Raw genomic sequence first — 72,089 nt, 5'->3', positions numbered from 1 at the left:
GACATAGAGACAGAAAAAATAAGACCACGCTAGAGACCTCTGTGGAGGTACACCCAGCGATCACTAATCCTCCACCCCCAAGTGAGGCGCTTGATACCCAAGCCTTGGTGGCAAGTATTTTAGAAGTCCTGGCTCCCAAATTTGATAGTCTCAGGACTGAAATTAAGCAAGATATATCATTATTGACCAATGAATTTAGACAATTCTCATGCAGATTATCAGAGGCAGAGCAAAGGATCTCTGATCTTGAGGATCTCACGTTAGCCCAAAACACTAAATTGGAAGCCTCCCTATCTAACTGGGTAAAAATACAAGACAAATTAGAAGACTTAGAAAACCGCTCAAGGCGGAACAACATAAGGGTAATTGGGGTCCCAGAGGAAAGGCAGTTTTAGGACCTTAATACATTTTTAACCATTACCTTACCACAGCTTTTACAAATACCACAGTCTCAGCCACAGATTGTACTCGAGAGGGCACACAGGTTAGGATGGCCTTTAGTGGGTAAAGAAACTACTAAGCCTAGACCCATCATTGCTAGGGTCCTAAACTTCCAAGATAAAATTATGTTACTACAATTTTTTCGAAAAAAATCAACCCATCTATATCCAAGATTAAAAAATTATGTTGTTTCAAGACTTTTCAGTTGAAACAGCTGCAAAGAGGAGGAAACTAGCCCCGTTATGCACAAAATTAATTAACCAGGGATTCCGTGCCACCCTAATATACCCTGCTAGGCTCAAGATCTGGGTGGAAAATAAGGCACATTTCTTTGATTCTGTGGAAGAGGCAGATAACTTTTTGGCCCAGCTGAGCCCTACAGTTGATAGAGGTCCTACAGCTGCTAAGGAAAATTAGAACTGTAACACAAATTACAGATAATATGCATCTTGGCTTTTTACAGGTTCTTAAAGATGTAATTAGAAATGTATTGTTTTACTTTTTATTCTTAATTGTTAAGGTATTGGAACAGTCCCATGGAAAGTTAGGGGCTGGCCCCTGGGAGCCAAGGGGTCAGGCAGGGCAAGGGTCACAAGACATAGATGGGTGGGGGGGGAGCAGCACTGTTTGGGCTCCGTCCCCTTCCTCCTTCTCCTTTTTTTTTTCCCTTTTTTTTTTTTTTTCTCTCTCCTCCTCCCTCCTGCGCTTTCCAAATTTAAATAAGCAATATGGCAGGTAGCTTCAAGTTCGTATCATGGAACATAGGAGGCATCACATCCCCGATTAAGCGGAAATTAATAATATCGCATCTGAGGAAACTGAATACAAAGATTGCCTTCCTTCAAGAAACACACTTAAAAACAGAGGAAGTACTAAAGCTTAAATGCGCATGGGTTAAGGAAGTCCTTGCCTCTCCCAGTGTAGGAAGGAAAGGTGGAGTAGCAATTTTATTAGGGAAAAATTTGAATTATGAAATATTGGACATAAATACGGACACAGAGCGGAAATTCCTGATGGTTAAAATTAAACTAGCTAAAACTCTATATACGCTTTGCAATATATATGCCCCGAATAGATATAACTGTGAATTTTGGGAATCAATCCAAGCTAAAATTCTCTCTTATGCTGAAGGCTATATAATATTAGGTGGGGATTTCAACATGGCTCCGCATTACCCCCTGGATAGGTGTCGACAGAACCCTGCTGCGCCCAAAACAAAAAAAGATCATTTGGAAACTAAAATGTTCAAAAGGATTACTCGGAACCTTAGGATAAGAGATATATGGAGAGTTCAAAACCCGGATTGTAGTGAATTTACATGTCTCTCCATGGCACATAAGACTCTGTCCAGGATAGATCTTTTCCTCCTAGATGAAAGACTCGTGAAGCAAGGTTTAACCGCAGGCATACTGCCTATCTGCATATCCGATCATGCTCCCATATTTTTGGATTTTCAACTTGGGGATTTCTCTTCGGATAGGCGCCGATTCCACTTTCCTAAATTCTTGGTCTCAGATTATAAATTAAAAAATTGGCTCAATCTCAAATTTGAGGAATATTCTCATTTTAATCAGGAACATCTAAATCAATCAGTGCTCTTTTGGGAAACTGCCAAGGCAGTTCTTAGGGGAGAAATCCTCGCATACAGCATATCTAGGACTAAGAGCTATAAATTGCGAGAAAAGGAAGTGCTAAAGGCTGTTACTAATGCGTATAATCGCTACTTATTACACAGGTCATCAGAAACTTGGCCAAGGTATTCACAAGCCAAGAAGGAAAGAGATACCTTCCTTATCCATAGGACCACACAGAAAGAATTAAAATTTCAGGCCAAGATCTATAGATACGGTAATAAATCAGGGAAACCTGGCCAACCTCATTAAAGGGGACATAGGGTCATCCACGATTGATACTATACAAAAAGGAGATAAAACGGTTACATCGTCGGAGGAGATCTTAGGAGTTTTTACAGAATACTATCAAGAGCTATATTCTTTGAGGAAATCAATGTTGATCAGAGGGAGGAATTCTGGGATAAAATTAGCCACCCAGTTTTAACCCCAGAGCTATCTGAAACCTTAAACTCTCCCATATCTGAATCAGAAGTCAGTAGAGCTATCCAGCAGCTTCCCCTAAATAAAGCCCCAGGTCCCGATGCCCTTCCAAATGAATTTTATAAAATTTTGTCCCCACAACTCGTCCCACATTTAACGAGGCTTTTTAATGACATTTATATTCAGGGCAAACCGGTATCCCCTTATTTTGCGGCTTCATATACTTCCCTTATACTAAAACAGGGGAAAGATCCGGATAAGAAAGAGTCTTACAGGCTGATAGCTCTACTGAACATAGATTACAAATTACTGACTTCTATCCTAGCACAAAGATTGTGTTTCTTACTGGTATTATTAATAAGGACCAAGCAGGATTTTTGTCTAAGAGAAACTCTTCGGCAAAAATAAGGAAAGTCTTTGTCACTATTGATTACTTCAAAAACTCAAAGGAAGGGGGCACCGGGGAGAGGGAGGGCATTTCTGACTCAGCTATTCTCGCAATCGATGCCGAAAAGGCATTTGATTCAGTTCATCTGGATCATCTCCTGTTCTCCCTTCTACAATTTGGTTTCAGAGGTAAGTTTCCTGAATTCATTGACAAATTATATGCCAAAGCCTCCACGAAATTAATAGTAAATGGCATGAATTCTGCAGAAATTGGCTTAAAGAGGGGAACGAGACAGGGGTGCCCTCTCTCTCCTCTCCTCTTCGACGTAGCTATTGAACCCCTAGCCATCCTAATTAGACAGCAACTAGAAGGTATCAAGGTTGGTAAAAAAAGAGTTAAAAATTGCTTTATACGCTGATGACATTCTGATCTATTTAATGAACACCAAAGTAAATATACCTAAGCTTTTGGCAATTATTGACCAATTCGGGTCCTTTTCGGGATACAAGATAAACACCTCAAAGTCGGAGCTCCTCTGGATCAAACAAACTAAAGACTCACTCAAGAACTCACCCTTTAAAGAAGTGTCTCAGTCCTTTAAATACTTGGGCATGTCAATTTCCTCTAATCCTGACTCTTGGTATAGATTAAATATTCTTCCAGTCTTAAATAAAGTCAGAGATAGCCTGTTAAATTGCTATTTACAAAATGATTCTCCTCCCCAAAGTTCTCTATGTCCTTCAAAATATCCCATTAATGTTGAAAACAAAAGACATTAGGTCACTTAATACGGCACTTAGAGGTTTTATCTGGCAGCATAAAAAACCCAGAATAGCCTTATCTAAATTATCGCTCCCCAGGAGGTATGGGGGCATAGCACTCCCAGATCTCCGAGCCTATAATTATGCTTTTCTTGCACGCATAGTTACTGATTGGATACACTCTAGTAACTATGTCACAAACAATGACTTAGATCAAAATGTCACCTATCCCTTTTGTCCTGTAGCATTAATTCACTGTAATCACAGCTCTCTTCCAAGGGAGGTGAAAAAATTTAGATCTATTGCTAACCCGATTTATGCCTGGTGGCGGCTTTGCAAATGTATGGTGGTAGAAAACAAAGTGTCTAAATACATGCCATTAATGGGTAACCCCCAATTTCTAGCAGGGCTTCAGTCGCCACATTTTCGAAGGTGGCATAATTCTGGTTTAGATAACATCCTTTATCTCTTAGATAAAGAGAGGAAATGTGTTAAGACTTTTGAATCACTCAGAGTAGAATTTAATCTTCCCCAGAAAGATTTTTTTGCTTATCTCCAAGTAAGACACTTTGTAACAGAACTTACGCGGCAGTTCGGATGGAATTGGACTTTGGGCAGGCTAGAAAATTGTCTGGTGCTAGTGAAGAATGGTTGTATGTCAATCTCCACAGTATACCAAAGCCTTATCTCACTTAATGGTTCCCTTAATTTGGAAAAGATTTCTTCCAAATGGCAGGTAGTGATTCCCCACGCTAACCTTGACCCGGCTCTCATCCAACAGTCTATTTCCATGGTCACGCAAGCCACGCTCTCTTCTTCATGGAGAGAAGCACACATCAAACTATTGTTTATGACATATTATACCCCAGGCAAAGGTATTAGATATCGAAATCCTCACTTCAACAAATGCCCCAAGTGTTCGTTTCCCTCAGCAAATCTGGCGCATATGATCTGGGACTGCCCAAGCATAAGACAGACCTGGCAAAGATTAGAGTATTGGATTAATAATTCCTTGGGTGTTTCCCCTCTGGTCCTATCATTAAAATATATCGTATTTCTTCAGCCCGATACAGAAGTAGCACAAATCAATAGGAAAATAATCATCCTTTCTATTCTTGCTACCCGCTATTTAATTTTTAAAAAATGGAAAGGAAAATCAACTCCCAGTATCCCAGAGATCAAGAATTGTTTAAAGAAACAATGCATTTTAGAACAGACAGATATAAATCTTAATGAGGAGGAAGACGTAAGAAAGTTCTTTCAGAAATGGGCAGTATTTATTAAATCCTTTCCACCCTCAGAGATAGATAAATTAATTTACCCTTTCAGGAATACAGACTTGGTAATACTGGATGCCTGGTAACTGCCTAAGTAGTTTGGAAAAGTTCGGGAATTTTCGGGAAGAGGAGAGGGGACCCTTTTTTTTTTTTTTTTTTTTCTTTCTTCTCTCTTTCTCTCTCTTTCTCTCTCTTTCTATATCCCCAGAACTCGTAATAGTAATTCTTTTTCTTTTACAAGAATTGAAAACTTCAAAAAAGGTGGATTAATGTTTACATAAGTATATTTAATGTATAATCCTGTCAGCTTTTTTTATGTAATTGTTTTTTTTTATCTTTATGTTTTCTCATTTTATCTCTCAAATGGTTTACGAATTGGAGCATATCCTTTTTCTTTCTTATGTAATTCTTTTTGTTTTATTCTCTTGCCGGCTTGATATGGCAGGATTAATCTGTAATTGGATCATTCCACCAACATAAATAAATATATATAAAAAAAAAAGAACTAGTTTAAATAGCATTGTTCGTCACTCAGAATAAAATGTTATTTTTATTTACAAATACATACATATACAAATATATACATATACATACATATGCAAATATATACATATACAAATACATACATATACTATATATATACGTATATATATATATATATATATATACACATATATATCAAGCAGAATCCAAGTAAGCACTCTCCGGTATTTAGCTCCAATAATTCTATAACAAATTGATGTTTCGGGGGGGGGGGACCCCTTTTTTTAGACATAAAATATTCCACACAGACTTACCCCCATATATACCCCTCCACACGGTTATGTCCACCAGGTTTGGTTGGCTATTTATGGGGTTAAGTCTGTGTGTAATATTTTATGTCTGAAGAGGAGGTTTGCTGTAAAACATCACTTTATTAAAGTTTTATTGGAGCTAAAGAACAGAAAGTGATTGCTTGGATTTAGCTTGCTGTATAGAAGTTGCAGTGCACCCCAGCTGTTGGTTATAGTTACGGTATGCACAATCCTGTGAGATTAGCCTTATATCAGTATGTATATATATATATATATATATATATATATATAATTCTCTAGATCTATATATATATATATATATATATATATATATATATATATATATACAGGTGGCCCTCGTTTTACAACGGTTCAATTTACACCGTTTCAGAATAACAACCTTTTTTTACAGTCATGTGACTGCTATTGAAAAGCATTGAGAAGCAGTGCATTTATTAAAATAGCCAGTAGGTGGAGCTGTCCGCTTGTGTTGCAGCAAAGCCAAGCAAGCTAAAATGAATCAGTTTAACTAGACCTGAGCTATCGAGCAGATTTCAAAGGAACTGTATAAATCAGTCCAGATTGGAATTCATAGAAAGAACTGTGTGCAGAGAAATGCAAGTGAAGTCTGTGTTGTGTGATTATTTTATTAGGTTTATAATGCTGTTTAGCAAATGTTTTTGTTCATTTAACTTAGTTTAATTATATATTCTGTGCTGTGTGATTATTTTATTAGGTTTATAATGCTGTTTAGCATTTAAAGTCTTCATTTCAAAGCTTTAAAAATAATGTATTAGGTGTTACTTATGACAATTGTGAGAGGTGCCTGGAACCTATCTCCCTCAATTCCCATTGACTTACATTATAAACTGAGTTTCAATTTACAACGGTTTCGATTTACAACCATTCCTTCTGGAACCTAAACCAGGCGTAAACTGAGGGCTACCTGTATATATATATATATATATATATATATATATATATTATATATATATATATATAAATCCAACGTATAGAAAGCACTCAATGGACTTTGTCAATAAGAAAAAAAAATTTATTCCACAATTGAAAAGTTCATGACATTTCGGGTACCGGTCCAGTCTCTTTGTCAAATGGTTTTAACAGGACAAAACATGTATACCATAACCCACACCAGACACTCCTTATATATAATATTACAAACAATTAACCAATAAAACTTAGCCCAACTCCCTGCAGCCATTGTGTGTATCGCCACAAACAGCAGTGTTGCGATGACATAATCCTGGTACAATGCATCCTGATATGCCAAGGCGCATGTGGAGGGGGCGGAGTCACCACTGACAGCTGTCAGAAATATGTTATGTCATATAATCTAAATGATATTGCGACTCATGCAAGTGATAACTTGATAGACTTTAAAACGTGTTTTAAATTACGTAAGGGCTAAGGCAAAAATCTACTTTATGTTAAAAGATCACTTTTCTAAGCTATATACATTGCTATACATCTTGGACTTTATCAGTTCTTTGTATTTACTCAGGTATGGTAGAAACATAACATCAGAGAGTGATAATACTTTTCAGTGCAATGTGCGCATGGGTAGAATCATCCACCGTCCTATCCCAAAAGGAATTGCGATACATCATCATATCCCAGATGATATCCCAATGGGGACATTCATTCCATCTTCAGGGGGTGTGTAATAACAGTCCCATCTTTACTTTCAGAGGCTAGTGATAGAAAGGACTGAAATCCAGATGAGTGTTGAGACCTCTCGGTACCATAGTGTCAAGAGTGTAGATCCATTTGGTTTCCCTTCTCAATAATGCATTGGCCCTATTTCCTCTCCTAGACATTGGGGTTATGTGGTCTATTAGCATGCTTTTCAAACTTGAGACGCTGTGCTTCGTTTTGTAAAAATACCTTGCCACAGATTCGTCTTTGTTAATGGCTTCCCTGATAGCACCCCTGTGGTTGGCCATGTGGTCTCTGAAAGCTGTAACCGTTTTACCCACGTAAAATAGGGAACACGGGCAAATGAGAATATAAATGACATGGTCACTCGTGCATGTCAGACAATGGTTGATCTTATCTCTTTTATTTGAATGTGGGTGCTGAAATGAGGAGCCTTTCATCATGCTGTTGCATGTAATGTAGTTGCCGCATTGGAAGCTGCCTTTCTTGCTTGACTGTATTCATGTAATTTTACGATAGCATTTCACAGGATCAGACTCAACCAAAATGTCTCTTAAATTATTTGCTCTGTGATATGCCATTCTCGGGGGTTCTATATGCTGGAATGGTAGGGACGTATCCACTTTCACCAACTCCCAGCATCTCCTCATTGAGGTATCCAGTGTCCCATGGGTTCATCTTGTGTGTGCTCCAACACTCTCTCTTTCGTTTCGGCAACCAATCTACCATCATAGCCTCTCTGTAGTAGTTTTTCCCCCATCACATCCAATTGCGCACTCATTGTTGATTTCTCTGTGTTACTTCTAATGACTCTGGTGAGTTGAGAGGTGACCATCCTCCGCTTCTGGTGAAATGGGTGGCAACTATGTGCCTCTAAAAGTGAATTTCTATTTGTAGGTTTGGTATATAATGAAGTACCAAACCTACAACTATCAGCCTCCCTGACATTAAAGATATTAAGATCAAGAAAGTGTATCAATTCTAGGGAAAATTCTAGTTTAAATTTTATGGGAGATGCAAGTTTATTCAAGTCGCTCACCCATCTAACAAGATTTTCTTCCTCCCCACGCCATTTAAATAAATCATTATCAATATAGCGTGTGTAGAAAATAACTTCCCTGCGGTCTGCTAGTAAAATGATAGTTTGTTCATGCCATGTATAGATTGGCATAAGTTGGTGTTATGTTCGATCCCATGGCTGTACCTGAGGTCTGCAAATAGAATTCGGATTCAAACTTAAAGTAGTTTTTTTCTAAACAGAATAACGTTAATTCTATTATAAATTCAATTGGAGGTCCCACATAATGCGTATGACCATGGACCGGACAGCCCGCACACCCCCATCATGAGGGATGGAGGTGTACAGGCTGTCAACATCCATGGTGACCAATATATCACCCTCCCTCAGCCAATCTGCTGATTTCAGTATCGTAATAAGGCTAGGGGCATCTGTAAGATAGGAGCTTGTGTTCCTGACCACTGGCTGCAAAAAATATTCCACATATTTTGATATGTATGAAAATAGAGACTACCTTGCAGAGACTATAGGTCTCCCAGGGGGATTAATGAGTGTCTTATGCACTTTTGGTAGTAGATATATTACCGGTATTTTTGGAAATTCAGTAGTCAGGAACAGAAGCTTTCTCCTAGCTTCTGTTCTATATTGTGCATAATCCATCACCACTATGCCACCACCCTTATCAACCGGGCGTATGATGATTGCATCATCATTCTTTAAACTAAGTATTGCCTTCCTTTCTCCAACAGTTAAATTAGAATAGGAGTGACTGTGTATTACTACTCATGCAATCATGGCATAACATGCGTGTAAAGCTTTTGATGGCTGGATTGGTCACAGGGGTTCAAAGTTAGAAGGAGTCTTAAACTTCGCTATTGTCCCCTGTGCCCTATCCCTAAAGAAGTCAGTTTCAATTGGAGTTTATGAATATCAACTATTTTCTCAAAGGCATCCTCCTTAGGGGTAGGTACAAAGGACAAACCATGACTAGGTAAGCACATCTCATTATCTGTTAGTATTCTAGTACTCAAGTTAAACACTATATCTGTTTCTTCCTTATGGGCTTCCTTTTTTCTAAATCCCCCTCTCCTTGTTGGTTTATGTTTCCTCCCAATGGTGGTTTGTTGGCTGCTCTGGTAACTACCCCAGAAAAAGCCACTGTATTGGCTGGTGTAGGTTGTGAGTATCCTCCCTCTCTGCTGTCACTGCGAGTGTCATTATCAGTAGAATCCCCCACTACTATATATAGTTTATAGCCAGCAACCTAGCACTCCAATCTATTCAATATAATCATAACCCGAATGCATTCCTTAAGTGCACAATACAACTCTTCTCATTGAAGGGCACTCACAGGATTTAAAATTAAACAATTTTTATTTCCAATTCATAGTAAAATAAATCACATGTTGACGTTTCGGACCCACATTGGCCAATTAATCATTGGCTGTGGAAGCCTGCTGTTTGAGAGTATGGGCTGTGATGCTGTTGTAATACTGGGATAGTTTATCGCTACATAACATATTCTCTTGAAAAGGCCTAATGTGGAGCCGAAATGTTGACATGTGATCTATTTTACTATGAATTGCAAATAAAAATGGTTTAATTTTAAAGTGAAGGTAAAGTTTTATGGAAATGAAAGCAGTATTGTGTTAGTTGTTCAAAATATAGCAAGATCGCTAAGTTTGTATTACATATTACTATATATATCAATATAAAATAAACAGTTTTTCTTTACGTGGACCGGCCGATTAAAGCTCCTCCCTCCAGTTATTTCCTGCTCTGGTTGTATTACGTATAGAGCATTTCCACCCGGCTCTATACGTATGGTAAATGCGCGTTCTCGATTTTCTTCAATCTTGCGCATGCGCACATTACGCATCAACCTCAATTTGCGCCTGCGCGAGTAAATACTATTACCATCTGTTGCCAATTGTTGCTAAACAAAGTGCGTTCGGGCCAGTTGTTTGAATGAAGGCGATGTGCGCAAGCGCAAAGCTGGAACGAGCACGGCTTATAAGATACAGGAAGTGTATCTAACGCATGCGCATATGAAACAGTTATGCAGTGACGTCAAATGACGGCCGCCTAACGGCCAGACAGATAATTGGAATAATAGAACAACGTGACCTGGCTGCCAAAAAAATAATAATTACGGGCAGATTACAGAACAAGGAGATTAGAGTTTTCAAAGCGGATAAAAAGGTTAAAATATCGATTTTTAAAGAAATTGATGAATTAAACTCACATTAGTTTTAATGCTACTTACATTTGAAAAGTTAGAAAGATGCGAACTTTACCTTCACTTTAAATACTGTGTGCCCTTCTATGAGGGGCATGGGCACTTACGGAAGTATTTCTGGCCTCCCTATATTTACCCCCAAATCCCTGGTGGCCAATTGGACTGGTATCAGAAAAATCTGTAGATGCCATGTTGTCACCAAGCCCTGAAAACCCAAAGTGACAGGTAGCTGCATAGGACTTAAGTATTTAAACCCCTTGATCTCAGCTCCCTTGATTCCTAGGAAACCCCCAAGACTCAATGTTTGAAAGGTAATCACCTTGCAAATGGCTGGTGTCTTTTGGGTATAATGTTTAAGCACACAATTATCAAAAATAAAATAAAAAATCCCCTACACTTTCCACACTGTTTGCAGGATGGGGGTCTATAAGCACTTATAATGGGTCAAACATGCCTAGGGACACCCATGACCCCTTGTTTCAACCCCCCGTAAGCTCTTCAAAATAAAGCCTCTATATAGGTTTTTATAAATGTGCATTTATTTAAGTAGAGGCTCATGGGAGCCCTGTGTGCACATCAAAGTTATAAACATATACCCAAAAGGGCCTTTTTATATGTAGATAACCCCTACTTGTTACTAGCGAGATAAGAAAAAACACACACACACACACATAAACTATTGTTAACAACCTAGTTTATTAACATTTTAACAAAAAATATACATTTTTGCTTTACACATTTTGTTGTAGATTTCTCAAGTCATGATTTAATACTTAAAATAATGGTATAGTAAACTATTCTTTTCCCTATCTCGGTTCTCTCTCTGTTCATGCTACCCTCTATGGGTAGTGACTTCAGATCATGAAAACTTTCAGCAGGCATGAAGTAAGTATGCTGAAAGCCCAGCATGTATATATTTGTTCAATCATCTGATGTCAAATACCTAAGTTTATAATTAATCTGGTTATACTGAATATTTAACGCTGCAAGCTTATAGGTCGTAGAAACAAGCTTAACGACTCATGCAGTAACTCGGACACAATATATTGACAAGAGAACACTGAACTTTTACAATCTTGTTATCTTCTATGTGAAATGTATGCATCGAAACCCCGATGTAATAACAAAGATACGGAAATGTATGCAAATCCTTAATTTTTTATATGATACCAGATCATATCATGGTGAATCTGAAAACACTGTCTATTATTTTTGCTGTTGATGTTAACTCTTGTCAAACTTAATAAAGCTTGTTTGAAAAAAAATAAATAAAAAATTATGGTATAGTAAAAATATGCTGGGTCTGCTGAAAATAAACCAATATATAATATGTGTGAGTTTCTCACTGAAAAATTACATATAGTGAGGTTTATATGTCAGCAGCATCTAAAATCAGCTCAGCTCAGGGGTGGCAATGGCTCAGCACTTAAAGGGTTAAACATTTGAACAGTTATGTGAAAAGCCAATGTTTGCTACATTAGTGAGGGAAAGCTGCTAAAGTTTTCAAGAAGGTAAAACTGCTAGATTAGTTAAATCTGAAAACCAATGTGAAAACCTGTGTTAAAAAAAAAGTGTTTTATGGACTGAAATACCATTGGTGCAATCTACATGGCAAGTTTTGTTTGTTAATTGGAATAACCCTTTTTTGCACAGCTTTTCTAATGCATTGGAATAAACCCCTATCTTGTGTTTTCACACTTGTAAACAAAGCCTTCTCTGATTTTTCATAGATTTTAAGGAAAATCTCATTGTATAAACTCTATGAAATAAAGGATAATTCCCGGTGCTGTGTAATGCTGTCACCAACGAGAAAACCTACTAGTGAACTGAATAGCCCTTTATCCGTCAGTCTCCAGTAAAAGAAATAGATCTGATAGGCTATAAATGTTTCTCATATCACTGTTTGTAGCTGTGTCACTATGTATAAGGAAGGACAAGTTCAATGAGAAATTGGATGATTGTGGTCCGTTTGTCACGGCCATCTAAGAGATTGCTTCCGCCCTTTTGTTCCCTGTCTTTTAGTGTTATTACACAAGCAGCGTGAGGGTCTTTTGTTTGTCTATGAGCAGTTTTGCTGTTACTGAGGCATAAAAAAACTCATGTACAAGAAGGAGCCTCCTAGGGCTTTTTTACAACTGAAAAAATATGTCATATGTATTAAAGTCAAAACTTGAATTTTACTCAATTAAGCAAATTCCTGATCTAAGGCCTTATTAAAATTCTATGCAGAAGAAATATGCTATTTATTCATTCTCTATGTTCTGGGGGGGGGGGGGGGAAGAAAGGTGTAAAGTCTCTTCGTTAGCCATGTGACCACAGTCTAATTGCATGTCAGGTGTCAAAATAATTGACTTGCTGTGCCTTGAGAAATTAGACATCAGAAGAACTCTTTATTAATGATTCAATGTCTGACGCCCCACCCCCCTACCAAACGACACATGTTTTTTCTCTGTTACAATATAGAAATCTGTAAAAAATCTAAAATATTTATGTTGCTTATTGACAAAATCGGCAATGCTAGCTGTAGGAGAAATATTTTAGAATTACATTTATATAGAGAGTTAGTGACTATTCCAGTAAAATTGTTGAAATTTCATTCAATTGTGTGGGGAGTGTTATAATTATTCTATATTAGCCAATAAAATATGTCAATAGTTCATAATATCCTGGATTAAAGTCTCAGAACTCTATTCTTCAGTTTTATCTCCCCGTTAAAACTTGAGCAAGGCCCTACTCAAGAAGATTATATGGGGTTGATTTAAGAATTTGTAGAGTGGAATGTTTCGCTATCCACATTTATCATTGCACAAGCATTTCTGGGGAATGCTGTGCAAATGCCGCCCCTGCTCACTCACGAATCTGTTTTGGCATCAGGAAGCTTTCAATCCACAGAGGTGTATTTGAGTGGCTTCGCTACAAAGCACCTTCTCTGTGGTATTTGATAAGGTTATTAATGCCATTGCAAACAAATTCCACCTTTTTATAGGATTCCCTCAAAATGAGGATGATTGGAGGGACCTCAAGAGGGACTTATTTAATATAGGTGTCCAATCGGCCGCAAAGCAGGGTCTGTCAATCATCCCCAAACGTATCATTTAGGGATGATTTAAATCCGCTGCTTCTTAACTTTCGTTTCAGGCGAATCGGAAACGATGGGCCGCCAAAGCAACATCCTCTGTTTGATAAATGGAGACCTAAGAATCAATTAAAGAGCTATATATGTTTGCCTATATATATTGAAGCCAGTTGCAAGTATAGAAATGTAATGGGTCCAACTAGGGGTTATGGGTATGCAAACCAAAAATTTTCTCTGTAGACAATCAAGCACTCTAATGCTTATGTCATTATACATTGATTAGGATTTAAGAAATTTAGGGCTAGATTATAAGTGGAGTGCCAAATATCGATCTCGCGAAAGGGACGCAAATGTGAGCTGGTATTACAAGTTAGGGGCAACGCAAACGCAACCTCCGTGTTCGCATTGCACGGGAGCTTTGCACTTACTAGACAGTGCTTCAGACCACGGGCCAGAGAACATACGCGTAAGCGATGGGCGCAGCAAAGTTTAAATATAGATGACTATATAAATATATATTTATGTGTTTATATGTGTATATACCACATATTGAATACATAAATATATATGTCATATAAGCATATACATCTACAGTGGCCTCTAATTATCAAGCTGTGCAACCGCAAATACACTGGAATTCCCGCAGGTATTTGTGGCGAGGCCTGATTCGCCTTAGTTATCAAACCCTACAGAGACCGGCCAAAAAAGTAGAAGAATTAGTGAACGTAACATACGACCGCTGGAACTCAGTCAGACAACAAGATCGATGCTTACGTCAAATCAACAGATAGTTCCGAACGCAAGTTCGGCACAATCTGACTACTTTTGGAAGTTATCAAATTCCTACCAGGTACGCTCGGCATTTTTCCGGCCCTGCGTACCTGATTTTTCAATCCGCCGCCCTGGAGGCGGCGGATGCCATAGGAATCAATGGGAGTCGGGAAAGCAGCGAAAGCTCATGATGCTAGATTATAAGTGGAGTGCCAAATATCGATTCCGCGAAAGGGACGCAAATATGAGCTGGTATACAAGTTAGGGGCAACGCAAACGCAACCTCGTGTTCGCATTGCACGGGAGCTTTGCACTTACTAGACTGTGCTTCAGACACGGCAGAGAACATAGCGCAGCGATGGGCAGCAAAGTTTAAATATAGATGAATATATAAATATATATTTATGTGTTTATATGTGTATATACACATATTAATACATAAATATTTATGTATATAAGCATATACATATACAGTGGCCTCTATTTATCAAGCTGTCAACCGCAAACATGCTGGAATTCCGCAGCGTATTTGTGGCGAGCCTGATTCGCTTTAGTTATCAAACCCTACAGACCGGCAAAAGTAGAATTTAGTGACGTAACATACGATCCGCCGGGACTCAGTCCGACACAGATCGATGCTTACGTCACTACAGATGTTCAGAGCGCAAGTTCAGCACAATCTGACTACTTTTGGAAGTTATCAAATTCCTACCAGGTATGCTTGGCACTTTTCCGGCCCTGCGTACCTGGTTTTTCAATCCGCCTCCCCTGGAGGCGGCGGATGCCATAGAGAATCAATGGGAGTCGGAAAGCAGCGAAAGCTCATGTTCGCTGCTGCCCCGATATCCCATTGAATTCCTATGGTAAATGTCTCACCTAACACCCTAACATGTACCCCAAGTCTAAACACCCCTAATCTGCCCCCCCTGCACTGCTGCCACCTACATTATACTTATTAACCCCTATTCTGCCGCCCCCTACACCGCCCGCACATAAAAAAAGTGTTTAACTCCTAAACCGCCTCTCCCAGAGCCCGCCGTCACCTACATTATACTTATTAACCCTAATCTGCCCCCCCAATACCGCAGCCAACGCTAATAAATGTATTAACCCCTAAACTGCCACTCCTGGAGCCCACCGCAACTCTAATAAAGTGTTTAACCCCCTAATCTGCCCCCCTACACCGCCTCCACCTACCTACATTTATTAACCCCTAATCTGCCGCCCCCAATGTCGCCGACACTATATTAAATTTAATAACCCCTAAAGCTAAGTCTAACCCTAACCCTAACACCCACTAACGTAAATATAATTTAAATATACTAAATAAAATTACTATCATTAAATAAATTATTCCTATTTAAAACTAAATACTTACCTATAAATTAAACCATAAGCTAGCTACAATATAACTAATGGTTACATTGTAGCTAGCTTAGGGTTTATTTTTATTTTAACCAGGCAAGTTTGTATTATTTTAACTATGTAGAAAAGTTATTAAATAGTTATTAAACAATTTAATAACTTCCTAGTTAAAATAAAGACAAATTTACCTGTAAAATAAAACCTAACCTAAGTTACAATTACAACCCTAACACTACACTATAATTAAATTTAATTCCCTAACCTAAATACAATTAAATACAATTAAAAACAATTATATAAAGTACAAAAAAAAACACACTAAATTACAGAAAATAATAAAATAATTACAAGTTTTTTAAACTGATTACACCTAATCTAATCCCCCTAATAAAATAAAAAAGCCCCCCAAAATAATAAAAAAGCCCTACCTGATACTAAATTTACGAATAGCCCTTAAAAAGGGCCTTTTGCGGGGCATTGTCCCAAAGTAATCAACCTCTATTACCTGTAAAAAAAGTACAATACCCCCCAACATTAAAACCCACCACCCCACACATCCAACCCTACTCTAAAACCCACCCAATACTCCCTTAAAAAACACTAACGCCCCTGAAGATTACCCTACCTTGAGACGTCTTCAACCAGCCGGGCCGAAGTCCTCCACGAAGCCGGGCAAAGTGGTCCTCCAGAAGGGCAGAAGTCTTCATTGAAGCCGGCCAGAAGAGGTCCTCCAGATGGGCAGAAGTCTTCATCCAGGCGGCATCTTCTATCTTCATCCATCCGGCGTGGAGCGGCTCCATCTTCAAGACATCCGAAGCGGAGCATCCTCTTCATCCAGAGTCTTCTTGAACAATGATGGGCCCTTTAAGTGATGTCATCCAAGATGGCGTCCCTTGAATTATCGGAATTAAGGTAGGAAAAATCCTATTCGCTGATGCAATCAGCCAATAGGATTGTAGGTCGCATTCTATTGGCTGTTCCAATCATCCAATAGAATGAGAGCTCAATCCTATTGGCTGATTGGATCAGTCCAATAGGATTGAACTTCAATCCTATTGGCTGATTACATCAGCCAATAGGATTTTTCCTACCTTAATTCCGATTGGCTGATAGAACTCTATCAGCCAATCAGAATTCAAGGGATGCCATCTTGGATGACATCACTTAAAGGGCCCCCGTCATTGTTCAAGAAGGAACTCCGGGATGAAGAGGATGCTCCCACGTCAGATGTCTTGAAGATGGAGCTGCTCCGGCGACGGATGGATTTGAAGATAGAGATGCCGCATCTGGATGAAGACTTCTGCCCATCTGGAGGGATCTCTTTTTCCCAGCTTCGATGAAGACTTCTGCCCGGCTTTGTGGGAGGACTCTCGGCCCTGGCTGGGTGAAGAGGTCCTCAAGGTTAGGGTGATCTTACAAAGGGGGTTAGTGTTTTTTTAAGGGGGGATTGGGTGGGTTTTAGAGTAGGGTTGGGTGTGGTGGGTGCTGGGTAATAGAGCTGATTGCTTTGGGGCAATGACCCGCAAAAGGCCCCTTTTTAAGGTCTATTTATAATTTAGTTTAGGTAGGGCTTTTTTATTATTTTGGGTTTTTTTTTAAATTTTATTAGGGGGATTAGATAAGGTGTAATTAGTTTAAATTTTTTTTAATTATTTTATTATTTTCTGTAATTTAGTGGGGTTTTTTTTGTACTTTAGATAATTGTTTTTAATTGTAATTATTGTAGTAAGTTTAGGCAATTAATTTAATTATAGTGTAGTGTTAGGTGTTAGTGTAACTTAGGTTAGGTTTTATTTTACAGGTATATTTGTATTTATTTTAACTAGGAAGTTATTAAATAGTTAATAACTATTTAATAAACTTTTCTAAATAGTTAAAAATAAATAAAAAACTTGCCTGTAAAATAAAATAAATCCTAAGATAGCTACAATGTAACTATTAGTTATATTGTAGCTAGCTTAGGGTTTATTTTATAGGTAAGCATATAGTTTTAAATAGTAATAATTTATTTCAATTTATTTAAATTATATTTAAGTTAGGGGGTGTTTAGGGTTAGTGTTAGACTTAGGTTTAGGGGTTAATACATTTAATATAGTGGCGGCGGTGTAGGGGGGGCAGAAGATTAGGGGTTAATAAATATAATGTAGGTGTAGGGGGGAGATTAGGGGTTAATAAACATAATGTAGGGCCCGTCATTGTTCAAGAAGACTCCGGATGAAGAGGATGCTCCGCGTCGGATGTCTTGAAGATGGAGCCGCTCCACGCCGGATGGATAAAGATAGAAGATGCCGCCTGGATGAAGAGTTCAATCCCGTCTGGAGGACCTCTTTTTCCCGGCTTCGATGAAGACTTCTGCCCGGCTTTGTGGAGGACTTTGGCCTGGCTGGGTGAAGACGTCTCAAGGTAGGGTGATCTTCAAGGGGTTAGTGTTAGGTTTTTTAAGGGGGATTCGGTGGGTTTTAGAGTAGGGTTGGGGTGTGTGGGTGCTGGGTAATAGAGCTGATTGCTTTTGGGGCAATGACCCGCCAAAAGGCCCTTTTAAAGGGCTATTCATAAATTTAGTATAGGATAGGGCTTTTTATTATTTTGGGGGGCTTTTTTATTTTATTTAGGGGGATTAGATTAGGTATAATTAGTTTAAAAAAAATTGTAATTATTTTATTATTTTCTGTATTTAGTGGGGTTTTTTTTTTGTACTTTTAGATAATTGTTTTTAATTGTAATTAATTGTAGTTAGTTTAGGCAATTAATTTAAATTATAGTGTAGTGTTAGGTGTTAGTGTAATTTAGGTTAGGTTTTATTTTACAGGTGTATTTGTATTTATTTTAACTAGGAAGTTATTAAATAGTTAATAACTATTTAATAACTTTTTACATAGTTAAAATAAATACAAACTTGCCTGTAAATAAAAAATAAATCCTAAAATAGCTACAATGTAACTATTAGTTATATTGTAGCTAGCTTAGGGTTTATTTTATAGGTAAGTATATAGTTTTAAATAGGAATAATTTATTTCAGATTTATTTAAGTTATGGAGGTGTTAGGGGTTAGTGTTAGACTTAGGTTTAGGGGTTAATACATTTAATATAGTGGCGGCGGTGTAGGGGGGCAGATTAGGGGTTAATAAATATAATGTAGGTGGCAGTGGTGTAAGGGGGGCAGATTAGGGTTAATAAATATAATATATGTGGCGGTGGGCTCCGGGGAGCAGCCGTTTTAGGGGTTTAAACACTTTATTTAGTTGCGGCGGGGTCCGGGAGCGGCAGGGATAGGGGTTAATAACTTTAATGTAGGTGGCGGCGGTATAGGGGGTGGAAGATTAGGGGTTAATATGTATAATGTAGGTCGCGGTTGGGCTCTGGGAGCGGCAGTTTGGGGGTTAATAACTTTATTTAGGTGCAGCGGGGTCCGGGAGCGGCGCTTTAGGGGGTAAACAGTATAGTATAGTGTGGGTGTTTAAGTGACAGGGTACCAAGAAAGGCTGTAAAAAAGCCGAAGAGCAGCGAGATCGATGACTGTTAGTTACCAACAGTCCGCTGCTCATCACCCCGTACTTGGTGCGCGGCTTTTTGACAGCTTTTTTGATAATTTTGGAGAACGTATACAGGTCCGCGGCAGCGATGTTAGGCGAACTTAGGCCAGCGTATTGGTGCCGTCGAATGCAAGAAAGTCGACGGCTTGATAAGTAGGGGCCAGTATATCTACAGGAAACACAGAATCCCCAAAGACTGCAATGTAAAGGCACTTTTCAGTGCCATTTTTTTAAAAAATAATCTAAAAAAAAGAAGAATATTCTTTGTTTTGGGTGCAATTAGGGGCTTATTTTGAAAATTAATCAGAGGTCTGACCTCTGGTTAATTTTCTAAAACGCTAATTGCCTACTGCGAGCTTGCACTGGGTTAGCAATAACCAGCCCAGTTGTAAATGGGCTGGTTATTTACCATGCACCCATAAAACAGGTGAATTTGCCCATTTATGGGTGTGCAATAAATTAGCGCTACACTTGTAATCTAGACCTCAATATTAGTTCTGGTAAATGACTAGGGATGTGCATTAGTTTTCAGGAAGAATGAAAGAAAATAACAAAAAATGCATATTATTTTCTTTTGCATTTTGATTTTTTTTATTTTCGGATTCTGCCTTTTTATGATGCAGGCTTTAGCCCAATGAATGAAAACCAGGAAAAAAGCAGTGAATAGATTGACAGGTTCTATCAGCCTGTCAGTGGAAGCTTGTGAAATTTCTGCCCATTCAGTATTCTCAAGGGGAGGGATTTGAAGTCAAAGGGGCCGAATTATCTAAAGACCGGTGCTCCAAACTTGTCCGAATACGATTGGGTTGATTGTTACACCCTGCTAGTGGCCGATTGGCCAACAAATCTGCAGGGGTGGTATTGCACAAGCAGTTCTGGTGAACTGCTGGGTGCAATGATAAATGCCAACAGCGTATGCTATCGGCATTTATTGATGTGCAGCGGACATGATACGCTACATTGTATCATGTCCGCTCGCACTTACATAAATATGCCCCAAAGAGGGAATTTTAAGTTATTGCCTAACGTTTTCAGCCTCAGACCAGTGTGTATCAGTGTGCTAACAGTACCTGTGTCTGCTGTGCCCCCCTTACTGAAATAATTTTTTGCTTATATGAAATATACTGATGCTTGTGCCTATGCCTGCTTTAAAAAGACATTAAATTAGAAGAATATTATACTATATATATATATACTATATATATAATATATATATATATATATATATATATATTATATATATATATTATATATATTTACTATATATTTAAGTTAGTTATGTTACTTTTTACATGATTGCTAGGCTGATGGTGGACTGCTTGTGTCCCCTGCAAGGGACATATTTGTTTTCAGTACTAAGTTAATATTTAAAAACCAGTTCTCATTTTTTAGTGTTTTATTTTATTAAAGGGACACTGAAACCCAAATTTTTACTTTCATGTTTCAGATAGAGCCATGCAATTTTAAGCAAACTTTTCTTTTATTTATCTTCCTATTACCAATTTTTCCTTCTTCTCTTGCGTATCTTTATTTGAAAAAAGAAGGCATCTAAGCCTTTTTTTGGGTTCACGAACTCTGGACAGAACATTTTTATTGGAGGATGAAATTTACTCCACCAATCAGCAAAGACAATCCCAGGTTGTTCACCAAAAATTGGGCCCGGCCATCTAAAACTTACATTCTTGCATTTCAAATAAAAGATACCAAGATAATGAAGAAAATTGTCCTTTTAAGTTTATTACTTAGGCCTTGATTATGAGTGGAGTGTAAAATTGCGATTTTGCGAGTGCATTATTGGCGCTCCACTGAGTAATACCAGCGCACACAAATGTGTGCTAGTATTACAAGTTAAGTGCAATGTGAATGCGACCTCGCATTTGCATTGCAGGAAGCTTTGCGCTCACAAGTGTGCACTTTCATAAGCTCAAATTGGAGCTTTGTTCTGATGCCATCAGACACGGCAGAGAACCTCCCGCACGAAGGGGGTAAGTCACGCAATAATGGGCAGCAAAGTTTAAAATAAAAACTCACCAGCCACTTTATTTGGTACACCTTGCCAGTACGGGTTGGACCCCCTTTTTCCTTCAGAACTGCCTTAATTCTTTGTGGCATAGATTCAACAAGGTGTTGGAAACATTCCTCAGAGATTTTGGTTCATATTGACATGATAGCATCATGCAGTTGCCTGCAAATTTGTCGACTGCACATCCATGATGTGGGAATCTCCCATTTCCACCACATCCCAAAGGTGCTCTATTGGATTAAGATCTGGTGTTTGTTGACGCCAGTGGAGTACAGTGAACTCATTGTCATGCTTCAAGAAACCAGTTTGAGATGATTTGAACTTTGTGACATGGTGCATTATCCTGCTGGGAAGTAGTCAGAAGATGGGTACCACTGTAGTCAAAGGGGATAGACCATGGTCAGCAACAATACTCAGGCTAGGCTGTGGCGTTTAAACCAAATGCTCAATTTTGTACTAATGGGCCCAAAGTGTGCCAAGAAAATATTCTTTCATCTCAAACCAGCTCTGCCCCATTCTCCTCTGACCCCTCAACAAGGCCATTTTCGTGCAACACAATTCCTTTACTGGATATTTCCTCTTTCCATTCCTCTGTAAACCCTAGAGAGGGTTGTGTTCGTGTGTGAAAATCCCAGTAGATCAGCAGTTTTTGAAATACTCAGACCAGCCCGTTAGGCACCAACAACCATGCCACCTTCAAAGTCACTCAAATCCCCATTCTGATGCTCAGTTTGAACTTCAGCAAGTTATCTTCACCACGTCTAAATGCCTAAATGCATTGAGTTGCTGCCATGTGATTGGCTGATTAGCAATTTGTGTTACCAAGCAAGTTGAACAGGTATACATTATAAAGTGGCCGGTGAGTGTATATGTATATGAATATATATGTATATATGCATGTGTGTGTTTAAATGTGTATATACACATAGTAACACATAAATATATATGTATATCAGCTTATACATATATTAACAGTATAAACACAGTCCCCATAGACCACAATTTAAAAGCACTTCTTTAGAGCCATTTTTTTTCCAAACACCCACACACCCTCATTTTAACCCCTTATAACTACTTTGTGCAGTTACTTTAAAAAAAAAAAATTATACTCATCATTTAATTAATAAAAGAACAATACACTTTATTTGGGGGGCAATTGTGGGACATTTTTTTAATTAACCAGAGGTCGACCCTTTGGTAATTGTGCTTAGCGCAAAGTGCTACCAGCAGGCCTACTTTACAGACATAGCCACAAAAGCAATAATGGTGCATCCCTCTGCCACTGTCACCAGCAGTATTGCTAGAGACAGAGGCTGGGACCAGCAGTGCTTCCCACCCCCACTCAGCAAAGCGTTGCAATTTCTTTTGTCTTGAATCTCAGCCACAGCCACCAGTGTAACAACTTGCAGAGTGTTTGTAATGTTTGGGTCACGACCTGCGGCCAGTGTTACATGTAAATTATTTATTACTGAGTCCACTTAAAAAAAGTAGCAGTGCATTACTACTGTGACTAAAACACCGGAAGTGTCCATAGCCTCCTCCACACGTACCGTCAGTGCCACAGTCAGCAGCAGTACCTAGGTACATTTTTTAGTAGACATGTGCAATTCGTTTGGTTCGATTCTGAAAATTCGGCAAATTCGGAGATTCGGATCGAACCGAATTTCCGAATTAAATACTGCCGAATTTACCGAATAAATCCGAATTAGTTCGGATTTATTCGGTAAATTCGGATGGACATGGATTACACTAGTATTGTACAGTATATTAGGTTATATCATTCTGCTATGGGTTGCACCTAATATACAGTACATAATACTAGTCTAATACACAGAAGACATAACAAATTTCCGACCGAACTGAACCGAATCGAACCGAATCAGCCAACTTTTTCGAATCCGAATGAATCCGAAACAAATCCGAAACAACTTCATTCGAAGTTTTCCAAATTCTAATTGATCCGAAAACGAAATTTGAAAACCTCCGAATCGATCCGAACCGAAACGAATTTTTCGATCATGCACATATCTATTTTTTAGTTTTACAAAAAGTGGTCTGAAATGAATGTGACCATGAAAGAAAAATGTTTTCTTTTTCTTTTAACAAAATGAAAATTTTGGATGCAAAGATTTTTTTTCTTATGCACATCCCTATAAATGACTATTAAAAGTACCAGCTGTAAGCGTCATTATCTTATGAACCAATATGTAATTAGAAAAAGGTTAAAATCTGTTAAACTAATTATCTTGATATGCAAATAGTTCTCCTGTTGAGTCGTTTTGGCTATAGAACTGACTAAAAATGACCCCTATCTTTTATATATAATACTATTTTTATTTTTATCCTAACTAGAAAAATATTGATTAAATATATTTTAGAATTAAAGGGTCAGTCTCAAGTTCAAAAAAAACTTCTCATGATTTAAATAGCCGAATGTAATTTTAAACAAACTTATCCAATTTACTTTTATCACCAATTTTGTTTTGTTCTCCTTGGTATTCCTTAGTTGAAAGCTAAACCTAGGATGGTTCATATGCCTAATTTCTTAGACCTTGAAGACTGCCCTCTAATACTGAAAGATTTTGACCACCTAGAAGGCATTATTTAATGTGTTTCATATAGATAACATTGAGCCTCATGCACGTGAAGTTACCCAGGATGTGAGCACTGGGATTGGCTATAAATGGGCAAAGTTTGTCAAAGAACTGAAATAAGGGGGCAGTTTGCAGAGGCATAGATACAAGGTAATCACAGAGGTAAAAGTATATTAATATAACAGTGTTGGTTGTGCAAAACTGTGGGAATGGGTTATAAAGGATTATCTTTCTTTTTAAACAATTATTTGGTGTTGACTGTCCCTTTAAGGTTTCTTTTTGATTGTTAATCACTATGATATTGACATACATAGGAAGGTCAGATATTACCCATGTCTAGCAATAGCCTAGCAGCCATATGGTCTTGGAGTTAAAACTTTAAGTGTGTTCACATTTTTCAAATGAGGATTACGCTGGAATTTGTTATTCACTTGCTTTCATGTATAGTAAGGGTTAGAGTAAAGCCGAGACCGTAAGTATATTTCACAAAAGAAAAATTCAAGAAAAGAAGTCATGATCTCAAGCTGAAGGGTAGTAGATTCAGGAGTAATTTGCAAAAGAATTTCTTTACAGAAGGCTGATTAATTAATGGAATAAACTTCCACAAGGGGTGGTAATGAAAAACGCTGTGGGAGGTCTTTAAGAATGCCTGGGATAGTGATAATACTATCCTACAAACTAGATAAGTTATACTTTTAGGAAATATTGGGCAGACTTGTTGGGCCTATGGTTCTTGTTTGCCGTCCAACGGGCTAGATTATAAGTGGAGCGCTAATTAATCATGTGCCTGTAAATGGGCAAAATTGCCCTCTTTATGGGCGCTACGATAAATAACCAGCCATTACAAGTGGCATGAATTTCGTTGTGCATCCCCATCTAGGATTTTTGGCCCACACAGGCAAGTATACATTTTGCGCTCCCCCCCCTATTACATACCGTACCATTGCTGGTTTTTACAAAATGTACAAAGATGTGCTAAATATATATATATATATATATTTATATATATATATATATATATATACATACATACAGAGAGAAGCACACTCACAGGAACGAACAACCGGCTCAAATACCATTGTTAGCCTGTTCTATGGCAAATTTACCACCTGGGTGCAGCTTCCTTTTAGCCCAGCAATGCTTTTCACAGAGCAGAACTTTCCTGTAGCATATCAGTCTAATCCCCGCCCTATTACGGTCAGTCCAGCACTGAAATACTAGGCAATTCCCTCACTGAACAAGGAAACACAGCAACCCCAGACAATCATTTTGGCCTTCATTGGGCCTCGTCAGTGAGATGTAGCCATATTCCTCCTAAGCACATTGAGCAAGGATATCCACGTCCTGGTTTTCCCTTTTTCCCATAGGGAGACTAAATACACACAGAGAGAAGCCACCACTAACATTAACAATCAACCAGCTCAATATCATTGTTAGCCTGTTCTATGGCGATTTACACCTGGGTTGCAGCTTCTATTAGCCCAGTATGCTTTTCACAGAGTAGAACTTTCCCAGTAGTATATCAGTCTGATCCCACCTTTTACAGTCAGTCCAGCACCAAAATACTAGGCAATTTCCCTTGCTGAACAAGGAACACAGGCAACCCCCAGACGATCATTTCAGCCTTCATTGGGCCTCGTCAGTGAGGTGTAGCCATATTCCTCTAAGCACACTGAGCAAGGAGTCCACGTCTTGTTTCCCCTTTTTCCCATAGGTAGACTAAATACACACAGAGAAAAGCACACTCACAGGAAACGAACAACCGGCCTCAATACCATTGTTTAGCCTCTTTCTATGGCTATTTACCACCTGGGTGCAGCTTCTTTTAGACCAGTAATGCTTTTCACAAGAATAGAACTGTCCTGTAGCATATCAGTCTATATACACATACATACATATATACACACACACACATATATATATACAGTTATATATATATATATATATATATACTATATATATATATATATATATATATATATATTTATACACACACACATATATCTATCTATCTATCTATCTATCTATCTATCTATATATATATATTACACACATATATACACATATATTATTTTTTAGGGTGATATTGCTTTTGGAGGGTGGTATTGCAAACTATTTACACCATGATTGGTGAGGTGAGCTCAAACTGTCAGTTTCTCACACAAACCTTTATAAATTTCCCCATGCCTTGGTAGACTGCAGTTTACACTCAGGGGTCAATCATCAAGCTCTGCCCTGCAAGCATAAACCTGTCCGTTCTGCTCTGAGGCGGCGGACATAAAATCAACCCCAATCGAATACATCGGGTGATTGCACACCCCCATGCTAGTGGCCTATTGGCCGTGAAACCTTCAGCCGGGGGGACATTGCACCAGAAGTTCACAAGAATGGGACCCGCTACGCGCCGGATGGATGAAGATAGAAGATGCCGTCTGGATGAGACTTCTGCCCATCTGGAGGGACCTCCTTCTTCACCAATAGAATGTACCAATAGGATTTTTTCTACCTTAATTCCGATTGGCTGATAGAATTCTATCCTTGGATGACGTCACCTTAAAGGAACTGTCATTTAGTAAGAAGACGTCGAAAGAAGAGGATGCTCCCGCGAACGGGTGTCTTGAAGATGGACCCGCTCCGCGCCGGATGGATGAAGATAAGAAGATGCCATCTGGATGAAGACTTCTGCCCATCTGGAGGACCTCTTCTTCCCGGCTGGATGAAGACTTCTGCCCATCTGGAGGACCACTTCGCCCGGCTTCGTTGAGGACTTTGGCCCGGTTGGGTGAAGACTTCTCAAGGTAGGGTGATCTTCAAGGGGTTAGTGTTAGGTTTTATTAAGGGGGTATTGGGTGGGTTCTAGAGTAGGACTGGGTGTGTGGGTGGTGGATTTTAATGTTGGGGGGGTATTGTACTTATTTTTACAGGTAAAAAGGGCTATTTGTAATTTAGTATAGGGTAGGGCTTTTTATTATTTTGGGGGCTTTTTTATTATTTTATTAGGGGGATTAGATTAGGTTAGGTGTAACTAGTTTAAAAACTTTTTTTTCGTACTTTAGATAATTGTATTTAATTGTATTAGTTTAGGGAATTAATTTAATTATAGTGTAGTGTTAGGTGTAATTGTAACTTAGGTTAGGTTTTAAATTTGGACTTATTTTATCTAGGTAGCACATTAAATAGTAATAACTATTTAATAAACTCATTCTACCTAGTTAAAATAAATACAAAGTTGTCTGTATAAAATAAAAATAAATCCTAAGATAGCTACAATGTAACTATTAGTATTATTTTATAGGTAAGTATTTAGTTTTAAATAGGAAATAATTTAGTTAATTGTAGTTATTTTATTTAGATTTATTTAAATTATATTTAAGTTAGGGGGTGTTAGGCGTTAGCGTTAGACCTTTGGTTTAGGGGTTAAGAACTTTAATATAGTGGCGGCGACGTTGGGGGCAGGCAGATTAGGGGATTAATAAGTGTAGGTAGGTGGCGGGGCGACATTGGAGGCGGGCAGACTTAGGGGGTTAATAAATATAATGTAGGTGTTCGGGGCCGATGTTGGGGGCAGCAGACTTAGGGAGTTAATAGTATAATGTAGATGGCGGGCAGTGTCTGGAGCGGCAGATTAGGGGTGAATAATATAATGTAGGTGTCGGCGATGTCGGGGGCGGCGGATTAGGGGTTAATAAGTGTAATATTAGGGGTGTTTAGACTCAGGGTTCATGTTAGGGTGTTAGGTGTAGACATAACTTTTATTTCACCATAGGAATCAATGGGGCTGCGTTAGGAGCTTTACACAGCTTTTTTGCAGGTGTTAGGTTTTTTTCAGCCGGCTCTCTCCCTTGATTCCTATGAGGAAATCGTGCACGAGCATGTTTTGCCAGCTCACCGCCTACCGTAAGCAGCGCTGGTATTGAGGTGAGATGTGGAGCAAAATTTTGCTCTCCGCTCACTTTTCTGCGGCTAACTCCGGGTTTTCTAAAAAACCGTAATACCAGCGTTGTCTGTAGGTGAGCGGTGAGGGAAAACTGCTCGTAGCACCGCACCCCTGTTACCGCAAAACTCGTAATCTAGGTGAAAGTCTTTTCACTATTATTAATTTACCAAGATAGAAAAGTGCATTTTTGAATATAGTAGAATTCCTTTTATTTTAAAAAAAGGATTTTTATATATTCTGGAATTTATATTATGGTAAAATTATTTACTAATTTTAAAATAAAAAATTTAAAATGTAAAATGATTAAACTAGCAAGCGTGACAATTAAGTAATGAGTGTTTATATAAGTTGTGAAAAGAAACAACAAACACAAAAGCACAGCTTACATTAGATCCCAGGCAACAAGCAGTGTATGAATGTATACTATACCTGCTATTTAAAATCTATGGTGCTGAAGTAGATTGTGATGCACTGCACTGCAGGCCCTTCTGAATTCATATATATTTTAAAAGCACACTAAAAATCTGATTATACGAAAACATTTATTTCATACAGTGAAATATGAGCAAGGATACTCTAAATAGTATGTGCTAATAGATATTGAAAGAATAACATATACTACAGTAAGTTTAGACCATTGTACATACACTGAAACGTTATATTTTTACTTATATTATTATCTAAAACACACACACACATATATATATATATATGTGTGTGTGTGTGTGTGTGTATGTGTGTGTGCATGTATGTGTGTGTATGTATGTGTGTGTGTGTGTGTGTATGTGTGTGTGTGTACGGGTGTGTGTATGTGTGTGTTTGTGTATGTGAGTGTTTGTGTATGTGTATGTGTGTGTGTGTGTGTACGGGTGTGTGTATGTGTGTGTTTGTGTATGTGTGTATGTGTGTGTGTGGTGTGTGTGTGTATGGTTGTTTATGTGTGTGTTTGTGTATGTGTGTGTTATGTATGTGGTGTATGTGTGTGTACGGGTGTGTGTGTATGTGTGTGTTTGTGTATGTGTGTATATGTGGTGTGTACGGGTGGTGAGTATGTGTGGGGTTGTGTATGTGTGTGTGTTTGTGTATGTGTGTATGTGTGTGTGTATGCGTATGAGTGTATGTATGTGTGTGTGTGTATGTGTGTGTGGATATGTGTGTGTTTGTGTGTATGTATATGTGTGTGTGTGTATGTGTATGTATGTATATATGTATGTATTTAAAGCTAACATCTGAGTAACAAAGGGTTCAATGAGATTTAGTGATGATGATGAGCTGTGACTCAAAGTAGGGATGGGCGAATGAGTTTATATCCAAATTCGAATGTTAGAACGAATGTTATTGTAGAAATTCGATTTACATAATAGAATGTTGATAAGAACGAATATTCTTAAAAATACGAATTTTCGAATGTTATTTTACAGTATTCGAATGTCACATTCGAATTTGAATGTTACATTCGAATATCACATTCGAATTGGAATATTACATTTTATAAAACACAATTGTAGACTAGAAACACTATTTCGAATGTCACATTCGAATCGAATATCACATTCGAATCAAATGTCACATTCGAATTCGAATATTACATTTATAAAACAGTATTAGACTAGAAATACTATTTTGAATTCGAATGTCACATTCGATTCGAATATCACATTCAAATCGAATATCATATTTAAAACACAGTTTTAGACTAGAAATACTATTTCAATTCGAATGTGACATTCGAATTCGAATGTAGCATTCGAAATTCAAATATTAAATTGATTAAACACAGTTGTAGACTAGAAATACTATTTCAAATTTGAATTTCACATTCGAATTCGAATGTCACATATCCGAATTCGAATATTACATTCGAAATTGGAATGATTACATAGCTAAACATTCTATTATTCAAACTAATATTTTCGAATTTTATTGAAAAATTCGAAAGCGAAAATTCGAAAATAGAATGTTAGAATGTTACATAAACATTCAAAATTCGATTCAAACGAACGAATGTATCATAATTCGTTTTAAATTTCGAATTTTTAGAAACATTCGCCATCCCTACTCAAAAGTTAATCTTTCATACAGAGAATATACACAGAAATATTAAAGTAAACATGGTTTGTAGCAAACAACTCGGGCAATGCACTAGAGTATTATGATTAATTAAAGGAAGGAGTGATTTTCACATTACCCAAAAATGGAACAGAGAGGGAGAAAAAGATAAGACTGGCTTATATAAATATTGTTATTGAATGAGTGGATTTCTTTGTTTATTAAAAATCATTCATTAAAACTAAATACATTTGTGAGTTTATGCTTAGAAATACTTTAATGTCTGCTTTTTTTGTAATTTCTGTATTTTAATCATATATGAGTGATTCATTTAAGGTTATTACTAAGCACTGATTTGATGACTACCTGAAAGAAGTGCAAAACAATTGTATGTACGTGTTGGAGACAGTTTATATTTTGAGTAACGGTTAAGTAATTACGTTGGATTTTTTAAAAATAAATTATGTACGTTTTATAGATAAAAACAAAGGCCTTTTTTAGGGTACGAGTAATGGGTTAAAAATTTACAGCTGTTCTGTAGTGCGATGGAAGTAAATTAGGACTTAAAGTTTTATGAATAAACATTTCCTACAGGTGTCCCAATGTTTGTTGATTACTTATAAACCCTCTATCTGTATTAAAGCAGTTTTGAAAGTGTGTTACTACGCCCTCTTAATATCATAATGTTGATACAAGGACAACTAACAAATAAAGACAGACTGACCTTTATAACCCTTAAAGGGCACTTAAATACTCTAGAATTGCATAATCAACATACTATATGCATAATAGAAAAACAGTCTGGATTTCAGATGAGCAGTAGTTGTTTTTCTGTCAAATTTTGCCTCTGTATCATATGACAGACATCAGCCAATCACAAAATGCTACTGTGAACTCATTCTAGTAGGATCTGTTGCCTCAGAACATGTGTATATAAAAAGATTGTGCACATTTTGATAATAGAAGTAAATTGTTTACTCTTTTTGAATCCTGAAAGTTTAGTTTTGACTTAAAGGGACAGTCAAGTCAAAATTAAACTTTTATAATTCAGATAGGGGGCGCGATCCGATATAGATCGCAGTTTGCGGCGCAAGCGAGGGAACCGGCGTCGCCCGCAGTTTCAGCTCGCAACTCGAGCTATCCCATATATGTCGCCGTCAGATGCTAATGTGCCGTAAGTCTGACAAACCAGCGATGTCCAGAAATCTGCGCAAGTACAAATTTCTGGCGTCGCCAGTGACTTGCGGCATGTTAGAAACTGCCGGCGCCTATAAAACCTGACTAAAGTCTAAAACACCCGCACTGTCTAACACGCCTCCCTAACATAGCCCGACACGTTTAACCCTCTATCCGCTATCCCCCCTCACTAGCCTAACAATAAAAAAGCTATTAACCCCTAACCGCCGCTCCCGTACCACCGCCGCCAGCTATATTATATCTATAACCCCCTAAAGTGAGCCCCTAACACCGCCGCCATCTATATTAAAATTATTAACCCCCTAATGTAAGCCCCTTACACCGCCGCCATCTCTATTAAAAATGATTAACCCCTAATTTAATCTACCTACCCCGCCGCCAGCTATATTATCTATATTAACCCTAAGTATATTATAGTTAATATAGGTATTACATTATATATATTAACTATATTAACCCTAATTATATTAGGGTTAATATAGTTAATATAGTTACTATAGTATTTATATTAACTATATTAACTCTATCTAACCCTAACACCCCTAACTAAATTTATATTATATTAATCTAATTCATTTATAAACTAAAATATTCCTATTTAAATCTAAATACTTACCTATAAAATAAACCCTAAGATAGCTACAATATAATTAATAATTACATTGTAGCTATGTTAGGGTTATATTTATTTTACAGGTAATTGTTAATTATTTTAACTAGGTATAATAGATATTAAATAGTTATTAACTATTTAATATCTACCTAGTTAAAATAATTACCCAATTACCTGTAAAATAAATCCTAACCTAAGTTACAAATACACCTACACTATCAATAATTTAATAAACTAAAAACATCTATCTAAAAATACAATTAAAATTAACCTAACCTAAATTACAAAAAAAACAAAACACTAAATTACAAAAAATAAAAAAAGATTACAAGATTTTTAAGCTAATTACACCTATTCTAAGCCCCCTAATAAAATAATAAACCCCCAAAATAAAAAAAAATTCCTGCCCTATTCTAAATTAAACAAATTTCAAAGCTCTTTACCTTACCAGCCCTTAAAAGGGCCTTTTGTGGGGCATGCCCCAAAGAATTCAGCTCTTTTGCATACAACAAATACAATCGCCCCCCAACCCCCCCCCCCCATTACAACCCACCACCCACATACCCCTATTCTAAAACCACCCAAACCCCCCTTAAAAAAGCCTAACACTACCCCCCTGAAGATCTCCCTACCTTGTCTTCACCACACCGGGACCGAACTCTGAGCCGATCCGGGCGATGTCTTCCTCCAAGCGGCAAAGAAGAATTCTTCCTCCGGCGATGTCTTCCTCCAAGCGGCAAAGAAGAATTCTTCCTCCGGCGACGTCTTCCTCCAAGCGGCAGCAAAGTCTTCATTCTTCCGGCGGCTATTCAATCTTCTTTCTTCGCTCCGCCGCTGTGAGCATCCATCCAGGCCGACGACTGAACGACGAATGAGGTACCTTTAAATGACGTCATCCAAGATGGCGTCCGCCGAATTCCGATTGGCTGATAGGATTCTATCAGCCAATCGGAATTAAGTTAAAAAAATCTGATTGGCTGATTGTATCAGCCAATCAGATTCAAGTTCAATCCGATTGGCTGATCCAATCAGCCAATCAGATTGAGCTCGCATTCTATTGGCTGTTCCGATCAGCCAATAGAATGCGAGCTCAATCTGATTGGCTGATTGGATCAGCCAATCGGATTGAACTTGAATCTGATTGGCTGATTCAATCAGCCAATCAGATTTTTTTTAACTTAATTCCGATTGGCTGATAGAATCCTATCAGCCAATCGGAATTCGGCGGACCGCCATCTTGGATGACGTCATTTAAAGGTACCTCATTCGTCGTTCAGTCGTCGGCCTGGATGGATGCTCTGCGGCGGCGGAGCGAAGAAAGAAGATTGAAGATGCCGCCGGAAGAATGAAGACCTTTTGCTGCGCTTGGAGGAAAGACGTCGCCGGAGGAAGAATTCTTCTTTGCACCGCTTGGAGGAAGACATCGCCCGGATCGGATCAGGAGTTCGGCCCTAGTGTGGTGAAGACAAGGTAGGGAGATCTTCAGGGGGGTAGTGTTAGGGCTTTTTAAGAGGGGTTTGGGTGGTTTTAGAATAGGGGTATGTGGGTGGTGGGTTGTAATGGGGGGGGGGATTGGTATTTGTTGTATGCACAAGAGCTGATACTTTGGGGCATGCCCCACAAAAGGCCTTTTATAAGGGCTGGTAAGGTTAAAGAGCTTTGAAATTTGTTTAATTAGGAATAGGGCAGGGAATTTTTTTTATTTTGGGGTTTATTATTTTATTAGGGGGCTTTAGAATAGGTGTAATTAGCTCTAAAAATCTTGTAATCTTTTTTTTATTTTTTGTAATTTAGTGTTTTGTTTTTTTTTGTAATTTAGTTTAGTTAATTTAATTGTATTTTTAGATAGATGGTTTTTAGTTTATTAAATTTTATTGATAGTGTAGGTGTATTTGTAACTTAGGTCTAGGATCTTTTTTTACAGGTAATTGGGTAATTATTTTAACTAGGTAGATATTAAATAGTTAATAACTATTTTAATATCTATTTTACCTAGTTAAATAATTAACAAATTTACCTGTAAATAAATATTAACCCTAACATAGCTACAATGTAATTATTAATTATATTGTAGCTATCTTAGGGGTTTAATTTTATAGGTAAGTATTTAGATTTAAATAGGACTATTTTAGTTTATAAATGAATTAGATTAATATAATATAAATTTAGTTAGGGGTGTTAGGGTTAGATAGAGTTAATATAGTTAATATAAATACTATAGTAAATATATTAACTATATTAACCCATAATATAATTAGGGTTAATATAGTTTAATATATATAATGTAATAAACTATATTAACTATAATATACTTAGGGTTAATATAGATAACATAGCTGGCGGCGGGGTAGGTAGATTAAATTAGGGGTTAATAATTTTTATATAGGTGGCGGCGGAGTAAGGGGTCAGATTAGGGATAGATAAGGTAGATGACAGCGGTGTAAGGGGTTCTAATTAGGGGATAGATAAGGTAGATGGCGGCGGTTTTAGGGGCTCACAGTAGGGGGTTAGTTTATGTAGATGGCGGCGGGGTCCGGGAAGCGGCGGTTTATGGGTTAATAACTTTACTTCGGGATTTTCGGGGGGGGGGGGGGATTGCGGTTGGACAGGTAGATACGACATTGCACATGCGGTTAGGTGTTAGGTTTATTTTAGAAGTTCGCGGTTGACAGGGAGATAGACATTGCGCATGCGTTAGGTGTTAGGTTTATTTTCTAGTTAGTTTAGGGAGTTAACGGGGCTCCAATAGTCAGCGTAAGGCTTCTTACGGCTGCTTTTTGTGGGCGAGGTGAAAATGGAGTAAGTTTTCTCCATTTTCGCCACGTAAGTCCTTACGCTGCATATTGGATACCAAACTGCGCTGGTTCTGGTATACCTTGCCTATGGCCCCAAAAAACTACGGGCGACGGCCCGAAATATACGCGCGTAACTTCTAGGTTACGCCGTATATGTGATACCAAATCAGCGTAAATATTGGCGTCGCCGGCTTTTGCGGGCGACGCTTTATATCGGATCGACCCCCAGGGAATGCATTTTAAATAACTTTCCACTTTACTTTATCATCAAATTTGGAGGCATTATGCTTACCGCCTCTTAGATTCTTCTCTACTAGACTTTCTTCTGAGCCGTTGCCCTACAGTGGGGAAGCATCTATAACCCATAAAAAAGCCTTGGAACCATACCCTCCTGCCACGAATTAAGGAGCCTCAGCTCCCAAAGACCGTCCTTACCACATGGGGAAGATCGCTGAATGACACAGCACCTCCGGAGGTGTTTTTGTGGTCCTCCCGGGATGGTCTCAGAAGAAGAAAAAAGATTTTTAGGTGCATAACTGAAGCCTTATAAATCTACAGTCATGAGGTATTATATGAGCGCTAAGGAATGGAAGACACATGCTGTCGGCCGCAGACTGAGCGGGGGTTGGTGGGGTTGACCCCCTGGAAGACATGGTTGGAAGACAGGTACACCTCTTGCACACGATCATATCTTGGTCAGGCCTACACGATGCACTTGAATATGGCCATGAGGTCTCCCACAAACGACAAGATAAAAAAGTGCCTGCAGACAGCTTTTAAGGGACATTAAAAGAAGCCACTCTGGGACAGTCTGCAGTCCGGATACATCCCAATACACCTTAACAAAGCGACTACAGTTTAAACATAAAGAATCTTCCCTTCCCGCAAAATCAAGCCCAGGGGTTAGGAAAGTACTCCATTGCTGACTGCACTCTAAAGACGTTGGTAATCGGCACTGGGACACCTGATTGTATTTTGACCAGTTTCTTAAGTTTTTTCATATCTCAGTATATGCTATTCTATTAACTTGTTTGACGTTATCTTGTATGTTTATTCCCAGGTTGTATATCCTACCATAGAATTATTGCCCTAGCTCCTATATTGTTCCAGTTCTATATTGTCTACATTATGTGGTTTCCATTGCTACAACTCCTATAATGTCCTTGATACAGATGTCATAAAGATCCACTGCCAACAATTTTATGCATGTGTTCTAAATGGGGGTTTGTGCGGGGCCCCCAGACTCCAGAGGGACAATTTTCGAATTGGCAGTGCTCTTATTGACACACTATTAACACCTCTGCATGTAAGTTTAATATAGCAATGGTGGGAGAGATAACAACAAGACTAGCTTTGCAGATCATATGTTGAAATATACTTTAAATGTATATTGAGCATAATATGAAAATGTTAGCTTTAGTGAGCTGGATAACACCTGTTTATATGTATTTCTGAGCTGTACAAGAAATTGCATATTAAGCTAGCATATAAGCTAGCTCCGTTGCCTATATCAGCTAGGATTAAATATTCCCAGGGGATAGCTCTTTCAGCCTTTAAATTGCTGTTTCCTCCCTCTCTAAGATACCTAGCATGTAAATTCTTCCGTTCTTGCAAATCAAGCTCAGTTCTTTCTATATGATCCCATTGCTTCCTGCACACTAAAGTTTTTCATATCCCAGTATATGCTATTCTGTTAGCTTGTTTGACATTATTTTGTATGTTTATTTTCATGTTGTATATCCAAACCATAGAACTGATGCACTAGCTCCTATAATGTTCCAGTGCTTACATTAAGTGGTTCCAATGCAACAACTCCTATAATATTCTTGATACAAATGTCCATAGCACAGCTTAACACTTGCCAAATTAATCAAATCTCACTTTCCACTGTGAAGAGAAGACTTCAAGTTGCCTGTTTGACTGATTGAGTGGCAGCAAGAAAGTTATTGTTAAGATTGCAAAATAAGAAAAAGAGGTTTGCAGGGGCCATCAAACACTTCCAATTGAATACTGAAGGCTGGAAGAAGACTGTATGCACTAATGAAGGAGGAAGGTTAATGGTATGGACTCTTTTTCTGGATACAACCACTTGCACAGGGTAAGTTGTAACCTAAATAAAAAAAGACTACAACAGCATTACCCTCAGGTAAATGCTTAGTTGGTCAGGGGTTCATCCTACACCAAGATAATGACCCAAACATATCTCCAGTCTATGGCAGAGCAACCTTAGAAGAAAATAGCCGAGAGTAGGTTTCAAATCATGAAATTACCAGCACAGTAAACTCCAGTGAGTTGATTTGTGATGAACTAGAAAGAAAGTGAGAGCAAATCAACCTACAACTGCAACACATTTGTGGGATCTTCTGACACAATTTATATTGAGACATTCAAAACGGTATAAATATCAATAGAATTTTTTTTAGCCCTTATTGGATGGCTTTGGTCTACATCAACTCGGCAGCAAAATAAGGTTGGATCATCTTATTAACCCAATGGCAATCGAACTGAAAAGTATTGTCTAGAGGTACAAGCACCAACCCGGATCATTTTTATCAGAAACTAATTTTTTCTCCTTATTGTTAGACAGCTTGGATCCCCAGAATCATCCAATACTTCTTAAAGCACATGGGTCGCTACGCAAAAATGACAAAATATATCATTAAAAGGGATATCTACATTAAAATTAAACATTTATGATTTAAATCGAGAATATCTAGAGCATGTGTCTTGAGAAACTATGTGTATCTTTAGGAAACACTACTGCTATGTAACTCCCAAGACACTTACACATGCCTGAACCTACCTAAGTCTTCAACAAAAGTTATCTAGAAAAATAGGTCATTTTGAAAACAGAATTAAACTAAGTTCCAATGGGAATAAGGCCCTCAATTCCTCCTGTATGTGTTTGTAAATGTTGTCCTGTCTATTACAAGTTTTATATTGTTCTATTTAAATGAATTGTATCCTTGGACAGCGCTGCGGAATATGTTGGTGCTATCAAAAATAAAGTATAATAATAATAAATTATTAAAGTTTAATTTTGACGAGTTGGGTAAATGTGGAAATGAACGTTCAACGTGGATGAGTTTAACAGTTTTTCTGTTATTTTAATGGTAAAGAAAAACTATAAAAGTTTAATTTAAAGGGATATGAAAACCCAAAATTTTATTTTGTGATTTAGACAGAGAACACAATTTAAAAAAGTTTCCATTTTACTTCTGTTATTAGATGTGCTTTGCTCCCCATAGTATTATTTGTTCAAGAGATACCTAGGTAGGTAACTGGAGCACTGTACGCAGAAAATAGTGCTGCCATCCAACGCTCTTGCATATGGGTTACATTCTTGCAAAACTGCTGCCATATAGTGCTTCACACACATGCATGCTCATGAGCGTTCATCCCTGCTTTTTAACAAACAATACCAAGAGAATGAAGAAAATGTGATAATAGAAGTCAAATTAGAAAGATGTTTAAAAGTGTATGCTCTGTCTGAATCAAGTTTAGTTATTACATCAGAAGTTAAAGGGCCCTGCATGTTGACTCACCCCTTTTATCAGTATTTAGAGATGCTAATATGCAACATGTGTGCAAGTAGCCCTGTATAGTCCTCCAAAACCATAGAGATCTGTGAGTGTATCTGTAACGGATTTGAACAGGGGTGGTCTCAGTAATTTCAGTGGGAAAGATTACAAGTCGCACAGCAAATCAGTTGAAGAAAACACTGCACGTGTTATGGCTTTTTGCATTTGGGGATGCCCAGTGTATTACAAATTGCAAAATAACTTATTTTTGTTGTGTGCGTTAAGCCGCGTATACCAAACAGCCAAATTGCATGCACGTTCACCGTATTCCCCATAGACCTAATTGAGAGGACAAATAGGAAAAATATGCTCTAACTACCCTAATCTGTTGCACAAAGCCCATGATGTATTTTCCTCCGAAAAGAGTACATGAAAATGCCAATATTTCATATTGCAGGAATGTTTTCGTAAACTGAATATGTTCTGTGTATAGGACATAAATTAATATTTCTATTTATATGTGTAATGATTTCTTCCTTAGACATCCCCTTCTCCTTTAAGAGCTTCATCACACCTGCAAAAGGTGCTTAGTAATTTTGATTGATTCACCTCTATATAGCATTCCCAACACTCATACAAAATCTTCATTAGAGCGCCAAACCACAGCTATATGGCTCTGTCTCAAAGGTTTCTCTGACTTTCAATTGTAAAGTGATATGTACAAGCGTCCCGTAACATGTAAATATTGATAACTTTGTGTTTGGTATATATTATATTATATTATACCTTGCTCGTATAATGTGTAATTGTATATTCAATATATATGACGAATGTGTAGAAGATACAAGCAAGCGATTTTCATATATTACCAACACAAATATAATGCACGCATCCACAAGTGTCAAAATGTAATCTTTTATGACAGTACCTTGATCTCATGCACCTTCCAACTAGTTAGCCACCCCACACCGGAAGAAAATGTAACTTTCAGACATCATGTCCAGCCGGTCCTACTCACAGCAGGGAGGGGAGAAGCTGTTGTAATAGTGTTGCTTCACTAGTGAATCTAAGACGCTGTACACACTGGCTATTCAGCTTGTTGATTATGCCGCTCGCTCACAGTAGCAGCCTTTCAGGAGAAATGACAGGTTTGAAAAATCCTTCCATACAGCGATTTCCCATACGCTGATAAGTATTAAGCAGTTCCAAAAGATTCAGAATGATAAATAGGCTGCACCTAAGGAGAACAGCTCCTGTGTGCTACGGTGTATTCACTGTGAAGTGTGTTTGGATATTTTTACTGGATGAAATAAAGTCTTGAAATTTTATTGCAACTCTACTGGTGCCAGCCTATTTATCCTTCTGAAATCTTTTTGGAACTGCTTGATTCACTCTAGCTTTGCTCTGAGCCTGCACACATCGATTTGTTTTGCTAGCAACTTCTTGGATTACAAGTCTCCTATTCCACTTCTTACTTTGGTATTAGTCTGCTCTACAGTTTCAACCGTTGTCAATACTTACATCCTGTCAAGTCTATTAACCTTTTCAGTACTGGCTACGGATTTGCCTCTGAAAAGTCTAAACAGCTTTGGGACTGTTCCTTTCATCAATGCTGTAACATGCAACAACAGGATTTTATCCTAATTGTTGGATTCAGCTACCTCTACATCGTAATTGTTGGATTCAGCTACCTACATCGTACTGCGGGATTTCGCTATTCCATTCCTGTTAGCTCCTACCTCTTCATTAGAGTCTTCAGTGAGAATAGTACACATCACCGAACAACTACGGACCCAGCGTCCAGTAACTTGGTGTTACGTAAGGTACTTTCCAGCTAATCCTCCCTGTGCACGCTGTCTAAGCCTATTCACTGAATCTCCATATTGCTCATGGTAATTACCCAGCGTTTCTCTGCTCTGCTATTACTCTGGTCACAAAATGGAATATTCAGAGAATTGAGTCTTAGATAAAACCTTGCTCTGCTATCTTTCCTTGAGTTTCGGTCTACTCAGGTACTTAACATAGCAAAGCCTATAATCACTACTTTGTGTCTATACTGTCATTGGTAGTAAGGTAACAGTAGTACTACCTGAAACCACTAAAAACTACTAAACTGCTACTGGTCGGTGTAATCTTCATTCATTATTAATTTACTTCCTGACATTTGTTTATGTCTTAAAGTGATATATAGAGGTCACTGTGATACAAGTAAATTCCTAGTGAAGGTGATACTTTGTACAGATCTGCAGCTGAGATCCATATAAATTTCTTTAAAGCCTTACTTAATTACTAAGCCGCATATTATGGAACCAGCAGATCTCCTTCAGATTGTTTACAATCTATCCCAAAGGGTAGATCAACTTGGACAAGGATTAAGGGAACTCCAAGTTAAGAACCAGACTTTACGTAGGACTCTATGACAGAGAAAGCAATCAGTTTGATACCACTCCAGATCCACAGGTCTCCTTACCTGAACCATTCTCTGGGAACAGGAAGACTTATCGGCAGTTCAAAAATGCTTGTAGTTTATTGTTCAAGCTGAAACCCAGGACATACAATACTGACAGTATAAAGGTATTAACAATTGTCTCATTCCTGAGGGGTGAACCCAGAGTTTGGGCAGACACCTGCTATGAGGCAAATGACCCCATTCTATCATCCTTGGATCAGTTCATTGCCACCATGGAAAAACTATACCAGGATATCAACCAGCAATTGGCTGCAGAATCAAATATGCCAAGTCTGAAACAAGGTTGTCGCCCTGTTGAAGACTATATTACAGACTTCAAACAATACTCCTCTGATTCCCAATGGAATGAAATAGCCCTAAGGAACCAGTTTAGGTTGGGCCTATCGGATCCCATAAAGGATGAATTTACATGTACGGACCTTCCTGGCACCCTAGAAGCATTGATAAAGTTAGTCATCCAAATTGATCGCAGACTTTGTGAAAGGAAGACTGAAAAATTTGTAACTGATGTTCCATACAGAAGCTCAAACAACCATACCCAATCATCCCCTACTAGTAAAACCACAGTAGGAGCCATGGAGATTGGAGTCATCAGAGGATCCCTCAGTTCTGAAGAAAGGAATCAAAGAAGGGTACATCAATCGTGCATGTATTGTGCAAACCCAAATCACGTTGTCAAAGAATGCCTCGTACTCCAAAAATCAAAGAAAAGTAAGTGTTTACATTTACATTCTTCTCACCCACTATTGGGAAATACCACTTATTGCCATGTTTCTTTACTTTTACAGTGGGATCAAAACAGATTGACTACTGAGGCAATCGTGGATTCCGGGTGCTTATGGGAATTACCTGGATAAAGAATTAAAGGGACACTGAACCCAATTTTTTTCTTTCGTGATTCAGATAGAGCATGAAATTTTAAGCAACTTTCTAATTTACTCCTATTATCAAATTTTCTTTTCTTGGTATCTTTATTTGAAATGCAAGAATGTAAGTTTAGATGCCGGCCCATTTTTGGTGAACAACCTGGGTTGTCCTTGCTGATTGGTGGATATATCATCCACCAATAAAAAAGTGCTGTCCAGAGGTCTGAATAAAAAAAAAAAGCTTATATGCCTTCTTTTTCAAATAACTATAGCAAGAGAACGAAAAAAAAATTGATAATAGGAGTAAATTAGAAAGTTGCTTAAAATTGCATGCTCTATCTGAATCACAAAAGAAAAAATTTTGGGTCAGTGTCCCTTTAATTGTTAAAAATAAATACCTTTGGTGTGCAAGCATTAACCTATCTCCATTCGTGTTATTGACGGCTCTAGTTTAATTACAGGTCCTATCACACACCAAACAATACCTATATTAGTACAAACACCCTCAGGTCATACCGAACATATAAGTTTTGATGTATTACCATCACCATTATTCCTGATCATTTTATGTTTGAATTGGCTCCAACTCCATCAGCCCATAATCGATTGGAAGAATTTAAAGGTTGACCTCACTTCTGAGTAGTCTAAACACTTGCTACCCTCAGCAAGATCATCTACCTCAGATTACAGACCCAACTTTTATTTTACCAGAATACTACGCAGATTTCTCTGATGTTTTCAGTAAAAAGGAGTCTGAATCGCTTCCCCCACATTGAGTCTATTACTGTCCCATAGATTTACAACCAGGATATGTAGTACCTTATGGACATCTATACCCTTTGAGCCAACCAGAACTGGAACATTTAAAGAACTATCTTGATGAAAACCTACGCAAAGGATTTTTTAAGACTGTCTACCTCCCCTGCTGGAACTGGCATGTTTTTTTTCGTCAGGAACAAGAATTCAACACTTAAGCCAATTATTGATTACAGAGAACTCAACAAGGTGCCCCTTACCTCTGATACCCGAACTCATAGAAAGGCTACGTCAAGCTAAAATATTCACAAAATTGGATCTCCGTGGGGCGTACAATTTGGTACGTATCAGAGAAGAGGACGAATGGCTGACTGCCTATAGGACAAGATATGGCCTCTATAAGTACTTAGTTATGCCATTCAGGTTGTGTAAAGCCCCCACAACTTTCCAATACTTCATAAATGATGTATTCAGAGACATTAGATGTATGTATTGTGATCTATCTCCGACGACATCTTGATAAACTCTAACAACCTAACAGATCATGTCCAAAATGTTAGATGGGTTTTCTCTAGATTGCGTACACATCAGTTGTACGCCAAACCAGAAAAATCAGTATTCCATACCAATGGGATATCATTCCTGGGTTATCACATCAGTCCTGCAGGAATACAAATGGAACAAAATAAGGTACAGACTGTAAAAGATTGAGTAAAACCAGAATCTAAGAAAGATCTACAACGGTTTTTAGAATTCACGAATTACTACCAAAAGTTTATTAGGAACTTCTTAAGGATTGCTAAACCACTCACTTCACTCACTGGTTCTTCTACCTTCCACTGGAATACCAAAGCAGATATAGCCTTCAATGATTTAAAGGCAAGATTTACAAGTGCTCCCATTCTCCCATGATCAGGGAGTCAGAGCCATAAAATGGTTCATGGATAGGGACACCGCTTATAAACAGGAAGAGAAAATCTTCATTTGTGACTGTTTGGAGTTCCTACTAACCCACAATTATTTTATCTTTGACAAAGAGTTTTATCTCCAATTATGTGGAACGGCAATGGGGGCGAAATTCGCCCCCTCGTATGCCAATTTATATGTGGGTTGGTGGGAACTCCAACATATCTACTCATATCAAAATCCATTCATACATGACATTGTTTTTTATAACAGATTTATTGATGACATGATCTTTATAATTGAGGATAGGGATCATGGGGGCATTCCCATTGCTCATTTTTTGGAATATTTGAATACCAATGCCAATCAATTAAAATTTACAGGTGAGTTTAATTCCCACACAGTCAACTTTTTGGATTTGACATTGGAAGGGGTGGAGGATGATGGAACTATTATATCAAGTACCTATAGAAAACCAACTGCTGGTAACACCATTTTACATGCTCAATCAGCCCATCCTCCCCACCTCCTTAAATCAATTCCAAAAAGTCAATTTTTTAAGACTAAAGAGAAATACCAACAACGACGAAATTTATTGTAATCAATCTAATGATCTAAAAAAGAGATTGTTAGCCAGAGGTTATAATTCAAGTTTATTAGATAAAGCACAGGAAGATGCAAAAATGGATTGTACTTAAAAAAAAACGAAATCTCATAAATCTTTTTCAGAAAACGCAATAGTGTTTAGTACCCCATTTTCTAACCAGTATAATGAAGTAGTTAACATCTTAAAGAAACACATTCCACTACTTAAGAATGATCCCTTAATATCCAACTCAGTGTCTAACTTTAAATTTGTTTCTAGAAAGCCAGAAACCCTGGGCTCAAAGTTGGCACCTAGCATGATACAGACCAATAATTTGTCCTCCCCCACCTGGCTACATGGCAGTAGAAGGGGAAATTTCAAATGCCATAATTTCAACTGTAAAGCCTGCAAGTCTATCATTGTAGGCAACAATTTTCATTCCAAGAGTATGTTGAAAACTTTTGAAATCAACTTCTATGCCACCTGTAGAACAAAGTGGGTAGTATACGTACTTAACTGCAATATTTGCCAACATCAATATGTAGGCCAAACCTCTCGTGAGTTCCGAGAAAGAGTTAGGGAACATTTGAGAGATGTTGAGAATTTTAATAAAAACTCAGCAGTTGCCAAACACTTAAATGGTCTGCATTTAACTGGTGTTCCCAATTTTGGAGCGCAAATCATTGAAGTAGTTCATAGACCTACCAGAGGAGGGGACAGACATAAACTCCTTACAAAAAGGGAGTTATTCTGGATTCTAAAATTAGAAACCAGACACCCTAAGGGTATCAATCTGGAATGGGATATTTCTTATTTTATAGATTAATGCTTAAATATGCACTTCTCAATTTAAAAATATACAATTATTATTAATAAAAAAAATTTAATTGCATATAAGCATTTTCTCCTGCTATTGGTGTTCTCTCCCTCCAGATTACCGACTCCCAACATTGACAACAGCACACTTATATATGTATCATTGGTCTGTGAAACAATATCCCTTATTTTCCAAATATGATTCAATTTTTCACATAGATTAACCATATACTTATATAGCCCTAACATTGTAACCATGCCTTAATGTTTGCTAAATAATATTTGAATATATCGTCCTAGGTTTAGTTTTTAGCCATGGATTTGTTCAGTTCATTGTCCATTAGGCATTTTTCATTAACATAGTTTAGATAAATAAGTAGCTATATAAGTTTATAGACACACACTAAAATGTCTTAAATGTTTCTATTTATAACAGCCTGTCAGTATGCATACAAGGATTCTTTTGTACCTTCAATTTTATTACATTTGTTGATTTTAATATTTCCTAACATGCTGCCAGTGTTTCCCTCAGGGTGACGTCCGGTTGCAGCCGTTACTGGCTGCTGATTGGACAATCATCCCTTTAAGTACACTTCAGACATGTTTAGCATTAGTTCCTATGACTAAGCGCCCACTAGGGGGGCGCGAAACGCGTCAGGACTACTACTCCTGCTTACCTGCACCTTGATGCAGCTTTTACCCTTTGTTCAATAAAGATTCCCGGATTTTACCTTGCCCCTGAGTGCTCAGATCTCTGCTTTCTTAAGATTTACAAGTGCTCCCATTCTACACTTTCCCAACCCAAGTTTGCAATATATATTGGAAGTCGACTCATCCGATTTCTCCATAGGAGCCATCCTATCTCAACGTGAGGCTATCTCAGCAGCTATCCACCCCTATTGCTTTTTTCTCCAAAGCAATGAACAGTGCAGAGATGAACTATCCGATAGGGGAAAAGGAGCTACTAGCAATAAAATGCTCACTGGAACATTGGAGGCATCTTCTGGAAGGTACTGAACAACCTATAATTATATATGCTGATCATAAAAATCTAGAGTATCTTTGGAATAACAAAACCATATCCTCAAGACAAGTTAGGTGGAGCCTCTACTTTGCCAGGTTAAACTACAACATTATCTACTATCCCGCTAATAAAAATGGCAAGGCTGACGTGCTTTCCTGCAAGGATAAGAAGCCTGTCCTTCAAAAAGAACCTAACAGCATTATACCTAGTGAACGCTTCATAGGATTAACAGCAGACTTTACAATAAAACTAAAGAAATCCTTAACTACAGACATAGGTCTTCCTCTTAAGACCCTCATCCAAAAACCCAACGGGTTATATTACTACAATGAACAGCTCTATATTCCAAGGGACTTAAGACCTATTATACTACAGTTATGCCATGATTCTCCACTTTCTGGTCACCAAGGTGACAGACGTACCTTGAAAAAGATCTTAAGAGAATTTTGGTGGCCTGGATTTAAAACAAGTGTAACAGATTACATACAAAGTTGCACAGTCAGTGCAACATCCAAAAGACAAAAACAGTTTCCTTACGGTCTTCTTAAGCCAATTAAGAGTTCTTAAAGACCTTGGCAACAGGTGGCCATGGATTTTATCGTCAAACTACCAGTCTCAAAAAAACAAAATACAATTTTAGTAGTCATTGATCTTCTAACAAAAATGGCTCATTTCATCCCATACCATAAATTACCTACCTCAACTGAAACAGCTGACCTGTTTCTAAATCACATAGTCAAGTTGCACGGAAAACCACCAACATTGATTTCAGACAGAGGTACCCAGTTCACCTCACGTTTCTGGACACAACTCTGTAAATTTCTACAAATCGATCATCGCTTCACCACATCCTTCCACCCCAGACCAATGGACAATCTGAACGCCTGAACCAATGGCTCGAACAATATCTCCGTTGCTATTGTTCACATCATCAGTCTGACTGGATTAAATATTTACCTATGGCAGAATATGCTTTCAACGACTCAACTAATTCCACAACTAAGATGACACCCTTCTATGCTAACTACGGTTACCAACTAACTTTAACTTTCGCTCCAGGTATTATATCAGCCTCACTTCAGGTTGACCATTTGTATAATTCTCTCTTAGAGGTCTTCAAGAATCTTTGTGACAATATTTCTCATGATCAATCCAACCAAAAGAAGTATTATGACTTGAGACGTTGTACACCCCCTAAATATAGCATTGGTGACTTTGTGTGGTTATCGACCAGAAACCTAAAATTGCAGATACCCCTGTAGAAAGCTGGGTAGGAGGTTCATAGGTCCATTTACCATTATTAGAATAATCAATGAAAACGCAGTCACTCTTGAATTACCACCAAACATGCGTATCCATCCGACTTTTCATGTGTCCTTGCTAACGCATGAGGGACTCTAATCTTGTTTTTCCTCCTGGACCAGTACAAGATCTGCCTGATGAATTTGAGGTACAAACATTATTGGATTCAATATTTTGCAGAGGGCAATTACAATATTTGGTACGGTGGGAGAGGTATACCAGTCAAGATGATTTTTGGGAACCGTCCACTAATATCCACGCTCCAAGATTGAAAGATGTATTTCATCAACACTTTCCAGATCGTCCTCGTCCCCAAGCTGTGGGACAGCTTGTTTGAGGAGGGGGTCATGTCATGATTCTTCCTTTGACCATCCCCCTTCTCCTTTAAGAGTTTCATCACACCTGTAAACAGGTGCTTAGTAATTTTGATTGATTCACTCTAGCTTTGCTCTGAGCCTGCATGCATCGATTTGTTTGCTATCAACTTCTTGGATTACAAGCTTTGGGACCATTCCTTTCATCAGCGCTGTAACATACAGCAACAGATTTTATCCTAATTGTTGGATTCAGCTACCTACATCGTACCACGGGATTTCGCTATTCCATTCCTGCTAGCTCCTCCCTCTTCATCAGAGCCTTCAGTGAGAATAGTACACATCACCGGACAACTACAGACCCAGCTCATACGTCAGTAACTTGGTGTTACGCAAGGCACTTTCCAGCTGATCCTCCTGTGCACGCTGTCTAAGCCTATTCACTGAATCTCCATATTGCTCATGGTAATTACCCAGCGTTTCTCTGCTCTGCTATCACTCTGGTCACAAAATGGAACTTTCAGAGAATTGAGTCTTAGATAAAACCTTGCTCTGCTATCTCTCCTTGAGTTCCGGTCTACTCAAGTACTTAACATAGCGAAGCCTATAATCACTACTTTGTGTCTATACTGTCATTGGTAGTAAGATAACGGTAGTACTACCTGTAACCCCTATCTCTGTTGATTAACACGTTCACCACTAGCAATGCTAAACTGCTACTGGTCGGTGCAATCTTCATTCAGTATTAATTCACTTCCTGACATTTGTGTATTTCTTAAAGTGAGATATACATGTCACTGTGATACAAGTAAATTCCTAGTGAAGGTGATACTTTGTACAGCTCTGCGGCTGAGATCCATATAAATTTCTTTAAAGCCTTACAATATGTGATGATTTTTGGACAGATATATCTATTTATAGCAAGATATGTATATGAATATATATATATATGTCTAGATATCTCGAGATCTATATACGAAAGTCTCTTTGAAAATCCCTCTGAGATATTATTTAACCCTTTAACGACCACGGACATGCAGGGTACGTCCTACAAAAACTGTCACTTAATGACCAAGGATGTACCCTGTATGTCTTTTCAAGACCCTGTATGTAGGTTTTCAAGTGGTGGAAGAGATCGTGATCACTTCCAGACACTTTCAGGGTATTGCAGCGATGCCTCGATATTGAGGCATCGTGCAATACCCTTTTTTTAACAAGTAATGCAGAGAGAGCCACTCTGTGGCCCTCTCTGCATCAGCCAGCGATGGTGCCGATCGTTGGTGGGTGGAAGCCATTGCAGGGAGGCAGCTGGGCATCCCATCACTGGAGGATATCCGGTGCATTGGGAAGAGGGGGGCAGGATCACATATGGTGGCACTGGGAGCGCACACGGTGGTGGGAGCACGCACGGGCACGGGGGTGGGTGGGACTGAACTTGGGAAGGGGGGGTAAATGTTGTCCAAGGGATCTGGGAGGAGATGGCGGTAGGTTATTGAAAGGGGTAGCTACACTACAGAAAAAAAAAAATTGTTGTTTTTTTAATAAAAAAAGTCAATTTTATGGCAAACTGGGTACTGGAAGACAGCTGCCAGTACCCAAGATGACGGGAAATAGGTAGAGGGGGGAGGGTTAGAGAGCTGTTTGGCGGGGATCAGGGAAGTGTGGGGCTAAGGGGGGATCCTACACTGCAGAATATATATATTTTTTAAAAAATTAAATAAAAAAAAAACAAACAAAAACAAAACCTTTTATTTTAGTACTGGCAGACTTTCTGCCAGTAAAACATATGAAAGCTGCACACTCCAAAAGAGAAAAAGGTTTATTGACATGCAACTTTTCATGGGCACCTGCCCCTTTGTCAAGCTGAATACAAACTACACACAGTGAACATTTAAACCGATCTCCAATAATAGGCTGACCAATCACAATTCACATTTGACAAAGTGGAAGTGGTTATACATATGTCACAGTTTAACCCTTCCTAGTTTCACTGTTAACCCTTTCTTAACCACATGAATATTTTTCATTACATCTTAATTCTATATATATATATAGTAAGATATGATGAAAATAATGATATTTTTAGAAAGTCCACCGGAGAAATGTTAAAATACCCCAGGTCCCTAACAGTAAGAAAATTGAAAAATGGTCTGGTCACTAAGGGGTTAATGTGCATAAGATAGTAATGTGAAATCTTTTTATTATCTCCATAGTTAAACATATATCGTTACATATAAATACATGTTTCTCTATGTATATGTATGTACAGTATGTCAATGTAAAATCCCTTCGTCTGCTTTTTTTTCTAATACAGTTATTGTATCTCTTATCTTTGAGCCCTTATAACTTTTGTGTGCAATATTTTTTTAAATAGCTTTTATTAGACAGTGTTAATATTAGTGTAAGTGTACTTTGTAAAGTATTTTTGAAGTGTTTTGTTAAACTTTTATGTTGCAGAAAACTATTAACTACGGCTCTTCGAGCGCAGAAAAGATTGTTGCGTAAAAGGTGATAGCGCATGCGCAATCAAGACTTTTCAAGACTTGTAATAGCTGCGCAATGGAAATTGATTGCGAAAAGACCATATCACTCACACTCAGAAATTGTTTTTTCCTTAACATGTTTCCATTGACTTGTTATACCTGTTGCAGAAATAGCTGTTTTTGCTTTTTAAAACCACAACCCTTTAGAAAGGGTTGAGCTTGCAGGGAGAGGCAGCATCATTATCTTATTACTCTCTTTACATTCAAAGCCTAATATTTATAAAGAACATTTAAAATGTAACATTTTAGTACTTATATCATCCACTCTCAACTTGTAGTCTGATTTCTTCTGCTGCATCTTGTATACATAGTTATTCTTTACCCGTTACTGCAGCATTTACATTTTCAGTACAGGTGGCAGTTTCAACATGTAAAAGCAGCTGTTTCAAATAGCAAAATAAAGGTAAATTAACTATTTGTAAAGAATTTGACACTCCAGTAGGAAACTCATTAAAGGGGAGAAAATGACAAAGTACAACATCCATTTAACATACAGATATCAAATCATAGATTGTGATTAGCTCCATGGTGTTTTCATCTGGGAAGGAAAAGATTTTCAACTAAAGCAAACATAAAATGTACCAGGTAATTAATATTGATGATTACTGCCTAAAATGTTTGAATGCAGTTTTTACAATTTACCACTAATATCAGTTCATGACGTGAGCAATTAATTTCTTAATACATTTTGCAGTAATTTGACTTCTAACATATTTAAGTATTCAATCTATTATTGCTATCATTAACATTCTTATGATCATGTTTGATTTTTTGTAAAATGATGTACAAAGTTTCATAGTTTACAAGAGTGATTTGATTTATAGTTTTAAATTTTAATTAAACTAAAATCCAGTGATGTTAATTAATATGTGAACTGAGCAGCATAAGGACTTAAATGCTAAAAAAAAAAAACTACTGCAGAAAAGAAGATAATTGTCACAAACAAACTTGATTTTCAGTTGGTCCAAGGTTAGAGAATTTGAAAAGTTAAAATTTCAGGACCCGATCCGATATGCAGCGTTGCCCGCAAAAGCCGGCAACAAAGTTTTTTTCGCGTTTTTGGTATACTATATACAGCGTCGCATCTAAATGCAGGACGTATATTGCACCCGTCGCTCGCAATTTTTACTCCCATAAGCTAACATGGGACCGCGTCATAAGTAGTGATGTCCCGAATAGTTCGCCGGCGAATAGTTCCCGGCGAACATAGCTTGTTCGTGTTCGCAACGGCGACCGAACATATGCAATGTTTGATCCGCCCCCTATTCGTCATCATTGAGTAAACTTTGACCCTGTATCTCACAGTCTGCAGACACATTCCAGCCAATCAGCAGCAGACACTCCCTCCCAGACCCTCCCAGCTCCTGGACAGCAGCCATTTTAGATTCATTCGGAAGCTGCTTTCTTAGTGAGAGGAGGGACAGTGTAGCTGCTGCTGATTTAATAGGGAAATTGATAGCTAGGCTAGTGTATTCAGTGTCCACTACAGTCCTGAAGGACTCATCTGATCTCTTTTTAGGGCTGCTTTTTTTTCCTGTGTAATCTAATTGCAGTTGCCTGCCAGCGTGTGTGCCAGGCTCACAGCGTATACTGTGCCCACTTGCCCAGTGCCACCACTCATATCTGTTGTAACATTAGTGTAAATTTAAAAAAAAAAAAAAACTTTTTTGACTGTGAAACATCAGTCTGCTTGTGTAATCTATTTGCAGTTGCCTGCCTGCCTGCCTGCCAGCGTGTGTGCCAGGCCCACTTGCCCACAGTGCCACCACTCATATCTGTTGTAACAGTAGTGTAAATTTAAAAAAAAAACTTTTTTGACTGTGAAACATCAGTCTGCTTGTGTAATCTAATTGCAGTTACCTGCCTGCCAACGTGTGTGTCAGGCTCACAGCGTATACTGTGCCCACTTGCCCAGTGCCACCACTCATATCTGGTGTAACATTAGTGTAAATTAAAAAAAAAAAAACATTTTTGACTGTGAAACATCAGTCTGCTTGTGTAATCTAATTGCATTTGCCTGCCTGCCAGCGTGTGTGCCAGGCCCACTTGCCCACAGTGCCACCACTCATATCTATTGTAACAGTAGTGTAAATTTAAAAAAACAAACTTTTTTGACTGTTAAACATCAGTCTGCTAGTGTAATCTAATTGCAGTTGCCTGCCTGCTAGCGTGTGTGCCAGGCTCACAGCGTATACTGTGCCCACTTGCCCAGTGCCACCACTCATATCTGGTGTACCATTAGTGTAAATTAAAAAAAAAAAAAAACTTTTTTGACTGTGAAACATCAGTCTGCTTGTGTAATCTAATTGCAGTTGCCTGCCTGCCAGCGTGTGTGCCAGGCCCACATGCCCACAGTGCCACCACTCATATCTGTTGTAACAGTAGTGTAAATTAAAAAAAATAACTTTTTTGACTGTGAAACATCAGTCTGCTAGTGTAATCTAATTGCAGTTGCCTGCCTGCATGCGTGTGTGCCAGGCCCACTTGTCCACAGGGCCACCACTCATATCTGTTGTAACAGTAGTGTAAATTTAAAAAAAAAAACTTTTTTGACTGTGAAACATCAGTCTGCTTGTGTAATCTAATTGCAGTTGCCTGCCTGCCAGCGTGTGTGCCAGGCCCACATGCCCACAGTGCCACCACTCATATCTGTTGTAACAGTAGTGTAAATTAAAAAAAAAAACTTTTTTGACTGTGAAACATCAGTCTGCTAGTGTAATCTAATTGCAGTTGCCTGCCTGCATGCGTGTGTGCCAGGCCCACTTGTCCACAGGGCCACCACTCATATCTGTTGTAACAGTAGTGTAAATTTTAAAAAAAAACTTTTTTGACTGTGAAACATCAGTATGCTAGTGTAATCTAATTGCAGTTGCCTGCCTGCCAGCGTGTGTGCCAGGCTCACAGCGTATACTGTGCCCACTTGCCCAGTGCCACCACTCATATCTGGTGTAACATTAGAGTAAATTTAAAAAAAAACTATTTTTAACTGTGAAACATCAGTCTGCTTGTGTAATCTAATTGCAGTTGCCTGCCTGCCAGCGTGTGTGCCAGGCCCACTTTCCCACAGTGCCACCACTCATAGCTATTGTAACAGTAGTGTAAATTTAAAAAAACAAACTTTTTTGACTGTGAAACATCAGTCTGCTAGTGTAATCTAATTGCAGTTGCCTGCCTGCCAGCGTGTGTGCCAGGCTCACAGCGTATACTGTGCCCACTTGCCCAGTGCCACCACTCATATCTGGTGTACCATTAGTGTAAATTAAAAAAAAAAAAAACTTTTTTGACTGTGAAACATCAGTCTGCTTGTGTAATCTAATTGCAGTTGCCTGCCTGCCAGCGTGTGTGCCAGGCCCACTTGCCCAGTGCCACCAATCATTTCTGGTGTAACAAACAGTAGTGTAAATTTAAAAAAAAAACTTTTTTGATTGTGAAACATCAGTCTGTTAGTGTAATCTAATTGCAGTTGCCTGCCTGCCAGCATGTGTGCCAGGCCCACTTGCCCACAGTGCCACCACTCATATCTGTTGTAACAGTAGTGTAAATTTAAAAAAAAAAAAACTTTTTTGACTGTTAAACATCAGTCTGCTAGTGTAATGTAATTGCAGTTGCCTGCCTGCCAGCGTGTGTGCCAGGCCCACTTGCCCACAGTGCCAACACTCATATCTGTTGTAACAGTAGTGTAAATTTAAAAATAAAAAACTTTTTTGACTGTGAAACATCAGTCTGCTTGTGTAATCTAATTGCAGTTGCCTGCCTGCCAGCGTGTGTGCCAGGCTCACAGCATATACTGTTCCCACTTGCCCAGTGCCACCACTCATATCTGTTGTAATAGTAGTGTAAATTTAAAAAATAATTTTTTTTTGACTGTTAAACATCAGTCTGCTAGTGTAATCTAATTGCAGTTGCCTGCCTGCCAGCGTGTGTGCCAGGCTCACAGCATATACTGTGCCCACTTGCCAAGTGCCACCACTCATATCTGGTGTAACATTAGTGTAAATTTAAAAAAATAAATTTTTGACTGTGAAGCATCAGTCTGCTTGTGTAATCTAATTACAGTTGCCTGCCTGCCAGCGTGTGTGCCAGGCCCACTTGCCCACAGTGCCACCACTCATATCTGTTGTAACAGTAGTGTAAATTTAAAAAAAAAAACTTTTTTGACTGTGAAACATCAGTCTGCTAGTGTAATCTAATTGCAGTTGCCTGCCTGCCAGCGTGTGTGCCAGGCCCATTTGCCCACAGTGCCACCACTCATATCTGTTGTAACAGTAGTGTAAATTTAAAAAAAAAAAAAAAAATTGACTGTGAAACATCAGTCTGCTTGTGTAATCTAATTGTAGTTGCCTGCCTGCCAGCGTGTGTGCCAGGCTCACAGCGTATACTGTTCCCACTTGCCCAGTGCCACCACTCATATCTGTTGTAACAGTAGTGTAAATTTAAAAAAAAAACTTTTTTGACTGTGAAACATCAGTCTGCTAGTGTAATCTAATTGCAGTTGCCTGCCTGCCAGCGTGTGTGCCAGGCCCACTTGCCCAGTGCCACCAATCATTTCTGGTGTAACAAACAGTAGTGTAAATTTAAAAAAAAAAACTTTTTTGATTGTGAAACATCAGTCTGTTAGTGTAATCTAATTGCAGTTGCCTGCCTGCCAGCATGTGTGCCAGGCCCACTTGCCCACAGTGCCACCACTCATATCTGTTGTAACAGTAGTGTAAATTTAAAAAAAAAAAAACTTTTTTGACTGTTAAACATCAGTCTGCTAGTGTAATGTAATTGCAGTTGCCTGCCTGCCAGCGTGTGTGCCAGGCCCCACTTGCCCACAGTGCCAACACTCATATCTGTTGTAACAGTAGTGTAAATTTAAAAATAAAAAACTTTTTTGACTGTGAAACATCAGTCTGCTTGTGTAATCTAATTGCAGTTGCCTGCCTGCCAGCGTGTGTGCCAGGCTCACAGCATATACTGTTCCCACTTGCCCAGTGCCACCACTCATATCTGTTGTAATAGTAGTGTAAATTTAAAAAATAATTTTTTTTTGACTGTTAAACATCAGTCTGCTAGTGTAATCTAATTGCAATTGCCTGCCTGCCAGCGTGTGTGCCAGGCTCACAGCATATACTGTGCCCACTTGCCAAGTGCCACCACTCATATCTGGTGTAACATTAGTGTAAATTTAAAAAAATAAATTTTTGACTGTGAAACGTCAGTCTGCTTGTGTAATCTAATTGCAGTTGCCTGCCTGCCAGCGTGTGTGCCAGGCCCACTTGCCCACAGTGCCACCACTCATATCTGTTGTAACAGTAGTGTAAATTTAAAAAAAAAAACTTTTTTGACTGTGAAACATCAGTCTGCTAGTGTAATCTAATTGCAGTTGCCTGCCTGCCAGCGTGTGTGCCAGGCCCATTTGCCCACAGTGCCACCACTCATATCTGTTGTAACAGTAGTGTAAATTTAAAAATAAAAAAAAAATTTGACTGTGAAACATCAGTCTGCTTGTGTAATCTAATTGTAGTTGCCTGCCTGCCAGCGTGTGTGCCAGGCTCACAGCGTATACTGTTCCCACTTGCCCAGTGCCACCACTCATATCTGTTGTAACAGTAGTGTAAATTTAAAAAAAAAAACTTTTTTGACTGTGAAACATCAGTCTGCTAGTGTAATCTAATTGCAGTTGCCTGCCTGCCAGCATGTGTGCCAGGCCCACTTGCCCAGTGCCACCAATCATTTCTGGTGTAACAAACAGTAGTGTAAATTTAAAAAAAAAAACTTTTTTGATTGTGAAACATCAGTCTGTTAGTGTAATCTAATTGCAGTTGCCTGCCTGCCAGCATGTGTGCCAGGCCCACTTGCCCACAGTGCCACCACTCATATCTGTTGTAACAGTAGTGTAAATTTAAAAAAAAAAAAACTTTTTTGACTGTTAAACATCAGTCTGCTAGTGTAATGTAATTGTAGTTGCCTGCCTGCCAGCGTGTGTGCCAGGCCCACTTGCCCACAGTGCCAACACTCATATCTGTTGTAACAGTAGTGTAAATTTAAAAATAAAAAACTTTTTTGACTGTGAAACATCAGTCTGCTTGTGTAATCTAATTGCAGTTGCCTGCCTGCCAGCGTGTGTGCCAGGCTCACAGCATATACTGTTCCCACTTGCCCAGTGCCACCACTCATATCTGTTGTAATAGTAGTGTAAATTTAAAAAATAATTTTTTTTTGACTGTTAAACATCAGTCTGCTAGTGTAATCTAATTGCAGTTGCCTGCCTGCCAGCGTGTGTGCCAGGCTCACAGCATATACTGTGCCCACTTGCCAAGTGCCACCACTCATATCTGGTGTAACATTAGTGTAAATTTAAAAAAATAAATTTTTGACTGTGAAGCGTCAGTCTGCTTGTGTAATCTAATTGCAGTTGCCTGCCTGCCAGCGTGTGTGCCAGGCCCACTTGCCCACAGTGCCACCACTCATATCTGTTGTAACAGTAGTGTAAATTTAAAAAAAAAAACTTTTTTGACTGTGAAACATCAGTCTGCTAGTGTAATCTAATTGCAGTTGCCTGCCTGCCAGCGTGTGTGCCAGGCCCATTTGCCCACAGTGCCACCACTCATATCTGTTGTAACAGTAGTGTAAATTTAAAAATAAAAAAAAAAATTGACTGTGAAACATCAGTCTGCTTGTGTAATCTAATTGTAGTTGCCTGCCTGCCTGCCTGCCAGCGTGTGTGCCAGGCTCACAGCGTATACTGTTCCCACTTGCCCAGTGCCACCACTCATATCTGTTGTAACAGTAGTGTAAATTTAAAAAAAAAACTTTTTTGACTGTGAAACATCAGTCTGCTAGTGTAATCTAATTGCAGTTGCCTGTCTGCCAGCATGTGTGCCAGGCTCACAGCATATACTGTGCCCACTTGCCCAGTGGCACCACTCATATCTTGTTTAATAGTATTGTAAGTGTACATTTTAAAAAAAATGACAGGCAGAGGCAGGCCACCCCGCAGGTGCCGTCGTGGTCATGATGCTGTGATTCCCTTAGGCTCTAGAATAATGCCCAGTGTTCAGAAGCCACGTACCATGAACTCGAAAAGTTCTGAGGAGGACATAGTTGAATTTTTAACACAGGACACCCAATCTTCTATAGCTTCCGCTACGAACCTTGACGCACCATCCTCCTCCAGATTATCTATGGGCACCTCTCAAGTTAACACTTGCCCGCCTGCTGCCACCACCAACACTAGCACCACAGCCGCTTCACTTGATCTGGCAGAGGAGTTATTTACACATCATTTGGAAGAAATGAGTGATGCGCAACCATCATTGACAGAGGATGTAGATAACAGTGATATGTCTCAGTCAGGCAGCATTACAGACATGGACATACGGTGTGATGATGATGATGTTGTACCCGCTGCTGCTTCCTTTGTTGATTTGTCAGATACAAGTGAAACGGTTGATGATGAAAATGTATCCGTGGATGTCCCATGAATGCTCACTAGAAGAGAAGAAGAAGAGGGGGAAAGTTCAGATGGGGAGACAGAAAGGAGGAGGAGGAGGAGACGAGTTGGAAGCAGGGGGAGGTCGTCGCAAGGAGCTAGTGGCACAGTCAAGACAGCATGCATTGGCACCCAGGGTCAGACAGACAGCACGCCAATCAACGCATGCTGTTGCCACCACCAGAATGCCGTCATCGCAGAGCTCAGCAGTGTGGCATTTGTTTTGTGTGTCTGCCTCTGACAACAGTGATGCCATTTGCAACCTGTGCCAATAGAAACTGAGTCGTGGGAAGTCCAACACCCACCTAGGTACAACTTCTTTGCGAAGGCACATGATCGCACATCACAAACGCCTATGGGATCAAAACATGAGTACAAACAGCACACAAACTCAAAGCCGCCATCCTCCTCCTGGTCCAGCATCTTCAGCCACGTCAACCACTGCTGTCCTCCTTGCCCCCTCTCAACCATCCGCCACCCCATCTCTCTTCCGGAGCATTTCCTGCTCATCTGCCCACAGGTGTCTGTCAGGGACATGTTTGAGCATAAGAAGCCAATGTCACAAAGTCACCCCCTTGCCCGGCGTCTGACAGCTGGCTTGTCTGAACTCTTAGCCCACCAGCTTTTACCATACAAGCTGGTGGAGTCTGAGGCGTTCCAAAAATTTGTAGCTATTGGGACACCGCAGTGGAAGGTACCCGGCTGAAATTTCTTTTCACAAAAGGCAATCCCCAACCTGTACTCAATTGTGCGAAAGGAAGTAATGGCATGTCTGGCACACAGTGTTGGGGCAAGGGTCCATCTGAAGACTGATAGCTGGTCTGCAAAGCATGGTCAGGGCAGGTATATAAACTAAACTGTGCATTGGGTAAACCTGCTGACGGCTGACAACCATGGAATGAGTTGCTCTGCAGAGTTGGTGACATAGCCACAACTTGCAGGCAGGCCTGCTGCCACCTCCTCTACTCCTCCTACTCCATCCTCTTCCATAACCTCCTCGGCTGAGTCCTCTTCTTCTGCTGCTTCGTCTGGCTCCACATCAATGGCACCCCCCCAGCTCCTCAGGTACTATTCCACATCCCGGATACGGCAGTGTCATGCTGTCTTGGGGTTGACTTGCCTGAAAGCAGAGCATCACACCGGACTAGCACTCCTGTCCGCCCTGAATGCACAGGTGGATCAGTGGCTGACTCCGCACCAACTGGAGATCGGCAAAGTGGTTTCTGACAATGGAAGTAATTTGGTGGCGGCATTGAAATTGGGCAAGTTGACACATGTGCCGTGCATGGCACATGTGTGTAATCTGATCGTACAATGCTTTGTGCACAAGTACCCAGGCTTACAGGACATCCTGAAGCAGGCCAGGAAGGTGTGTGGCCATTTCAGGCATTCCTACAAGGCCATGGCACACTTTTCTGATATCCAGTGGCGAAACAACCTGCCAGTGAGGCGCTTGATTTGCGACAGCCCGACATGTTGGAATTCAACACTCCTAATGTTCGACCGCCTGCTCCAACAAGAAAAAGCCGTTAACGAGTATTTGTATGACCGGGGTGCTAGGACAGCCTCTGGGAAGTTGGGAATTTTTTTGCCACATTACTGGGCGCTCATGCAAAATGCCTGTAGGCTCATGCGTCCTTTTGAGGAGGTGACAAACCTAGTCAGTCACACCGAAGGCATCATCAGCGACATCATACCATTTGTTTTCTTCCTGGAGCATGCCCTGCGAAGAGTGCTGGATCAGGGCGTAGATGAGCATGAAGAGGAAGAGTTGTGGTCACCATCACCACCAGAAACAGCCTTATCAGCATCACTTGCTGGACCTGCGGCAACACTGGAAGAGGATTGTGAGGAAGAGGAGTCAGAGGAGGAATGTGGCTTTGAGGAGGAGGAGGAAGACCAACCACAACAGGCATCCCAGGGTGCTCGTTGTCACCTATCTGGTACCCGTGGTGTTGTACATGGCTGGGGGGAGAAGATACCTTCAGTGAGATCACTGAGGACAAGGAACGGGACATGAGTAGCTCAGCATCCAACCTTGTGCAAATGGGGTCTTTCATGCTGTCGTACCTGTTGAGGGACCCTCATATAAAAAAGCTGAAGGAGAACAACCTGTACTGGGTGTCCACGCTACTAGACCCCCAGTATAAGCATAAAGTGCCTGAAAAGTTACCAAATTACCGCAAGTCGGAAAGGATGCAGCAGTTCCAAAATAAATTAAAAAGTATGTTTTACACAGCGTATAAGGGTGAAGTCACAGCACAACGGGAATCTAACAGGGGAAGAGGTGAAAGTAATCCTCCGACTCCCACGACCACGCAGGAAAGGACAGGACGCTTTATAGACGTGTTGATGATGGAGGACATGCAGAGCTTTTTAAGTCCTATGCATCGCCACAGCCCTTCGGGGTCCACCCTCAGAGAACGACTCGACCAACAGGTAGCAGACTACCTCGCCTTAACTGCAGATCTCGACACTCTGAGGAGCGATGAACCCCTTGACTACTGGGTGTGCAGGCTTGACCTGTGGCCTGAGCTATCCCAATTTGCGATAGAACTTCTGTCCTGCCCCGCTTCAAGTGTCCTGTCAGAAAGGACCTTCAGTGCAGCAGGAAGTATTGTCACTGAGAAGAGAAGTCGCCGAGGTCAAAAAAGTCTAGATTACCTCACCTTTATTAAGATGAATGAGGGATGGATCCCGAAGGGACTGACATTGGGCGATACATTCGACTAAAAAAGGCCTGATGAGATGAGCTGCCTTGGGCTAAAAATGGTCCACACGCTGCTGTATTTTATCTTCGAATGCCGGATGACTTGCGTGACTTATCCGCCACCAACTATGGTTCAAGCCGCAATGTTTTAGGGCACTTTCTGTCTGGGAAACAAACATCAATTTTTCTGGCCACTGCTACAGCAGCGGCTGCAACAATACCTAATTTTTAGGCATATGTACAATACATGCCAAATTTTTCTGGCCTCTGGTGCTGCACTGTGGCTTCAAAAACCACACCACTCATATCTGGTGGCACAGTTGATTGCACACGCAGTGCCCCAAATTTGAAGTAGGAGGACCGACCAAGCATCTTTTTCCATCTTCCGGTTCCTAAAATCCATACCATATACACGTCCCCTGATAGGGGGCGTAACAGGTATTAAACTGATCAGAATAGTACTACTTAACACACCACTCATATCTGGTGGCACAGTAGATTCCATGCGCAGTGCCCCAAATTTGAAGTAGGAGGACCGACCAAGCATCTTTTTCCATCTCCCGGTTCCTAAAATCCATGCCATATACACGTCCCCTGGCGCCGCAACTGCCTCTGGGAACCTTACCATGGGTCCCAGACTGCACGTCTTGTAATTCTCTGTCTGGGAAATTATCTATCTATCAAATCTATCAATTTATCTATCAAATCTATCTATCTATCTATCTATCATATCTATCAAATGTATATTGCATCTATTGATCTATCTATCTAATCTATGTATCTATCTATCAAATCTAACTATCTCGTGGCCGGACTGTTTTGTGACAGCCACTTGTGTTTCGGCCAAATGTCCGTTGGCCAAATGTCCAAAGCTAAAAGTCCGGCCACGATTGCACACGCAGTGCCCCAAATTTAAAGTAGGAGGACCGACCAAGCATCTTTTTCCATCTCCCGGTTCCTAAAATCCATGCCATATACACGTCCCCTGATAGGGGGCGTAACAGGTATTAAACTGATCAGAATAGTACTACTGAACACACCACTCATATCTGGTGGCACAGTAGATTGCACGCGCAGTGCCCCAAATTTGAAGTAGGAGGACCGACCAAGCATCTTTTTCCATCTCCCGGTTCCTAAAATCCAAGCCATATACACGTCCCCTGGCGCCGCAACTGCCTCTGGGAACCTTACCATGGGTCCCAGACCGCACGTCTTGTAATTCTCTGTCTGGGAAATTATATGTCTATCAAATCTATCTATTTATCTATCAAATCTATCTATCTATCGTATCTATCAAATGTATATTGCATCTATTGATCTATCTATCTAATCTATGTATCTATGTAGCTATCAAATCTATCTATCTCGTGGTTGTGCAAATGGACTGTTTGCGGTTGTTTGCGGTGCGTTAAATGGGGAGTTTGGTCTGTCACTGTGAAGCGGGCATAACCCTTACACTACCTGATTGATACAACATCATACCTGATGTTTTAAAGCACGTTATTCCAAACAATTTAGGAATGTTAGGTGATTTATGCCCTTTATGGATTAAAACCATACTCTGCATCAACTATGTAATTTTATGTGGGAGTTTTGCCATGGATCCCCTTCCGGCATGCCACAGTTCAGGTGTTAGTCCCCTTGAAACAACTTTTCCATCACTATTGTGGCCAGAAAGAGTCCCTGTGGATTTTAAAATTCATCTGCCTATTGAAGTCAATGGCGGTTCGCCCGGTTCGCCCGTTCGTGAACAGTTGCGGGCGTTCGCTGTTCACGAACTGAAAATTTCCAGTTTGCGACATCACTAGTCGTAAGTCGGTATCCAATATCCAGCGCAAGGCCTTACGTTACGAAAATGGAGAAATCTTACTCTATTTTCACCTCGCCATAAAATGCAGCCGTAGCAGGCCTTGCGCTGAGTATGGGAGCACCGTAACTCAATAAAATGCCTGAAAAAAAAAACTAACACTTAACGCATGCGCAATGTCTATCTACCTGTCAACCACAATCCCCCACCGCAATAACTAATAAAGTGTATTAACCCCTAAACCGCCATAGCCCACACCGCAATAAACCTATTCTATTATTAACCCCTAAACTGCCATAGCCCACATAGCCTATTAAATCTATTAACCCCTAATCTGCCGCCGCCAACATCGCCACCACTATAATAAAGTTATTAACCCCTAAATCTAAGTCTAACCCTAACACCCCCCTAACTTAATTATTATTTAAATAAATCTAAATAATATTACTATTATTAACTAAAGTTCTCCTATTTAAAATAAACCCTAAGATAGCTACAATATAATTAATAATTACATTGTAGCTATTTTAGGATTTATTTTTATTTTACAGGCAACTTTGTATTTATTTTAACTAGGTACAATAGCTATTAAATAGTTAATAACTATTTAATGGCTACCTAGTTAAAAATAATTACAAATATACCTGTAAAATAAAACTTAACCTAAGTTACAATTACACCTAACACTACACTATAATTCAATTAATGAAATAAATTAACTACAAGTAGCTAAAATTAAATACAATTAAATTAAATAAACTATAGTACAAAACCCCCCCACTAAATTACAGAAAATAAAAAAATTACAAGAAGTTTAAACTAATTACACCTAATCTAAGCCCCCTAATAAAATAAAAAAAGCCCTCCCCAAAATAATAAAATGCCATATCCTATACTAAATTACAAATAGCCCTTAAAAGGGCTTTTTGCGGGGCATTGCCCCAAAGTAATCAGCTCTTTTACCTGTAAAAAAAGAAATACACCCCCCCAACATTACAACCCACCACCCACACACCCCTACTCTAAAACCCACCCAATCCCCCCTTAATAAAACCTAACACTACCCTCTTGAAGATCACCCTACCTTGAGCCATCTTCACCCAGCCGGGCACAAGTGGTCATCCGATCCGGGCAGAAGAGGACATCTGGACTGGCAGAAGTCTTCATCCTATCTGGGCAGAAGAGGACATCTGGACCGGCAGAAGGCTTCATCCAAGCAGCATCTTCTATCTTCTTCCATCCGAGGAGGAGCGGCTCCATCTTGAAGACATCCGGCGCGGAGCATCCTTCCAGCACGACGGACTAACGACGAATGATGGTTCCTTTAAATGATGTCATCCAAGATGGCGTCCCTTGAATTCCGATTGGCTGATAGGATTCTATCAGCCAATCAGAATTAAGGTAGGAAAAATCTGATTGGTTGATTTAATCAGCCAATCGGATTGAAGTTCAATCCGATTGGCTGTTTGGATCAGCCAATAGAATTGACCTTGCATTCTATTGGCTGATCCGGATGAAGACTTCTGCCCGGATCGGATGACCACTTGTGCCCAGCTGGGTGAAGACGGCTCAAGGTAGGGTGATCTTCAAGGAGGTAGTGTTAGGTTTTATTAAGGGGAGATTGGGTGGGTTTTAGAGTAGGGGTGTGTGGGTGATGGGTTGTAATGTTGGGGGGTGTATAAGTATAGGGTAGGGCATTTTATTATTTTGGGGGGCTTTTTTATTTTATTAGTGGGATTAGATTAGGTGTAATTAGTTTTAAAAACTTGTAATTATTTTATTATTTTCTGTAATTTAGTGTTTTTTTTCCCCGTACTTTAGATAATTGTATTTAATTGTATTTAGTTTAAACTTCTTGTTATATTTTTTTATTTTCTGTAATTTAGTGGGGGGTTTTTTTAACTATAGTTTATTTTATTTAATTTTAATTAATTTTAAATAATTGTAGTTAATTTATTTAATTAATTTAATGATAGTGTAGTGTTAGGTGTAATTGTAACTTAGGTTAGGGTTTATTTTACAGGTAAATTTGTATATATTTTAACTAGGTAGCTATTAAATAGTTATTAACTATTTAATAGCTATTGTACCTAGTTAAAATAATTACAAAGTTGCCTGTAAAATAAAAATAAATCCTAAAATAGCTACAATGTAATTATTAATTATATTGTAGCTATCTTAGGGTTTATTTTATAGTTAAGTATTTAGTTTTAAATAGGAATAATTTAGTTAATAATAGTAATATTATTTAGATTTATTTAAATAATAATTAAGTTAGGGGGATGTTAGGGTTAGACTTAGGTTTAGGGGTTAATAACTTTATTATAGTGGCGGCGACATTGGCGACGGCAGATTAGGGGTTAATAGATTTAATAGGCTATGTGGGCTACGGCGGTTTAGGGGTTAATACTAGGATAGGTTTATTGCAGTGTGGGCTATGGCGGTTTAGGGGTTAATACTAGAATAGGTTTATTGCGGTGTGGGCTATGGTGGTTTAGGGGTTAATAATTAGGCTTATTGCGTTGTGGGGGGTTGTCGGTCTAGGGGTTAATACATTTATTATTAGGAGTGAGAGGGGGGATTGCGGATATAGGGGTATAAGTGTCGGGCTTATTTTTGGGAGGCGTGTTAGACAGTTACGGGAGATTTAAAATTTTAGTTAGTTTTCTTAGGCGCAGGCAGTTTCTAAAGTGCCATAAGTAACTAGCGACTCCAGAAATTTGTAGTTACGCTTATTTCTGGACATCGCTAGTTTATTCGACTTACGGCAATTTAGGAACTGCCGGCGGGTTATATGTAATACCCCGATGTGCAAGGTGAAATTACAGGCGGCGCAGGTTCCCTTGCTTGCGCCGAAACCTATGCCGTATATCGGATCGCGCCCCCAGTGAAAATCTGCTTAACAATTGTTTTCTTTGTGATTGTAATACTGGTTGTAAATTGCCCACATTCAAGCTATAGTGGTGTTTTTGTGCCATGAATACACAATAAAAAGCATAAGAATAAATTGATTGGACAGTTAAAGGGACAGTCTACTCAAAAACTGTTAGGCCTAGATTTGGAGTTCGGCGGTAAAAGGTCTGTTAACGCTCCGCGGGCTTTTTTCTGGCCGCACCATAAATTTAACTCTGGTATCGAGAGTTCAAACAAATGCTGCGTTAGGCTCCAAAAAAGGAGCGTAGAGCATTTTTACCGCAAATGCAACTCTCGATACCAGAGTTGCTTACGGACGTGGCCGGCCTCAAAAACGTGCTCGTGCACGATTCCCCCATAGGAAACAATGGGGCTGTTTGAGCTGAAAAAAAACCTAACACCTGCAAAAAAGCAGCGTTCAGCTCCTAACGCAGCCCCATTGTTTCCTATGGGGAAACACTTCCTACGTCTGCACCTAACACTCTAACATGTACCCCGAGTCTAAACACCCCTAACCTTACACTTATTAACCCCTAATCTGCCGCCCCCGCTATCGCTGACCCCTGCATATTTTTTTAAACCCCTAATCTGCCGCTCCGTAAACCGCCGCCACCTACGTTATCCCTATGTACCCCTAATCTGCTACCCCTAACACCGCCGACCCCTATATTATATTTATTAACCCCTAACCTGCCCCCCACAACGTCGCCGACACCTGCCTACACTTATTAACCCCTAATCTGCCGAGCGGACCTGAGCGCTACTATAATAAAGTTATTAACCCCTAATCCGCCTCACTAACCCTATCATAAATAGTATTAACCCCTAATCTGCCCTCCCTAACATCGCCGACACCTAACTTCAATTATTAACCCCTAATCTTCTGATCGGAGCTCACCGCTATTCTAATAAATGGATTAACCCCTAAAGCTAAGTCTAACCCTAACACTAACACCCCCCTAAGTTAAATATATTTATCTAACGAAATAAATTAACTCTTATTAAATAAATTATTCCTATTTAAAGCTAAATACTTACCTGTAAAATAAATCCTAATATAGCTACAATATAAATTATAATTATATTATAGCTATTTTAGGATTAATATTTATTTTACAGGCAACTTTGTAATTATTTTAACCAGGTACAATAGCTATTAAATAGTTAAGAAATATTTAATAGTTACCTAGTTAAAATAATAACAAATTTACCTGTAAAATAAATCCTAACCTAAGTTATAATTAAACCTAACACTACCCTATCAATAAAATAATTAAATAAACTACCTACAATTACCTACAATTAACCTAACACTACACTATCAATAAATTAATTAAACACAATTCCTACAAATAAATACAATTAAATAAACTAGCTAAAGTACAAAAAATAAAAAAGAACTAAGTTACAGAAAATAAAAAAATATTTACAAACATAAGAAAAATATTACAACAATTTTAAACTAATTACACCTACTCTAAGCCCCCTAATAAAATAACAAAGCCCCCCAAAATAAAAAATTCCCTACCCTATTCTAAATTAAAAAAGTTACAAGCTCTTTTACCTTACCAGCCCTGAACAGGGCCCTTTGCGGGGCATGCCCCAAGAATTTCAGCTCTTTTGCCTGTAAAAAAAAACATACAATCCCCCCCCCCAACATTACAACCCACCGCCCACATACCCCTAATCTAACCCAAACCCCCTTAAAGAAACCTAACACTAAGCCCCTGAAGATCTTCCTACCTTGTCTTCACCATACCAGGTTCACCGATCCGTCCTGGCTCCAACATCTTCATCCAACCCAAGCGGGGGTTGGCGATCCATAATCCGGTCCAGAAGAGGCTCCAAAGTCTTCCTCCTATCCGGCAAGAAGAGGACATCCGGACCGGCAAACATCTTCTCCAAGCGGCATCTTCGATCTTCTTCCATCCGGAGCGAAGCGGCAGGATCCTGAAGACATCCAGCGCGGAACATCCATCCGGACCGACGACTGAACGACGAATGACTGTTCCTTTAAGGGACGTCATCCAAGATGGCGTCCCTCGAATTCCGATTGGCTGATAGGATTCTATCAGCCAATCGGAATTAAGGTAGGAATTTTCTGATTGGCTGATGGAATCAGCCAATCAGAATCTAGTTCAATCCGATTGGCCGATCCAATCAGCCAATCAGATTGAGCTTGCATTCTATTGGCTGATCGGAACAGCCAATAGAATGCGAGCTCAATCTGATTGGCTGATTGGATCAGCCAATCGGATTGAACTTGATTCTGATTGGCTGATTCCATCAGCCAATCAGAAAATTCCTACCTTAATTCCGATTGGCTGATAGAATCCTATCAGCCAATCGGAATTCGAGGGACGCCATCTTGGATGACGTCCCTTAAAGGAACAGTCATTCGTCGTTCAGTCGTCGGTCCGGATGGATGTTCCGCGCTGGATGTCTTCAGGATCCTGCCGCTTCGCTCCGGATGGAAGAAGATCGAAGATGCCGCTTGGAGAAGATGTTTGCCGGTCCGGATGTCCTCTTCTTGCCGGATAGGAGGAAGACTTTGGAGCCTCTTCTGGACCGGATTATGGATCGCCAACCCCCGCTTGGGTTGGATGAAGATGTTGGAGCCAGGACGGATCGGTGAACCTGGTATGGTGAAGACAAGGTAGGAAGATCTTCAGGGGCTTAGTGTTAGGTTTCTTTAAGGGGGTTTGGGTTAGATTAGGGGTATGTGGGTGGTGGGTTGTAATGTTGGGGGGGGGGGATTGTATGTTTTTTTTTACAGGCAAAAGAGCTGAAATTCTTGGGGCATGCCCCGCAAAGGGCCCTGTTCAGGGCTGGTAAGGTAAAAGAGCTTGTAACTTTTTTAATTTAGAATAGGGTAGGGAATTTTTTATTTTGGGGGGCTTTGTTATTTTATTAGGGGGCTTAGAGTAGGTGTAATTAGTTTAAAATTGTTGTAATATTTTTCTTATGTTTGTAAATATTTTTTTATTTTCTGTAACTTAGTTCTTTTTTATTTTTTGTACTTTAGCTAGTTTATTTAATTGTATTTATTTGTAGGAATTGTGTTTAATTAATTTATTGATAGTGTAGTGTTAGGTTAATTGTAGGTAATTGTAGGTAGTTTATTTAATTATTTTATTGATAGGGTAGTGTTAGGTTTAATTATAACTTAGGTTAGGATTTATTTTACAGGTAAATTTGTTATTATTTTAACTAGGTAACTATTAAATATTTCTTAACTATTTAATAACTATTGTACCTGGTTAAAATAATTACAAAGTTGCCTGTAAAATAAATATTAATCCTAAAATAGCTATAATATAATTATAATTTATATTGTAGCTATATTAGGATTTATTTTACAGGTAAGTATTTAGCTTTAAATAGGAATAATTTATTTAATAAGAGTTAATTTATTTCGTTAGATTTAAATTATATTTAACTTAGGGGGGTGTTAGTGTTAGGGTTAGACTTAGCTTTAGGGGTTAATCCATTTATTAGAATAGCGGTGAGCTCCGGTCGGCAGATTAGGGGTTAATAATTGAAGTTAGGTGTCGGCGATGTTAGGGAGGGCAGATTAGGGGTTAATACTATTTATGATAGGGTTAGTGAGGCGGATTAGGGGTTAATACATTTATTATAGTAGCGCTCAGGTCCGCTCGGCAGATTAGGGGTTAATAAGTGTAGGCAGGTGTCGGCGACGTTGAGGGGGGCAGATTAGGGGTTAATAAATATAATATAGGGGTCGGCGATGTTAGGGGCAGCAGATTAGGGGTACATAGGGATAACGTAGGTGGCGGCGATTTGCGGTCGGAAGATTAGGGGTTAATTATTTTAAGTAGCTGGCGGCGACGTTGTGGGGGGGCAAGTTAGGGGTTAATAAATGTAATACAGGGGTCGGCGGGGTTAGGGGCAGCAGATTAGGGGTACATAAATATAACGTAGGTGGCGGTCGGCAGATTAGGGGTTAAAAATTTGAATCGAGTGGCGGCGGTGTGGGGGGACCTCGGTTTAGGGGTACATTGGTAGTTTATGGGTGTTAGTGTACTTTAGGGTACAGTAGTTAAGAGCTTTATGAACCGGCGTTAGCCAGAAAGCTCTTAACTCCTGCTATTTTCAGGCGGCTGGAATCTTGTCGTTAGAGCTCTAACGCTCACTTCGGAAACGACTCTAAATACCGGCGTTAGAAAGATCCCATTGAAAAGATAGGCTACGCAAATGGCGTAGGGGGATCTGCGGTATGGAAAAGTCGCGGCTGAAAAGTGAGCGTTAGACCCTTTAATCACTGACTCCAAATACCAGCGGGCGCCCAAAACCAGCGTTAGGAGCCTCTAACGCTGGTTTTGACGGCTACCGCCGAACTGCAAATCTAGGCCTTAGTGTTTAAAAATATAGATAATGCCTTTACTACCCATTCCCCAGCTTTGCACAACCAACATTGTTAGATTAAAATACTTTATAACATTTAAACCTCTAAATTTCTGCCTGTTTCAAAGGCTCTATTGACTGCCTCTTAATCACATGCTATTTTATTTGCTTTTCACAACAGGAGACCGATAGATCATGCGGGCCATATATAAAACAATGTGTTCATGCCCGGGAAGTTATTTAAGAGTTAGCACAACACAAGACTAAATGCAACTCGATAAATTATAAATAGTTACAGTCACGTGATCAGGGGGCTGTCAGAGTATTCTTAGATACAAGGTAATCACAGAGGTAAAAAGTATATTAATATAACTGTGTTAATTGTGCATAATTGGGGAACGGGCAATAAAGGGATTGTCTATCTTTTAAAACAATAAAAATTATATTGTAGACTGTCCCTTTAAGATTCACTGAATGGGGCATCTGATGTCTGACTTAGCTAGTTATAAAGACCAGCCCTAAAACTAATTTTATTCATAATAATTATTATTCTTACTGTTATTTTTTAATTTATTAAGTTTTTAAATATGTATTTATGTAAATATGCATGGTGAAAAGCATTTGCACAAGCTTGTTTGTGATTGAATTGTTCCTGTGATGGAGTCACTGATGGATACATCTTTATGTACAATGCTTAGTAAATGCTAACAGTTGTATAACATTTTCAAAAGATGGGATAACCTAGGGGAAAATGTCTGGATTGTTATTGCAAGTGTATTAGGTTAAATTCCTGCTTAAGACTCTAAGGGCTCGATGATTGAAAGCTCTCTGGGCTTGCGAGATTATTTCCCTGGTGGAATTATCTAAAGCTACTTTTTACTCTTAAAACAAGGTGTCTCGCTAAGGGGCATATACTGCATTTTCATATGAAAAATGCACAATTGAATTTGTATTTAAAACTTCATACAAAACAATTGTATTGTTAAGGTGCATCAAAAATGGTAACAAAATTCTTCACCAAAAATCGTATGTTAACAAAAAAGTAAAATTTGTATGTAATTTACACAGGAATAAATCAAATTAAATATGCACAGCATAAATAATAATTGTAGTACACTGGATGTTCAAAAATCACACAGAAATATGAACTTATAAATACAAAATGCAAAGCGTAATTGTTGTTTTTTTCGTAAAATGGGCTGGACACGGGCGTTTCATGGGCGTATATGAAAATGTCTCTCTAATCCCAGCGTAATTCTATAAAGATTTTCACACTGCAAATTTCACCGTTTTTTCTCGCCAAATGAAAGCTGGCGAGCTTTTCTCAAAACAATACGAACACTTATTACCTCAATAGAAAAACAAATGCATACTAAAATATAGGCGAATGTAAGACGCTATAAGCAGAAAGCTGCGTAATGTGAGTTATATTGGCTGCAGGATTTTAATTTTAAAGTGCTTCCCCTGCTCCCTGCTAACTTCGCACTAAGGAGCGAATTTTCCCTAACTAGCGGCTCCAATACTTTTAATAGGAGCAGTCTCGCCACTCACAGGGACTACCCCTTTTTTACGATCATTGCACCGGGGCAGCCCTGCGAAAGTCGGTGAGAAAAAGTAGGTTTGAGCTGGCAAAGATTATATCATCGAGCCCTAAGGGCACCATCTTTAAGTTAAGTGTCTCAAGCACAGTTCTTTTTTATTACTTTATATAGACAGTAAAACATAACATAATAATGACAATCTCCTATTTTGTGTTATTATGTGTGAACTAGCTGACATATTTCTAACAGCGACACTCTAACAGTAACCACACTGTCCTTATACCTCCAACATCATTTAACTGTAACCACAACCATCCTCCCCTGCAACTAACCCTAATGGTTGACCTGACCCCCCCCCCCCCCACACACACACAAATTTACTTGTCTATCTTACCACTGTAAATCCTGCTAGTAAAAAAATCTACACCTTACATTATAAGTCCATTAGTAATCTGTAACTTAATCAAGTTCACCTGCATCACCCACCACCTCAAGCACCCATTTACATTATCCACCATTAGTAAACTCTCATGATTATATGTGGTGGAGGGAAGTCAGGGCTAGCCTTAATTGTAGTTCAATGCTCTAGATCATTTCAAATTTGGTTAAAGGGACACTGAACCCAAATTTTTTCTTTTCGTGATTCAGATAGAGCATGACATTTTAATAAACTTTCTAATTTACTCCTATTATCAAATGTTCTTCATGCTTTTGGTATCTTTATTTGAAATGCAAGAATGTAAGTTTTGATGCCGGCCTATTTTTGATGAACAACCTGGGTTTAGTGATGTTGCGAACCTAAAAATTTCGGTTCGCGAACGGCGGACTCGAACTTCCGCTAATGTTCGTGAACCGGTGAACCGCCATTGACTTCAATAGGCAGGCGAACTTTAAAACCCACAGGGACTCTTTCTGGCCACAATAGTGATGGAAAAGTTGTTTCAAGGGGACTAACACCTGGACTGTGGCATGCCGGAGGGGGACCCATGGCAAAACTCCCACGGAAAATTACGTAGTTGATGCAGAGTTTGGTTTTAATCCATAAAGGGCATAAATCACATAACATTCCTAAATTGTTTGGAACAACGTGCTTTAAAACATCAGGTATGATGTTGTATCGATCAGGTAGTGTAAGGGTTACACCCACTTCACAGTGACAGACCAAACTCCCTGTTTAACGCACCGCAAACAACCGCAAACAGTCCATTTGCACAACCACGAGATCGATAGATTTGATAGATAGATACATAGATTACATAGATCAATAGATGCAATATACATTTGATAGATACGAATTACATAGATCAAAAGATGCAATATACATTTGATAGATACGAATTACATAGATCAAAAGATGCAAGTTACATTTGATAGATACAAATTACATAGATCAAAAGATGCAATATACATTTGATAGATACGAATTACATGGATCAAAAGATGCAAAATACATTTGATAGATACGAATTACATCAATAGATGCAATATACATTTGATAGATACGAATTACATAGATCAAAAGATGCAATATACATTTGATAGATATGAATTACATAGATCAATAGATGCA

Source organism: Bombina bombina, chromosome 1 (genome assembly GCF_027579735.1).
Source record: "Bombina bombina isolate aBomBom1 chromosome 1, aBomBom1.pri, whole genome shotgun sequence".
Taxonomy (NCBI): Eukaryota; Metazoa; Chordata; class Amphibia; order Anura; family Bombinatoridae; genus Bombina; species Bombina bombina.
Note: the sequence above shows the minus strand (reverse complement) of the source record.